Source organism: Pelodiscus sinensis, chromosome 1, assembly GCF_049634645.1.
Source record: "Pelodiscus sinensis isolate JC-2024 chromosome 1, ASM4963464v1, whole genome shotgun sequence".
In the NCBI taxonomy this organism is placed as follows: domain Eukaryota; kingdom Metazoa; phylum Chordata; order Testudines; family Trionychidae; genus Pelodiscus; species Pelodiscus sinensis.
The window spans coordinates 40,374,379-40,446,467 of NC_134711.1; the positions used below are offsets into that span (position 1 = coordinate 40,374,379).

Sequence of the window (72,089 nt, forward strand, 5' to 3'; positions counted from 1 at the left end):
TCTTCCCCTCTCCCACCTCCTTTTCCAAGTCTCCCCAGAGGTTAATTCCTCCCCCCCCCCCCGTTTTGTTAAAGAGAGTTTCTATTTTTGAACACACGTGTCCTTTATTTTTTACATCAGGAAGGGGAGCTAGGGAGGGGTAAGTGGAAGGATGTGAGTTAGGAATGGGACACGAGCCCCTGATGGGGAAGACTGGGGTGGCTCTGTGGGCTCCTTGGGGTGGAAACTCTCCTGTAGGGCCTCCTGGATCCTGACAGCTCCCTGATTGACCCCTGTGACAGCCTGTGACAAGTGCAGCCGGGCTAATGGCCGAGTGCTGTGATGTGCCTAGTGTGGGCACTCAGGGCACTCCAAGTCAGGACTGCTTTGCTGTCCCTCATCGAGTTAGACAAGCAAGCGGGGAACCCTGAGAACTGTCTGTCCGTGGTGGGGGTCGGGTCCCTTTAAGCACAGCCCTCAGCTAGCCTCAGGAAGCAGCTCCACACTCTAAGTCCTAACCTGATGCCCTGCCAGCACTGATTCTGGCCAGCCTTTACTTCGGTTCAGGGTCCACTCAATGTGGACGCACTATTTTGAATTAGGAAAATGCTAATTCGAATTAGTTTTTAGGTCTAGATGCACTAATTCGAATTACCTTACTTCAAATTAACTAATTCGAATTAAGTTAGTTCGAATTAGTGCTGTAGTGTAGACATACCCTAGTTGCTTTTTTCAGGGCAGAGGTAAGGGTATGTGCAATTTAATTACATCTATATTAATTCTTGGCTGCATATTTAGTATATGAACAGATAACTCCTTCCATGGTTATGTCTAGAGGAACAAATTAACAAGATACATTCCCTAATGTTCTTTTCGCCTTTTTGCAAGTTCACTATTCCTTCCATTTTGAGTCACTTCAGAACTTCTTATGACTGTAGGCGAGAGTATAGAAACATTAATTAAGCTAAGACCAGAAGATATCGTCAAACAACTTGATATGGCAGTTGTTCATACAACAACTCTCTCCTTAGTTTTCTCACCTAAAGAATATCCATGTTTGGATATATTTGTCTATTTTGAACAGACGTTATGGAGACCTATAAAGGTCCTCATTTTCCAAAACCTTCAGACCATCTATTTGGAAGGGAGGCATATTGGCACTGGGAATCTTTGCCTATCCAAGTCTGAACACGTTGAAGACTTACCACACTATAAGTCTTGCTATATGTAGAACTTTGGACTGTGATCCTGACAGTTCTCTCATGGTGAAAGATTAACAATGCAGTACAGTTCTGAGAGTTAGACAGAAAAATCTGTGCACAAGAAGCTTTGAAAACATATATTAGCTCAGCAACAATGGTGTAGTTTGGTCATTAACTTGCATAAACTAATATAATTTCAAATGTGACAAAAGGCTGCTGTTGGGACTTACGCTTGATATAATTTTGGATGATGCAAAACCCTAGCACACCACTTATCAAATGTTAATGATAAAGTTTCCAGAGGATGGAGATGCCTAGATAGTTTTCAGTTATTTCTGATAAACAGCTGAAGAGTAACTTGAGCTACGTCTACACTGCAACACTATTTCTGGACACCGGAGTATCCCACAATAGCTATCCCGCATCTTAACAGCAAGCCTGTTTTTTCAGGCTCGCTATTCCAATGTCTCTGTAAACCTCATTCCACAAGGGGTAAGGGACATTTTGAAATAGCAGGTTATTTTGAAATGTAAGCGCCAAATTATGAAATATGCTATATTGAAATAATATCTAAATAAGATACGCAATTTGCATAGCTCAAATTGCATATCTTATTTCCACCTTGGGGTGTAGATGCACCCCGTGACTGCATCTAGATAGGCTTCATGTGCAGGGTGGAAAGCAAGTGGCTTAGTGGCAGAAAAGGTATGGTCAAGGTCTACTAAACTTTATCAGGGATGCAATGATGTATGTATATTGAGGTTGACTGGGACTGTCCAGCAGTACACTATAGATTTTTATTAATACTATTCATGATTAAACTTGGAACATTAATGGCTGAAATTTCTTTGCCTGGTGGATTCAAGTCCATAGCTGCAATGGAAAAATTGTCACTTGCTCATGATAACTTGCCATCCAAAATGCATCAGAACATTATGTATCTCTAGTAAATCTAAGACCTTCAGACACTTTTCTGCATGTGTCTGTTAGGACTGACAACCTGAAAATGTGAAGGTAATGGATTGCAAGATATACTGTACGTGCTTTCTTCTAGGTTTAAGCATTAACTTTTTAAAAAGGAGGTACTATATCACAATCACTGAAAGTTCCATTAGTGAGGAAAGTTGTTTCAATGGGAGTGATGATTTACAGAGGTAGCTCTAGGAACACTTGCAGTCTATTAACCCTTTGATGCTAGGAGTCAGGCTTTCTTCATCCATCAGTTACTCAAATCAAGCAAGCATCTGTCATAATTCAGAAAGGTTATTTTATTAAACTGCATTGTTCGTTGCCTTTAATGTTCAGATTAGCATAAATAGATCACAGTCAAGCTCAATATAGAATTAATAAGAGATTATTGCAGATTCAAATTTTAAACCTTACCACTTTCTTGGCCAAAGAAAATTTTAAGAACTCTACGCAAATAGCTGTTGGAGTTACTGTAGCCAGACAGGAACCCCCCCTTGTAACATCCATCTTTGCTTGCCTGGAAGCATACAGGGCACACAGAGCAGTAAAATCAGCATAGTCTTTGAAGCCTTTACAGGAGGCCCGGATATTCTAGCTCACAGTGACCCTGGATGGCTGTAAACAGAGATACGCCAATTGTTGACCTCGTGGCTGCGAGAACTGCCTTGGCTGGCACCTATATTGATACGAACACACAGCCGTCCGCGGGGGGAGGAATCTCCCACCCAGTAAAGAATGTCCACTACTTACAATTTAGTTATCTCTCTTGCAAGTATAAATTAAGTTGAAACTCCCTTGTAAGAACTGGCGTCACAAAGACGGACCAACACAATTTGGCATCTTAGATAAGAAAGAGGATACGGGCCCCTATGGGTATAAAGATGGGTCCAGCAGCACACTCACTCTGAGCATCAATCTACCATCTATCTGCTGGTCGGGTTAGATGATTGATCTCCCAAGGTTCCACGAGGACACCCACCTCGTATTCGTCTTTCCTAGGAATTGAGGGACCGGCCCTGGCCTGATACGCTGGAGTCAAGAGGCACAGAAGGGGGTAAAAATTGTACCTGTGTGTGTCCTTTGTCTTAAGTGTGCACATAGACTTAGAGCTCTTTAAAGATTAAGCTGTCATTTGGTACCATTATTTCTATTTTCTATCTTTATTTTCTTTGTAACCATTTTTAAGATCTAAATTTGCTAGCAGTTAAGAAATAGAGCAATAGCCATTGTAACCATATGATTTATAAGCTTCTTTAATAAACCTGTAACTGGTTAAGCTTTAACCTGACTCCTTCATTTGCTGTAACAGAACCAAGCACAATTTAAAAGAACTCCATCCGGTCATAACGGACAGATATAGGCAGAGCTGGGCATTTGGATCATGTCGCTTCCAGAGGACAGATCCGTAGGGGCACCTCTCAGCCTTCCCTAGGCTGCCCGCTGAGAAGGGATCATGTATCCTAGCAGTCAAAGTCTGAAGTGTAATAAGCTCTCCCTGTAAACTCTGGGGAATCTATCAGCCTGTTAGCTGCCCGCAGCGAAGGGACCTGGTCCTTGTGGTCAAAGACACGGATGTAAAACTTCTCGGGGCGCCTGTCGGCCTCCCCTAAGGCCGCCCACTGTGAAGGAACCTTGAGTTCTAGCAGTTGAAGACTCGGGTGTATAACACACACACCACACACTGCCCTGGCCATCGGCTGACAGTTACTCAAATATAGCATTTTAAAGCAGGGCTGTGTCTACACTGGCACCCCTTTCGGAAAAGGGATGCTAATGTAGCACTTTGGAATAGGCAAATCTGTGGGGGATTTAAATATCCCCCGCGGTATTTGCATTAACATGGCTGCCGCTTTTTTCCGGCTTGGGGAAAAGCCGGAGAAAAGCGCCAGTCTAGACGTTATTCTCCAGAAACTTTAAAGTAGGAATAAGAAACTTTAAAGTAGGAATAAGAAATCCTCCGTAAAAGGCTTTATTTTCTGGAGAATCACGTCTAGACTGGCGCTTTTCTCCAGCTTTTCCCCAAGCTGGAAAAAAGTGGCAGCCATGTTAATGCAAATACCGCGAGGGATATTTAAATCCCCCACGGATTTGCCTATTCCAAAGTGCTACATTAGCATCCCTTTTCCGAAAGGGGTGCCAATGTAGATGTAGCCCAGGTGTATTAAGCTCCAAATAAAAAAAACTTTCACTAGCTTCTCTGTTATCTGTCCTTCTGAATTAATTATATCTAAACCCAAAATGCCAATTGAGATGCCAGTTCATGCCAGTGCTACAAATGAATTACAAATGAATAGCTGGAAGCCAATGCAGCTCACTTGTGTTAGCATTGTTAAAATACAGATGTTACGTTGCTAAGAATAGCTTTAGTATTTAGACTTTATACAATGCTGCATGTGTTAATCTCAGTGATAACTTCTATAGCTCATAATATAAGTGTTTGCATTGTAAACCTCTGTAATTGTGTAACTCAAAATATGAAAAGAGGGGTTAAGGTAAAGTGTTTGTCCAGCACCTAAGATATCCTGTTGAATGTAAATGACATATTGTGTAGAATCAAAGGACAGAGACTGTTGATAGCTTTTCTAACTCCCTCCAGGAAGGAGAGACCTACACATGAACTCACTCCAACAGTTTTGGACTCTGGGATGGAGGGGATAAAAAATCACTGATGAAGCAACATTTTTATGTTGTCTGTATTCTGAGGGGCAAGGATTTCTAAACATGAGCATAGAGATCCCCAGGTTGCTTGACACTGGTTAGCTCTGAAAAACATTTCAGCGCTGACAGATCTGAAAGCTTTCAAACCCACAGACTGAACTCACTTGTGTGTATATGTTGCCTGCTTTAGCCTATAAAGAACAAGTCTTTTTCCTACTTAGTCATTAGTTTATCACAGGACTGGCTACCATGTTGTCTTTGGTGTGAGATATAAGGTATAATACATGTGAGTAAATGATCAGTCTCTTGGAACTGGGAGCATCCTGACTATCTTGTAATATTTTTTAAAATGTAAGTGACCATTTATCACTAAGTCCAGTTTGGCTAGGTGGCAAGATACACTGGAGTGTGTAAAGGGAATGTCTGTTAGTCCATTATAAAACAACTGTAGTACTCTGGGAACTCATCTTTGTTACTGGGATGGTAAAATCTAATTATAGAGCATATAATCAGTCTTGGGTATATGTACCCTGCCTCTTGAATTTGGCACTGTTGGCCATGATTCACTTCACAGAGTGTGACACCAACATCCAGTGAATGAGGAAACTGGCAGTACCAATGTAATTTTTACACCTTTTCAAAGAAAGAAAAAGGTAATCACTGATTCTGCGTCACGCTATGAAAAGCTTGTGGGTAACAGATATCTTTCATTTTATATCAGCTTTTCAGTGGAAGATCATATTGCAAAATGGTGTTTCTGTGCACCTGCAAATTTGTTTATGCATTTATCTGTTTGAGCAATTTTTGTCCTCTCTGGTCTTTGTGCATGAACATCCTATTTTTATACACAAACAAGTGATGAGTGCATGTACAATGTTGCATGTGCACGGATATTTTCTAGACTGACACTCCTTTGAAAACATTGCCCATGCTGTGTTCCATCTCCAGCAATGCTGCTGCCTCATATCTTTTGCCCTATTGAGGTAAGAACATAAATATGTCAATTCCCAGAAGATAATGTGAGAGAGTTTTTTCCTAATATCTGACCTAAATTTCTCTTTCTGAAGATTAAGCCAGTTACTACTTGTCCTACTTTCAAGTGGACAAGAAGAACAATTGATCATCATCCTCTTTGTAACAGCCTGCAACATATTAGACAGTTACCAGGTCCCTCAGTCTTTCTTTTCTCAAAACTAAAAATAACCCAACTTTTTTACCTTTCTAAGCTTTTTTTTTTCCATTTTGTTGCAGTCCTTTTGATTTTCTCCTAGTTGTAAACAACTTTCCTAAATTGCAGTGCCCAAAACTAGACATAACACACCAGCTGAGGTCACCTTGGGCCCAAAAAGAATAATTATTTCCTGCATCTTACATACAATACTCCTGTTAATGCCCTCAGAATGTTAGCTTTTTGCAACTGTTGGCTCATGTTGAATTTGTGATTGTTACGATCACAAGATCCTTTTCTGCAGTTCTATTGCCTAAGCCAGTTCTCAACATTTTGTAGTTGTGCATTTGATTTTTCCTTTTAAGTATAGTATTCTGTACTTGTTTTTATTGAATTTCATCTTGTTGGTTTCAGACCAATTTTCCAGTTTATCAAGGTAATTTTTATTTCTAATCCTGTCCTCCAAAATGTGTGCAATCTCCTGTATCTTGGTTTCATCCATGTATTTCATAAGCATAATTTCCACTCCATTCTCAAAGTCACAAATGAAAGTGTTAAGCCATACTGGACCAAACAAAATCCTGCTGATCCTATGAGAGACACCATCCCAGTTTGACAGGGAACCAGAGACAACTACTCATTGAGGTATGGTTTTTCAATTAGTTGTTCATCTACTTTATTTGCCTGTGAGGGACTGTATCAAAAATCATACTAAACATCAAGATAAATCATATCTACTTCTCCTCTATCCACTTGGCCAGTAAACCTATAAAAGAAAGAAATTAGTTTGGCTTGGAATGATTGTTCTTGACAAATCCATATTATGCATATAGCTCCATGTCGCCTCAACATGGGGCTGTGAACATGGAATGCAATTAAGCCCTGAAGTTGTCATTTGCTGGTATGGTTAACACACCTAGCTGCAACTGAAGTCAATGGAAGCTGGGCTTTGAATGTATAATATGCTATATAATGCTAAGGATTCTGAAAATTCAGGTCTTGCATCAAATCTGAAACAAAGTGGATAAATTTGACCTTAATCTCTAGCCCTCAGCTCTCCCTATGTAAAATAGGGGTCATAGCATCTGACCTATTGTGAAAATCCATGTATGTTTTTGAAGTACTCAGCTACTACGGTGATGAGCATTAACTTTTTAAAAAAGTCTTTGAATATATTTAAATCTACTATATATTTGAAGAGTTTGTTTGTGAGTGTGTCTGTTTGTTCAAGAACTGCTCCTAAATGGTAAGAGCTAGAACCACCAAATTTGGTGTGCTGCTTCCTCTTATCATAACTTAAAGAAAGGTAAGAATTTGGTGGTGCCTGTAAAATAGGATGTGCCTGGAATGGGATTTGTTTCTCATACAATGGAAAGGAAGGGCTCTGCTATATAATGACCACATGGGGGTAGCAGAGGATATGGAATGGAAAGCGAGGACAATTATACAGTATAATGATCACAGGAGGGCAACAAGGGACTACAGATGGGGAATGGACCAGTAGTTTGCTGCATTCCTCACACTGCCTGGGAAGCATCCGGGGCAGACAAACCTGGGCCTGTCCCAGCCAGAGGACATGGCCCTCTCCCCAACCTATACTTGCTGAAGCTGCAGCGGCCATGGAGAAGCACTTCTCACCTGGCGCCAAGCTGATCCTATGAGAGAGGGCTGGGGTTGTACTCTCTTCCCAGGACAGTGTGCATACTGAAGCCCTCATCCCCAGCCTCATTTTACATTTTATTTTCCAAAAAACAAAAATTGAGTTAAAAACCTGAGCAATGCCACGTAAATCTTCTAGTAGCTGATATTGCAAAGTCATTACAGATGTTCCAAAACCAGAAAGAGGCTGCAAATTATTTCCTCAGATCTAAAATTAATCCAGTATTTTTAAGAATTTGTATTATATTCATACTAATTTCACCCCATGAGGAGGACCAGCCCTAAACCCACCTCCTACTCAAGAACCATGTAAATTCAGTTTGAAGTGAATTTCACACACTTGTTTTCACATACAAAATCTTCTATTACAAATAGCTCCCTCAAACCATATAAAAGGTTTGTTTCTCAAATATAAAAATTTTGGATTATCCTGCTACAAAAGGTGCGACCAGGATTTCTCTGGTACAAATAGTAGTTTATAGAACTAAACTGAAAAGCAAATATAAAGTTTGAGGGACAGAACATGGTAATGATCCAGATAAATCCACAGAAATCACAGCTACTCATCACCTTTCAAGTACTGCCCTTTTGTGGGAATAAAAACTCTGGAATTCTGAACACAGCCTTGAAGGAAGAAAGAGAATGAAAATGACATTCTTTCTTCAGTTGGGTCATTTAAATTAGGTTTCTCAAAATTAGAATTAAACAAGCCATATTCAGTATCTTCATCTCCTCAGCAGATGAATCACTGAAGCTGTGAGTATCAGTTATCTTTAAATCAACTTTACTGTTAGTTGTGGCACTGGTATGTTCTGCACTAGATACAGTGAATTTGTTATTCCTAATGGTTTGCTGAAAACCTTCTGTTGCATTAAGTGCAGGTAATGTCATGTTTTTCTCTGGAGTTAATGAAAATACACTCATGTTGGAAGAGGCCCTGGCCCCAGAGGCATCCATATTAGAAAGTGAATTTAAGGACACTTGAACACAAATATCTTCTGAAATGCAGGCATTGATGTAGTGGATGTCGTTTACATCAGCTCTAGATTTGCAACTGTAGCCTGCATAACAGCGGCAATAAAATTTTTCTATAAATTGCTGCAGATCCTGAAATGATGGCTGCCCTTGTACAGCATATTTTCCATCTTTTGACATCTGAATAATAAAATTCTCTGGATTCAGATGAAGATAGTCACTGGAGTTCCAGTTTTTTCGTGCACATGCACCAGAGTCTTGGCATAATGCTTGACTACAGATTTTAGCTGCCATGGTTACATTGATGATATAAGGATTCAGAGTATGCCCAAGGTAGCTGCCTAAAGTTCTGCAAGTGTTCTGTGGAAAGAAAATCATATTTTAAAAACTCAATATACAAATTCATTATGAAAATGGTCGTCATTTCAACAACTTTATTGTAGCTAATTTTCAGTGTTTCTCTAGAGATATTGTAAATGTAGATAAGCAGTTATTGGCTGTAGAAAACAACCAAATGTATCAATTAAATCATTATACATTGCAATAATTAAGGCAAAATTATACTAGGTAGATGCTGTAGATTTTATTTAAAGTATTCAAATGGCCGAAATCAGAGGAATTCAAGCTTTCACTTTATCTACTATGGTTAGCCTGTTGTTTTTTAGTCCAATGTGCTCCATTAACTTAGAAGAAAGATCAAAATTCCTGTTATTTTTAGGGAAGCCTGAAGATTTCTATGTCTTTTCATATGACATAAATTACTGTCCCCGTGAAATTTCTGGTTCTCTCCCCCGCATCCCTTGAACTGAGTATCCCTCAGCTGAGGAAGCTAAGTTGTCATTGATTTTTTTGTTTTTGTTTTTAGAGACTTGAAAAGAGCACTTCATGGGCCCTGCGTTTGGAATGAAACATATTCTTGGAACTTCCTCACATTGAGAAATATCTTCAAAGTATGCCTCAATGACTGAGAAATTCTTGTGTTGTTGGCATAGATTTCTGGTTCGCTTGGCATGGTGTTATAATTAGAAGCTGAGGGGTTAGTGTTTTTGGTCTGTTTTGTTTCTGAGAATACACTGGCAATTTGACCTGATTAGACATTAAACACCTAGTATCGACAGACAAAGCCAGTTTTTGCACCAATGGGGCTTACCCCTTGGGTAAACTGTACTGGTACATATCACAACGAATATGTTTACCTGCCAGCTTGTACTGGCACAGCTATATCAGCAACTGCTCAACAATGGCTGAAATCAGGACAATAATCCAGTGTACACAAGGCCTAAGAAATCTCTGCTTTTTCCCTTCTCCCACCAGCTGTGCTGAATCTAACAAAGGCTTGTGTTGGACCTAATAAAGCTAAGATGAAACATTTGTTTATTGTTAAAATATTCATGAGTAAAGCATGATCTGGGATTTAATGTCAAGTTATTGTAACAGCCACCACTAAATTTTAACTCCTTCATTAAAGATACAGAAAAAGAAGGAGAAACAGTCAAGCAGTTGAAATATGTGGTAGTTAGTAAAGCTTTCATTTTAACAGCAACTCTTATTCCCTTCCCCATTAGCTGGAAACAGTGTCTGATAGTCTTTTAACTTTAATTGGACTTCTGGAGAAATAAAAGAGAAGTTTGTTGGAATGATCTGGAGCTGTTGTCAAAATTCAACACTATGTTTTTAAGACAAAACAAGACATAAAAGGGGAGAGGACAGAACAGTAAAGATGGGAAGCCATGTCTTCTATTTTCGGTGCTGATTTGTCCTTGCAATGTTGCTTACAATAAAGGGGAAAACATTCAAAAGGAAAGGGATATAATATACCATCAAAGTCAGACAGATGATTGGCATAAGTATTGTTTTGTTTTATATATAGAAAGATAACAGCCAAAGATATTTTAGCTAGCAATTCTTAATTGACTAAATTCTTGGAGAAGTTATGACAGAAATGGGCCTGGTCGAGAGATCTTTATGAAGAGGGTAATGACTTCACATAGTCACTTAGGAAGGTTGTTCCACGAACAAACAGATTTACTCATGCTAAAACTTGCATAACTGTGGATATAAATATTCTAATCTGTATATGCAAAATCTCATTTGCTTACAGTAATCACTTGCAAATTTAATTCTAAAGGCTGTTGCCAATATAAATTCTGTCATTATAACTGTGTGCAAAAATTACAGGTGCAAATGATATGCATATCAAAACCAAGCATGTACAAATGAAGTCCACATTCAGACTTTTTTGAAAATTCAGTCCTTAAAGAACTATGAATATTTATATGGGCATACTTTCTGCTCAAGAGACATCAACAGTGCTGAACAGTTCTGAATCCTTTCCTTTAGTAGACTGTGGGTGGGGGTGAAAGTACCATAATAACTTCACAAATAATATTCTATAATAGACTGACTTGACTGTATATAAATGGGCTAGCTCAAAAGATTTATTTGAACCTCCTTAAAACAGTGTTTCTCAAACTATGTTGCGTGTGACCTTATTATAGTAAATGAAAGGGGGAAGGGTTTTATTTTTCCTTTTTGCCATTCATCTTTCTCATACAGGAGTCAGTCAAGGTATTATCGTCCATTGCATATGAAACAGAGAATCAACTAACCATGACATTTAACAAAATGTCTCCTCCTAATGTTTAAAGTATTTTTTCCTAAATGGACCATTTAAAAAAAAAACAACAACAATAATCTGGGAAGCCGATTATAAAAAATCTTGCATCAGACAAGGCCTGAATATTTTTTCTGTACTTTAGGACAGAATACTACAAAGAAATTACAGAATTTCTAAATTAACCAAACAAATGCCAACCTGCCTGTAGTTGGCATAGTAGCTTGTCTAGTCACCGACCCCTAACAGCACGTATCAGATTAAAAGCTGAGTACCAACAGTGATAATAAAAAGATTTCTAGAAGGCTGAGATTTTATTTAAGCAGAATGGCAGATGATGACAACAAGCCTAAAAATGTTTTTTAATTTTGAGAGAAGACTCTGGGGGTATGTCTAGACTGCAGGCTTTTGTCGACAGCAGCTTTGTCAACAGATACTATTGACAAAGCTTCTGTCGACAAAGAGTGTCTAGACTACATCCAGTTCTGAAGACAAAGGGGCTTGCTTTGTCAACATGAGAGTGTAGACGCAAAGGACAGTGTAGATGCAATAACGCCTTCTGTTGACAGAACTCTGTCGACAAAAGGCATTATTCCTCATAGAACGAGGTTTACCAGCGTCAACAAAACTGCCGAGTTCTGTCGACGTTATGTAGACCGAACTTGGCAGTAGTGTAGATGCAGATATAGTTTTGTTGACAAAAGTCCATTTTTGTCGACAATACCCTGTAATCTAGACACACCCTGGGTCTTCTGAAAACTGTTTAGTCATTGTTTACAGTAGAAATTCTGACAGCAGTAAATGAATAAAAACCTTACACTTTTCATCTCTAAGGAAAAAGTAAATTGATCTCTCAAAAGAATTGAATGTAATTAATCTGACATACCACACTCAGTGCTAAATGCAGGTCTCCCCAGATTACAATTCCAGAGACACCTAATGCAGCAGATTCGCCAATGGTATTTACAAGGTCATCCTGAAAACAAAGGTGTGAGGATGAATAATAAAGTATATTTCAGCAACATGCAGTATGACTATAAGTTACATAATCAGAAACATAACCAGAATAACCACCATGAAGTGCATAATTAAACATTACTTCTCCATTCTGCTCTCAGTTATGCTGGTAGATTCTGATACAGAGTTGAGCAGATGATGCAAAACTATGTCCCCACCTAACATCATTGTAAGTATGGCTTATGATTAGAGAAATAAGACTCAAATTGAGTTCTAACAAGTTCCTGAGATACATTGGCACTTCTCCAAGCTGATCCATCTGATACACTTTTTACCTCCCTTTTAGGTTTTTACCTATTAGCAAATCAAAGTTGGTGGAGTCCAATTCAAAAGTTCTACATGAAAGACATGAAAGACCTTGTTCAGGGCAATGCTCTAACAAAACCAGGCCAGGCAACATTGTATATTCCTAATAATTCTTGAGGTAAAACTCAACAAAAATATTTTTAAAAGTGATCTTCATAGTTCGTTTATATATCATTAAAAACAAACATTGCCTCTACTCCCATTTTAATAGCCCCTAACCAGTCAGCTTGAAACAACAGCATATTTATATTTTCCTTTGCTTAACATGCTATAATATTCTTTCCAGTTCCATTGTATTTTACTGCTTGTTGGATACAGTTCTATTCAAACCCTCTGTAGGTTACTTTCATCAACTTGCAATGTTTTGTGCCTATGTATGTAGTGATCCTTAAATTACAAATATTTAAGAGCTAGCCAAACCTCACTCACCTGAGAGAGATATTCCTGATTGAAATCCGTAAATACTGGACGTGTATATACAAAAATGGGAAGTGGACAGGTGGAATTGGAGACATTAGACACTCTAATGGCTTCTTGAACTCTATTACGAACAAAGAGTGGTGCGTTTTTGGAAGATCTCAAGGCTGTTTCGAGATAGACAGATGGGTAAAGTGCTGTGCTTTCCTCCCACAACCAATTAAGCTCGTTATTCCTTGCTATTTCAATATCTAAACAGCTTCCTGTATAATTATGGGGATTTTGGTTGTAATCATAGTTATAGCAGTCAGGATAAAGGTAATAGCCCCACAAATTGTTTGGCTTCATTGATATTCCCAGTTTTAAAGATTGCAACATAAATGATTTTGCTGCAGCTTCAAATTCCATTTTGGCTAGAGTCCTGACTTGGGTTTCTGATAGGCTTATATCGTTCTGCTGAACAAACTCGACAGACTCCTGCCTGTAAATGTCTTTTGCTCCCCAGTTCCGTATCCATAGTGGCCTCCAGTTTTCCCAGTCGATGACAGCCAAGCCAACCTGTTCATCTGAAGGCATATAAAAATTAATGTCATCCCTGGCTTTCTTTAAATGGTGTTCCAAGAAACAGAGTTGGGGGATCCCACCATTAAATGTCTTATGTGTGTTCTCATCTATGTAAGGATAATTACCAAGCCTGTCTGCATAGAATATAGTAATATTCTGCTCTGTGGATGTCTTCAGTGTGCTTCCTACCAAGTGGAAGAGTCTCATATCCAGCTGCACTTTAGTCTTCTCAGTGCAAAGCTCTGTAGGAGCATTCCAGATAGAGAGGAAAGGTGAATTGGGGATGAGAGGCTGGGCTCTTATATGCAACGATGAACAGCAAGTAACTTGAATAATGATGAATACCAGCCAGGATGCTCTGTTAGAGGCAATAAAGCTACCAAAGCTTTGGGCTTGCTTTAAGATTTCCATTTCAGTTAGTGAATAGCTCAGTAGCTGTTTCTGATCAAACTGCAAATAAATGCTTCATAGGTGCTCACAGCCATGGTAGTCAGTCAAAGTCTTCAGTAAAATAATACATTTCCTCAGAGTACACAGTCAGCAATATTCCATAAGGGTAAAAGAGGTGTGTTGTTTATGCCATGTTCTTTATTTCTTCATTGCGCATTTAGGGAAGCTTCTCAATAGCTGCCCAACCTAATGCAGAAAAAGAGATTGAAGCCATTATAATATCCAGTAGGATATCTTTTTAGAGTATCCTTAAAACACAGACAGTTTGTAGCTATGGAAATACTGTGATTTTTCAGTGAGTAGAGAATACTCCTATTATGTGAAAAAACAGCATGGCATCACAGAAGTAATACATACTTAGAAAAGACATAAGGTGGTCAGGGAAGTGGTTTCTAATAGTCAGAGCATGGAACAGAGTCAATATCCCCATCTTACTTCTGATTCTAACAGGGATTTAAAGTATGAGACTTTGAACAAAGTCACATAAGCTGTCGGTGCCTTATTCAATAGTAATCTGGGTATAATATTACTTACCTACTTCATAAGGTTGTTCTGAAGCTATTAATTTTACAAAGCACTTTGAGAACCCAAACTATATGTAATTGTTATGCAATTGTTATGATCATGCCGTTGCTTTAGCTGAAAATGTGGGTGCTATTTTCTTCTGTGTAAGTTTCTCATATTCCTATTGAATTCCTGTTTTAATGCAATATGCTGTACCCCTGTTGCAGCATAAGCATTAAAACAGAGTAGTTCTGTTTGCCTCCCACTTCTGAGACTGGTAAACGTCCCTGTACCTATAAATCAAGCTTTGCTGAGAAATCTGTCCTTTCTCATAATTTACGCAGTTGTAAAAATCCTTCCTGTTGAATATTTTTTACCAAACCATATACTAATAGTATTAGCAAATGACCGGCCGCATGAAAGATCTCACATTAAGGAGTCCATCAAAATAAAGCTTGTGATCTGTGGCCTTGATTATGACCAAACATATGTCAATTTGAAAGGCTATGTATGACTTCCCCAGTTCTGGTTCCCTTGTCAGTGCTAGCCTTCCCAAATGGGTGAGAAGAAAGGTGGGCCACTCCTCTACACAGGCTAGAAGAGTGAACTCTGTGTGACACATTAACAAGTGCCCACTTCACCCTGGGAAAGCAGAGTACAGTTGCCAAGCTCTTAGACCTCAAAGATACATTGTGCCTAAGCTATGCCCAGTGACATTCCTTCTGGAGTGGGATGCCTCCTCACCACAACTAAACACTTGAAAGGAAGAGAGGAGTCACAAACAAGTTAATGCAGTGTGATGGGACAGCCTGCCCTTTAACAACAGGACTATCTGTGGGTCAGTCTTCCCATCATGTGACATGATCTTTAAGAATATTGGGTGGTCTGATACACAAGACCTGAGGTGTTATGGGAAGAGAGGAAAAGGGTTCTGGGAAGAACAGCAGTTAGAATAAATCCAGTTGCTGTATCTTTAAGGGCTTGGGAGCTGGAGCCTTGAAGAAAGGGTGGGGTAGTGGCCATTCTTTCACCCAGCCAAAAATAAGGAATAAAGTGGGAGAAGGGGCCAGCATAAATGCTGCCTCCTCCTGCTTCATAACAGGGCAGATACCTATAGAAACTACAGGGAGCAAGCAGGCTCCTGCAGGGCCCTGAGTTAGCAGGGAGACGACCGCAGCAGAGGAAGGTCTGCCTGCCAAACCTTTGCAGCCCTAGTGTGGATGGACTGATCGATAAAAGGGCCCAGCTCGAGGAGAAGCTGGTTAAAGTCCTGCAACTGGCCTAAGGAGATCTGTGGGAAACTCCTAAATGAGGGAAACCATTAGGGCAGTTTGGTAGGTAGGCTGGCATAGGCCAGAGAAGCAGAGGAGGTTTATCTGTGCCATGTTCTGCCTCGGGGTTGAATATAATCGACAACGAAGGGTTGCTCTTCAATATACAAGTCTCATGGGATGTACTGAAATCCCTCATTCAGTGAAACCTAGCCAAAGTACAACAGTGGCACTTTACTGGGCCACCAGGCTCCTGTTGCGGTGGGAGGGGGGTGTTCCTCCAGGAATCAGGGTCTCTGATAGATGCAGATAAGGGCTTCTGATCTAGATAGCCCAGTTTTTGGTCTTCAATAGCTCATCTGCACTGCTTTGCCAGCACTGTCTGAGCCCCAGCAGAGAGGAGGGGGTGGGTAGTATTTAGGCAAAAAAGGATATGACCGAAGCACTGTAATTCAGTGACTCTCTGCATTCTAGTTTATGATACATTTGTATGGGCAGGCATACTGTATGCATATGTGCTATACAATTTATACTTTAATAGTACAGACAACACTGGTTATGGAATTTGGGAGGTTTTGTTTTATAGTGGAGCTTTATAGTAACACACTGAATGGTTCTAACGCACACTGTATGTTAATGGTATGATGGGCTGTGTCTACACTGGCATGAATTTCCGTAACTGCTTAAAACAGAATACTATTCCATTTTCAGTTTTTCTGGAAAAGGAGCGTCTACATTGTCAGGCTGCTTTTCCGGAAAAGCCCTTTTTCCGGAAAGGCGTCTATGGCCAATGTAGATGCGCTTTTCCGGAAAAAGACTACTGGGCTGTCTACACTGGCCCTTTTCCGGAACAATGTTCCGGAATAAGGACTTATGCCCGAGCGGGAGCAGAATAGTTTTTCCGGAATAGCGGCTGATTTTGTACAGTAGAGCATCGTTGCTTTTCTGGAAATTCAAGGACCAGTGTAGACAGCTCGCAGCTTATTCCGGAAAAGCAGCTGATTTTCCGGAATAAGTGGCCCAGTGTAGACACAGCCCAGGTGTATAAGGATAGGCTTTTATTGGGAGAATGAAGATTGAGGGTGGAAGTAGACTATGGGTGAACCTATTTGCTATAGGTAACTATGTTATTGGTAAGGTTGTTCCCTTGTGATTTGTGACTGTACTACCCAATATGCTAGGGAAGAATAGAGAAAATGATGTTGTATTAACAGAAGTTTTACCTCTCAACAGATGTACATTCTCATCTCTGATAGGTTCAGGACCTATTTTGGAACTGGGCAGCTTCTGTAAATTCTCCCACAGTGATGCTCTATCATCAGTTTAAGCTGGGTTGAATGCCTATGCAAACTGAGACATTTTATCAGCTAGCCTTCTGGATAATGATTCTTGTGCAACTAGTATCCAAAACAAATGTGTCCCATACTTAATGAAGGGAACAGCTGTCAGAGATAGAACTAAAAAAAAAAATCTGCTGGATCCTTTATCAGGCATTATCTCTGGCTGAGACTGCTAATAGTCTCCCCAGCGAGGGTCCTGGCATTTGTAGTGGTATGTGCAGTAATTGAAAGCATTTCTAAAGTGGCTAGGGAAATCACTTCTGTTACTGGCCCTTCATCTACAAATAACTCTCTCTCCTTGAGGCATATGAGAGATCACATTTTGGGGTACGTCAACATCCTGCATAAGACCTGCTTCTGGCCAAAGCTGAATATGAACATTATGGGCTACAAAGGAGCTCTGCAGAAATGCTGGTCACATCATAGAGATGCTGGAAGGGGTATGATTCCCCACATGCTCAACCAGCCTTTTGTAAATCGCATCTCATTTGTCTCCCCTCTGCTGGGACCACAAATGATACTACAGTCCTGGGAAGCCTGTTGGGAAAGAGGACATTGGTGCTGTGATCAATGAGCCATGTCATGATAAAAGACTCATAACATTGCAGGATAGATTTTTTGGGTTCAGGCTGGTGCCCTGGTTATGAGACCTCCTTCCCCATGGGGAGAAAGCGCTAAAGCCCAAGCCCAAGTCCAAACATTTCTACTGTGATTTTATAGCCCTGCAGCCTAAATCCTGTGCACCTGAGTCATCTGACCTGGGCTCAGAGACTATGTCACAGCATTTTTATCACAGTGTAGACAAATCTTTAGCCAGGGGGATGAGAAGGGAACCGGAGGGCAAACCACAAGTGAGCATGGATACTGTTTTCCCATAAAATGCAAAAAATTATCAGTGGGAGGATTGGAAGTGTTATAGGTGGGTTTTGCTGTGCCTTTCTCTGTCCTCTGGATGCCCTTGGTTGTGTGGGAGAGCTTCATCCAGAATGGGGCCTTTATCATCGCTGGCTTACATCTCTATTGTGGAACTGTCCTTTGGCTCCAATATCTCAGGGACAGAAGGAAACTCACCCCAACCACCATCTTCCTATAAAGTGATTTCTGATATCAAATTATCAATGGCTCATAGCCAGGTAATTCATTATAGTGCTCCAGGGTGTAGTTGCCATACATAGAGTGATAACAGGCCATTTGAATATAAATACGATACTTATACTGAACATACCACGTTCATATAGAAACTCTGCTTTAAACAAAAGTAAAGGGTAGTGGTAGTTACACAGTATAACTGTGTTTCATGTGATTCCATTTGAGGTTTTTGAGGAGGAAAAAAGAATGTTTTAAGCTTTTCTTGGTCTCTTTGACTCTTCTGTTAAGCCTTGTCTTCTACTGAGGTATATACAGTTTGTGTTGGGGGAATAAGGAGAATGTGATCCTATGGAAAAATGTAATCACATCCTTCAGATTGTATATTTATACAATAAAATATCTATTTCCAATTAGCATCACCATAATATAATGTTGTTATATCTCCTACTCAATAGCCATGCATTCTTTAGAAAGGGTCTGATCCTGCAGTATTGAAGTCACTTGCCATTTCTTGATGACTTCCATGAGTGAGATAAGCCCAAGGTGCACAAAAAGTTGATCCTCCAGACTGGCAACCTGCAGTCTGATTTAACTTGACTTTTCTGTTTTGTTCACCACTGTGACTTGAATTTCTTCACATTAACCAAATAAAACAACACTTCCCGATTGAGTCACATGTTTATATTGTGGCACAAGAGACAAAACAAGGAACTCTTCTGATAAATCATGGGGTAGGGGAGAGAATGTCTTCTATTTATGCATGAACAATCCACTTATAAGTAAACTTAACAGAGTGGAAAGTAAGAGTGCTCCAGTTTGTTTTCAGGGTAAGAATTCCTCCACAAAATGTCTGATAATTTTATTTAATCTGATTAGATTAAACAAACTGGAGCACTCTTACTTTCCACTCTATTAAGTTTACTTGTAAGTGGGTTTGATGGAAAAGCCCTGGATGTGGAGGAAAGGTTCTAATCATTGTACTGTGTTATATTTATCAGCTTAGCTAAAACTCAGCTGATTTTGCCGTTCTTACTAAGATTTGTTCAATTCATTGTTGGGAAACTTTTGCCTCCAAAGCTTACAGTAATATATTTTTGTGTGTTAAAGTTAATAGATTATTTCACATGATAGCTTTCAGTTAAAAGGATTGCCTCTGGGCCAGCTTAATGATGGCAGGTCTAATAAAAGTTGCTTTTTTTCAAGTCTCCTGTTGCGAATGTATGTCCAAATGAACTGAGTAATAAAGCTGCCTTTGTCTTTGTCAAAAAGCCATTATCTTTAGAATATCTTAACACTAATTGCTCTAGGGTTATCTGAGAGTGTATACTGGTAGATCTACATGCCCTGAGTCTACAGAAATAGCTCCTGCGTTATATTTTCCTGATTTTGACATTTATGTAGGTTATTTATTTATCAATTTTCTCTGTTTAATTATTTGTTCATTTTTATATCATAAACTAGATTGCAAATCAATAGAAAGGTTGAATATAAATAGAATAGGTCTCCTAGTACAGAATGATGTGTATCCTATCAGGGATCACTGGTAGTGCTGCTTGGATTAGGTCTAAAAACTGCTCATAAGCAGTATAAGTATTGGGCAGTGTTACTTTACTAGGAGTCGAAACTCAACTCTGATATAACTAGGCATAGCTCACTAGGCTTGGGTCCACTGACATCAGGACTAAGTTTGATCCAATAAATGCTGCCAGCATCTAGCAACTGCCAATAACGCTCTTAGGGTACGTCTACACTAGCCCCCTAGTTCGAACTAGGGAGGCTAATGAGGGCGACTGAAGTTGCTAATGAAGATTTAAATATCCCACACTTGATTAGCATAATCCCAGCCGGTTGCCATTTTGGAAACTGACTAGCCCGAAGTAACTGCCTGCGTCTATATGCGGCAGAGAAGTGGGATTCCGAGATAAACCCCTTAGTTCGAATTAACTGTTAAACCTCATTCCACAAGGAGTAACAGTTAATTCGAACTAAGGGGTTTATCTCGGAATCCTGCTTCTCTGCCGCATATAGACACAGGCAGTTACTTCGGGCTAGTCAGTTTCCAAAATGGCGACCAGCCGGGATTATGCTAATCAAGCACGAGCTATTTAAATCCCGTGCTTCATTAGCAACTTCGGTCACCCTCATTAGCTTCCCTAGTTCGAACTAGGGGGCTAGTGTAGACGTACCCTTTCTTACACTTATCAATTTTGATCCAAAAGTCAGTGAATACACAGATTTGAATGGTTCACAGTTGTTTTTCATGGATTGTCATAGATTTGATTGATTGGTAATAGCTGTTATTCGTATGCTGGTGTGTTTCTATATACAGATACATTTTCTATATACATTCTATCTGTCTCCAAACATCTCTAATATTATGATCATGGATATATTTATCTACAGTCCAGAATGTTTGGGCTATTTTAACCCAGTTTGCTAGTCTAGTGATTATTATGTGTTTACTTCATTCTAGCCTCAGTCACTTGATTATTTTTTATATTATTAACACTAAATTATTAAGTATTCAATGGAGCAAATTAGGCTAAACAGTAAAATCTTCTGGGTACAAGAATCTGCTTGTGGAATTGGAAACTTTGTTAAGGTGGAAATGGAAGGATTAGGTCATTTGCGTAGATCAGTATAAAGTTGTCACGAATGATCTGGTTACTTCCCGACAAAAGTCTCCAGGAAACCAGAATTTTGGGCCTTTTCACCCTGTTGCTTTCTTTTTGAGTAAATAATTTATAAACTATTAATACAAAGTATGTATGTAAGTTAACTCTAATGGTACTGCGGCATTCAAGACTATTTTGATATAATTACTGAGATATTCCCTTTTCAAAACCACAAAAATTAAATTACTTATTCCATGATTTCGGACACAGACTATGCATATATATTGGAACTGAGTATTTATAGTGAAAAGAGCCCTGAACAGATACAAGTTTTGTACTGGTATCTGACTTGTGATTCACAAATATACTCCATGCATATTCGCTGATATCCACAGATTTGTAGGACTCTAAACATAGCTACTCACACTGTGAACAATATACCATACTTGAGATTCTAACTCTTTGTAACTCTATAGAACAAAATGGTATAGATTTTCCTTCATTTCTGTGCATGTTTATAATAGAACCAGTGAAAAGATGACTAAAATCAACTCCACCTACTAGAAACAGAGAGTCAATCAGTAGTTACTGATGTCTTGTCTACACTACAAAATTAAGTGACACTAAGTTAGATTGACATACAGCCACCATTGTAATTACTGTTTTTATGGCCACCCTAGACCCTAACTTTAGTGGTGCACTTCCTCATCAAAAATGCTTTTTCTGACTAAAGTGGGGCAATATTGGAAAACTGGCAGTTGGACCTGCCTCCCTGTCCTCGGGATGACAGCCAGGAGAGCCAGGCATACTGCCAGGGCTGGCAGCCTGGAGCCCTGCTGTTACCTCATGGTCAGGGACTGGGGGGAGAAGGAGAACCCAAGTTTGGCAGCCTTCCCGTGAGGGATTGCGGAAGAAGGAGAGCCTAGATGATGGCTGGGCTTGGGCTCTCCTTCCCTGTCTTCCACTCTAGCCCCTCACAGGGAAGCAATGGTGTGGCTCTCAGCTGTCAGCCCCAGTGGCTGCACTCCAGGCTGTCAGGCCTGTGCATCGGACAGCCAAAAGGCAATGGTGGTAATGGAGTGTCTATACAGACACTGTGTTATGCTAACTACATTGAGCTAAACTGTACATCTCTTGCAGGCCAATATGGTGAGTGAATTATATTGGCTGAAGCACCAGAATGAGGTTGATGTAAGCCGCCTTAGCCTAGAGCTGTAAACTCACCTACAGTTGCTGAGGAGCAACAGACCAAAATAACAATGAGCTAGTTTTGTCTTTGAAGGGTAATTAATTCTAAAGCCTTGTGAGGGAAGAAGACAACTGAGACCCAAAGGCTTGCAGAAAAACCAGATAACTTCAGAAAATTCCAGAAAGGCTGATTATGCATAACTTGGGTAGTCTGATAACTGTTTTGTTTGAGTAAACATTAGGTAGCCTCAAGCTAAGAAAAATAATTTGTTCATTTGAATCTTATTGCCCATTCTCACAAATTGAAAGGGCATTCAAAGCATTGGTGGTCCATTAAGCACAGCAAATGTCCTACTTTCTTTGAGAATTCTTGTTTTGTATAGCTGTTGACCAGTAGATGTTGCAAATAATCATGATGAAAGTTTAGATGCGTCATGACAGAAGACTGAGAGGGAACATGATAACTGTTCTCAAATGCATGAAAGGTTATTACGAGGAGGAGGAATAAAAATTGTTCTCTTTAACATCTGAGGATAGGACAATAAACAATAGGGTTAAATTGCAGTAAAGGTGATTTAAGTTGGACATTAGGGAAAACTATCAGGATGGTTAAGCACTGGAATAAATTGCCTCAGGAGGTTGTGGAATCTCTACCATTGGAGATTTTTAAGAGCATGTTAGACAAACATCTTTCAGGGATGGTCTATATAGTACTTAGTCTTGCCTTGCATACAGGGGATTTGACTAGAAAATCCCTCAAGGTTCCTTCCAGGCCCATGATTCTATGAGTCTATAATATTTTACAAGAGACCAAAAAGACAGGACAATTTGCATGTTATTGCTAAGCATTGTGTTATATGAAAGGATGGCACTTAATCATCTCTGGGTTATCTGATTTGTTCCAGTTTAATAGAATGCAGTCTTTTACTTCCATTTCCAGCTCAGGTTGGAATCATGGCTGTTCAGGGTCCTATACAATTTGACCCATGTCTTAATTCTTTTTCTAGTGAATGTATATCAATGTCATAAAGTCAATTCCAAAGGGAGGGAAGGATAGACTTATAGTTAAGGCAGAGGTCTGGCAGTAGAGATGTGAGTTCACTTCCTAACTCTGTCCCAGTTTTGTTGCGTTTCAAACAGGATGTAGTGTTACTGACCAAACACCAACAGACAAATTAATATTGGTAAAGTATGCTGAGTGCTTTAGATTGAAGATGCTATCAATAAATGCACACCTTCAAATGAGTCTAAATAGCACATTTGTTGGTAGCCTAAACCACATCCTGAAAGATCAGCAATGTTGAATATGCATTGTTAGAGGAGGCCATATCAAGGTTTAAACATGTTTTACCATGACTACTTCAGTTTTCTGTGACAAGCATAGAGTCTTAGGAATTCTTTACTCCAGTCACACTCCAGGGGTATATCTAGATTACATGGCTCCGTCGACAGAGCCATGTAAATGAGTTCGCTAGACATAGGAAAATGAAGCGACAATTTAAATAATTGCCGCTTCATTTACATCAAAATGGTGGCCGCGCTGTGCCCATCAGCTGTTTGGTGGCACAGCAGGTCAGTCTGGACGCACCGCGGTCAACAAGGGAAACCTTTGTCGACTGCTCCGGTAAACCTCATTTCATGAGGCATACCAGAGTGGTCGACAAAGGCTTCCCTTGTCGACTGCAGCGCATTCAGACTGCCCCGCTGTGCCGCCAAACAGCAGATTGGCACAGCACGGCAGCCATTTTTATGTAAATGAAGCGGCGATTATTTAAATCACTGCTTCATTTTCCTATGTCTAGTAAACTCATCTACATGGCTCCGTCGACAGAGCCATGTAGTCTAGACATACCCCAGGAGTTTGAACTCTCAAATCTGTAAGGATTCTGCTAACAGCATCATTTCTTAGGAGCCAATTTATTGATGTTCTGATTTGTTTTTCAGCATGTTAGCCAAATAAATTGTCTGACCATATTTCCAAAAACATTTGGAGGAATCCCTTTTCCTGACTGTATAAATTGATGCTTAGCAGAACCCAAATGCTACGAGGACAGTTTCCACAGAAGTTATCTAATCAGAATGAGGACAAGAAACAAGTCCATCTGTTGATTCAGCAGGCAATTCAAGCTCACCGATGTTGCTTTAGATACTTCTTGGGAAGTGACCATATAAAAAAAGCACAGTATGTTAAAGAAATAGTGCTGTAATCTCACTTAAGGCATACCCCCTGCACAATAATGTAACTTTGTGACTTTAATTGTGACTTTAATTTACTTTAATTGTGACTTTAATTGAGCCTCCGCTCAGACTAGAGGTCCATTCTGTTCAAATATCTGCAATAAGCTACATGTGTAGCTTTGGGCAAATCACCAAAAGTGAGGCAAGGAAGATCAGCTACTTTTGTGAAGCAGTTTACAATGTCTCAGATTAGGCCCCCAAAATCTGAAACACAGCAAATCAGTGGCCATTTGAAAAAATGACCTTAAATACTCTGTCTTAGTTTCCTTGTCTGTCAAATGGCTAGAAACAATACTTACCCAACTCCTTATTTCACAATGCAAATGGAAAGTTACAAGTTACTTGGTCGACATACACAAATACTGTATTCATAAATAATCTTTTTTTCCCCATCAGGATCTTGATTTTGAAAACCTGATTTCTAATTTCTGCTCAGAAAAAATATAACTTGCTTTCCCAGCTACATTGCCAGGACAGAAACCTAGCTAAAGCACAGTTCAGGTTAAAGTACAGAGCATTTACACATCTAATTTTTCCTCCCAGGAAGGGAACTATTGCCCAACTTTAACAATTATATGGGAAATGATCCAGATTCTAAGAAAATTGCTGTGCCTTAGGATAGTAATTTTCAAGAAAATGTCAATGAAATAGTCATAATGGGTTTTTCAGAACCCTGATCTTTTAAAGAAATACAGAATCAAAGTTAATATAGCTGCCGTTTTAGCATCAGAAAGTTCACTGTGAATTGATTTCAGTCACAAAACTAAGTTGTAGTTTTGTAACTATAAGTTCAAGTATCTAAAAGGGCGTCACCAGGAGGAAGGAGAAAAATGGTTCTCCTTGGCTTCTGAGGATAGCACAAGAAGCAGTGGGTTTAAACCTCAGCAAGGGAGGTTTAGATTGGACATTAGGGGTACGTCCAGACTACAAAGCTCCATCGACAGATCCATGTAAAATAGTTTATTAGGCATAGTCAATGAAGCAGGGATTTAAATAATCCCCGCTTTATTAAAATAAAAATGGCCGCTGAACTGTGCTGACGATCAGCTGATCCGGCACAGCGCGGCAGTCTAGACACGGCACGGTCAACAAGGGAAGCCTTTGTTGACTGCTCTGGTATGCCTCATGAAAGTTGTTCCAGGATCTTTAATACCAGTGATTTATCTGTAGGGCTATGAAAAAGTAAACATCTCAGTGATCCTCAGAAATGCATGCTCACTGATTTCAGAGCCAGTTTATATATCTGCTCCATTTTATATTGCAGGTGGTTTCTTTTATTGTTTATTACAACTCAAAAGTCACTTTATAAAAGGTTGTTTTCCTGTCACTTCCACCCACTCAGGTATTAGCTGTGTCCTCTCTCACCCCTAATTATTATTATAAAGAAAGTCAATGAGAAGATGGAATTGCAAAACAGAAACTCAGTTCTCATAAGAGTAGTTTCCTTTTCCCTTTATTTTCCGTCAGGCCATCTCTTGTCTTTCCCTCTCTTTATTATCTCCATGGTCTCTCAGTATAAATTCATCTCTTTTAGGGAAAGTTTCTACCTTTGGCAGAGACTTGTGCCTCTAGATGGTAGGGGGGATAGGTGACCACCCCACATCTCTCCTCTGGGAGGCGGGGCCATGGGGAAAGTTGAAATTTGTCTGCTGACCTTGGCTGGACTTTTGCTGGGAGCTAGAGCAGAGCCATACAGAGGTGGGAAGCCCCATCTTGCAGGGTTCTCGGCATGTGGGCTGGAGGGGGCAGGTGGATGAGGCTGCTGTTGGGAGCTGTTTTGCTTGTAGGTGCGAGCTTGGGAGCAACAGCAGAAGACAGTCCAGCCTAGGGAACAAGAAGAGAAGGGAGGGTCCCGTTAGATGGGCTGCTTCCTGTCCCAGTGGAGAATGCAGAGGGGAAGGTGCTGAGTCATTAGGAGTCAAGTAGCACTGAGCCCATCCAGCCCATAGTACCTACAACTGGCACGAGACTGGGTGGGCTCTGCCCTATTACATTAGCACTTCTGGGATCAGGACCAAATAGAAGGCAGAAATCTTGGGGGAGGAACGCAATCCCATGTGCCCCACATGCCACCTCTGTGTGCATTGGAGGGACCACTTTCCTTCAGAAGCCCTTGCAACCTTCGACAGTGGGCAGTCCAGAGAACTCTTAACGTATTTGATGGATAGAGCTATGGCCCACCCTCACCCTACCCTTTTTAAGACAGCAACACCTACAGGGAGTATTAGGAAGTAGCAGCAATTGTAATTCCCTGAAACGACCCTCACCTCCCTTCTGGCACTCACACAGGAGCTGGTTAGAAACTAGCCATTCATTTTTATACAACTCTGAGGCTAACACCTTAGAATTTTACCTGTTGGCAGCACGTCATGGTGTCAATTATTCTTCATAAGTAATAATTAATTTGTTATAACATATCATTTGTCAGCAAATTAGAGACATTGATGTGTCCTTCCTTCCACCCTTTATTAGAAATTTCCCAGTAACATCATTGTTTAATCACTGTCAATAGGGACAATCTAACTTCTCTCCAACATAGCTCCTCTTAGTAGCCTCCTAAAACAGGGTGAAAACTTCATAAGTGCAAACTGCTCCCACCAAAAAAAATGTCCAGAGTAAATTTTAGATCAAGCTAATATAATTTAAATTAAGTTATCTGAGAAGTTGTTTTGACACATTTTGTAGATCTTGATATATGCACTTTACTCAATAACCCTTACAGAACATAACATAAAAACGGCCACACCAGGTCACAGTAAAGATCCATGAAGCCCAGTATCTTGTCTTCTGATGGTGGCCACCGCCAGTTGTCCCAGAGGGAATGAACAGAATAGGTAGTCATCAAATGATCCCACACCTGTTGCCTGTTCACAGCTTCAGGCAAAGAGAGGCTAGAGACACTATCCTTACCCACCTTAGCTAATAGCCATTGATGGGCCTAGCTTCCATGAACTTATCTAGTTCTTTTTTGAACCTTGTAATAGTCAGCCTTCACAACACACTGTGTCAAGGAGTTCCATAGATTGACTGTGCATTGTGTGAAAAAATGTTTCCTTTTGTTTGTTTGAAACCTGCTGTCCATTAATTTCATTTGCAACCTCTATTTCTTCTTGTGTCATGAGAAGTAAATAAACACTTTCTTATTTATTTTTCCCCACAATAATGGTTTTATAGACCACTATCATATTCTCCTTAGTTATCTCTTTTCCAAGCTGAAAACCTATGAAATATAAATAGCCCTATGCATATTTGTCAGGATACCTGTTAATCAATTGAGATTAAAGAAAATAAAAACATTATAAATGGCAAACAGATGATAGTTGGTATTATTCATAGAAGAAGGTATTTACATGTTTTATTAAACTGTTTAGTTAGTTATAACCAATCTTCAGTGTTTCTAGAAAACTTAACTAAAAGATTTCAGTGATCAAAGGTGAAACTGTGATACTTTACAAAATACAAAGTGCTGGAAAATCAATTGTAAGTGCTCACCTGTGTGATTCTGAAGGGCAGGAATTGCTGCAATGAATGGATGTATTGCTAGTCAGTTTAATCTGCCCTGTCAAGAAGGGCAGAGCATTGGCACAACCAATCAGAAATTAACATTTAATCTATGACCTTAATCCCAATTACATGGAGGTTGGTCAGAACTCTATCTTGTCATACTTGAACATGTTTCAGTTGTGCAACAAAGCTCTGTTTCACTCTTGTGCTATCTGTATTACTTTAGCAATTACATCAGTTGGAATGTAGGATTAAATCAAATCATTTAAAGCTAAGTACAGGTTTGTAATTTTTTGTTTCAAATGGGACTTTTTTTAAGCATCGGTGGCTTTGAACTCACTAGAGTCAATGGGAATCTTCCCTTGGACATCAGTGTTCACTAAATCAAAGATCAGACAATCAACAAATATTAGATGTATAATCCATTGGACTTGTAGATTACATTATTATGGACAGAAGGATCAGTGATAGTTAACAAAAGCAGCACGTACTTGCCAGTGAGCAGTAAACCACTAATTGTCCATATCGTCACCCAACTCAACTTATCTCTGTATTGCAGGAGTCTCTCTTGCTTCTTTTGGCACGAGCTTCCTCATTATTGTCAACAAGAGTTTGCATACAGCTTGAGTCTTTGTTTTTAAATTTATAAAAATTAATGGGGGGCCATGTAATGCTCTTCATATGATTCTTTAATGGATTAATGGTGGCTGTGGTGCTCTGTGGTAAAGAAAATAAGACATGAGTCTGATGAGTTCTGGAGATAATTCCTGAGCTATATGGGGGAAAGCATTAAAGAGGAGTTAATAGCCACCTACTAAAAATGACATACCTTAGAAAGGTATGTCCAGACCAACAGCAAAACCCCTTTTTAGGCTAAACTACTTGTCTGTCTATGGCTTTTAATAGCGATTCCTTGTGGCTAAAAGGAATGGCTATTAAACCTTTGTCCACGGTTATCTTACTGTTCCTCTCAAAAAGTACCGGATACAGAAAGCTTCCACAGAGCAGGCACAGCAGAAGCCCTCCACATTAGCCCGCTGTTCTGTGCTTCATCCCTTCTCCTGCAGGAACCACCTAGGACTGAGGACATCCTGGATAGCCCCTTGAATCCATGGTCTGTCTTCTAAGACTGCCCAACAAGGAGGTCAGTAATAGCTGTGCCTTGTATAATGTGGACATCTGTACATTGGAAAATGGACTGAGGCCACCTCACTCACTGCCCACTGATGCCAGTCAGACATCAGATGCCAACAGCTTTTAGCTACTATGACAACAAGCTGGATGCAAACTGATGACCTGCTGCTAAGTGTTTCCGTGCTCTCCTGAGCCATCTAGGTCTGCTGTTAAGCACCTGATTTATTTATTTTTCAAAGACTGTAAATTGAAAGATGTCCAAACTAACCATTGGAACAGCCAGCATGCTATTATAATCTGAGAAACATCGCCTTACTAGTCATTTCCTTAGTGCAGTCTGCAACAGCCTGACAAACCCTTGCTGATACAAATAGTAAGTCTGTATCTGGGTGTGCCTTCATTTGCCTTCCTCTACAGTATTGCATGTGTTACTTTGTCATGACCAATCATACACATCTCTGCAAAGGGATTTTTTTAAAATGTGTATGATATAAAAAATAGACACAAATCAGTCCATTGAATACTATCGGTATTTACTCTGAAAATTTCCAATTGTGCAGCCTAGCGAGAATCTGAGTAGTTTAAGAGAACAGAAGAAAAACAACCCCATTCCTCTTTAGGGTTCCCGGTTTGTCTAGTTTGCTGCTTAACCAGGAGCCAAGCCAAGACTTGAGTCACATGCCTTTCATGTGTCTTAACAGTCTGTAAACTCAAAACAAGCAAGCTACGTCTAAATTAGCAAGATATTGCGCAAATACTTTTAACGCAAGAGTTTTTGCATTAAAGTATTTGTGCAAGAGAGCGTCTACACTGGCATGTGCCTTTGCTCAAGAAATGTGCTTTTGCGCAAAAGCATCCGTGCCACTGTAGACGCTCTCTTGCGCAAGAAAGCTCCGATGGCCATTTTAGCCATAGAGCTTTCTTGCGCAAGACTTTCTTTCTTACACTTCAGCTTCTATATTCTTCTCTGGTTTTGTGGAAGCCACTTCTCTGGAAAGTACATCTGCAGAGAACATGAATTAACAGAGCATGTTGGTCATAATTTCATCATACTTTTGCAGCTTTATCATCATTCTTTGAATCCTTAAGGGACAATCCTTTAGTAGTTTGCTAAATAATGACATCAGGGCTGGTAGCCCATTTAAACTTATAGTATCTGTCCATAAATATAAAGATTGACTCGTTCCCTGGCAAATAATATTTCTCAAAGCTCATTTTCTGTCTGTGAGTATCTGGTTTCTGCCTCAGTCAGTGATTTGCACATGTATGCCACTGGTCGCCAACAATTGTTGTGCTTCAGTAAAATCACTGTAGCTAATCCAGACTGTGTGAATCATCTGCTGTGATTTTAATAGGTGTTTCTGGTGCATAGAACTTCAACACTGGTTCTTGTATCAGTCATTATATTAGACCTTCCTGTGATTTCCCCTGTTCTGCATGCCAATGCATTGGTACATAAATTTGGTATGAATTTTCCCAAATAACTGATAATTCACAAGAGCCAATGGAGATTTCTCTTTGACTGGGAACATAACATCATTTTATCATCCTCTCAGATTTTGCCCTTTGCAAAAATAATGTCTCCAACAAAAGTAAGTTCTGTAGCCCTTGAAATATATTTCTACCTATTTAGTTTAAGGTTTGTAACTCTAATTGCATCAAGGACTTCCTGAAGTCTACAGTCATGATCCTCTTTCATTGAGCCTTGGATGATGATGTCCTTTATTGAGATGTCAACACCATTAATATATTCCTAGATTGTATGTATGGTTTTGTGGTACACTTCTGGAGGTGAACCTATGCCAAAGAGTATGCATAAGACTCTGTATCTTCCAAATAGGGTATTAAATGTGCATAGTTTGGGGGCAAAACCCACTTCCTCAGATGAGCATAGACATCTGAAGCAGTCTCTGTCCACGATAAGCTGGGCACCTCTCAAGCAGGGGCTGCTCTGGCCAGGCTGTATCAGCCTCTGCCTGCTGAGGGGAGTTGGGGGGGGCACTCCAACCTAGCAGGAGGCAGGGTGGGAAGTTCCAGCCCAAGTGAGCTGGAGCGCCCCTTCCCCACTCACTGAGCTTTTAACTGGCTAAACAATATGTTTAACTGGTTAAAAGATTAAACAGGATTTCACATCCCTAGTATGATCTTGTATTGAAGTCACCCACTTTAGCAGACTGAGTTTCTCCCTCCCACCCCCACTGAAGCCAGTCCAGATGTATGGTGCTCACCAAATACTTGCAAAAACCTCTCCCCCCTGGTGCTCCACCTGCTTCTCTATTGCCTCGTTTTCTCTCTGCTTTCAATTGCAAATGCAGGAGTTAATTTCAGAATGACTGCAGTTCCCTTCTCATTCACTAGCACTGGCACTATGTAACAATCTTGGGGTTCATTAAATTACAGACCAGTGAATGAAGAAGGAATCAAACTTTATAAAACAAACTGGAGAGTGTCTCTGTTGAACTGCTTCACATAGCATTGTGACATTCCCAACACCTGTCTCCAGGGCACATCTCTAAATTCCCACACTCATAACACAGTCCCTTATGAGGGAGTGTCTTCAAATCATAATTGTTCATAAACATCTCTCTACAAAGACATCTCTGGAAAAAGTACACTAATTAGAAGTGAATGGAAATTTAGGTCAGCTCCCTGATACCCTGGAAAGCTGACTCCCCAGCTCAGGATAAACACTTTTTTTTTTAAACTTCAAAATTTTTCATGGGATGGAAACACTGTTTCTCAGTCACTTTAAATGTTATTACACCTCTTCTCTGCTTATGTAGTTAGAATATTGCATCATGAAAAATCTTTATAAACTACTCCCAGAATTGTTTCAACTGTCTGTGAAACAGTGTCCATGAAAAAAAGATTCTGTCAGTAGCAAAGGTAACAGGCTATCTGGATGCAAAGCATCTGAGATAAAGTAAGAATCTTCCCAAGCAATACATGCATACTAAAGACATACAACAGCTCACAGAACCTAAAGCACTAGTGCCAATACAAATTTAAAATGTCACTAGAGAATGAGATGCTGATACTCCAATTATACGGGTTATTTTTGTGCCTGTTCTTAAAACACTAATATACATTATAAAAATAACACTGCATTTTAACATAGCACTGTCAAATTTTTAGGCCCTAGAAAAATAGCTTTGTGAAATGTCAATTTAAATGAAAAACCTGTATTCAGACTGCATTTGATTTCTGGTAGTTTAATTCTTTGCGACATATGAATGGAATTTCTGGTGGGGATTTTGATAGGATATGAAATGAGTGTATACAGTTTCCTCTATACTTGGTACTGTACCAATGTGAATTTTTCCATTTGAAGACAACATATGAATTTCTGAAATGGCTGAGGCTATGTCTACAGTACCGATTTTTTTTCAGAAAAATGGCCGTTTTTCTGAAAAAACTTGATTTACATCCACAGTGCAATCTCATTCTTTCGAAAAAAATCAAAACAACAGAGGCATTTTTCCAACATTGGTAAACCTCTTTCTATGAGAAAGAAGCCTTTTTTCAAAAGAGCTCTTTTGGAAAAAGGCATGTGTGGGCGGGGAAGAGGGAGTTCTTTCAAAAGAAGAGGAAAGAGGAGAAAGTACAGATGCCCTGGTGGCCATTCCATCCATAGTAATCACAGCTTAAATGCAAGACAGCGTCCATTCAGTATGGACGCTCTCTTTCAAAAAAGCAGATCACTTTTTTAAATGCGCTTTTGCTGTGTAGATGCTCTCTTTCAGAAGAAGTTTTTTCAGATCTCTTCTGGAGAAACTTCTTCCAAAAGAAGCCTGCAGTCTAGTCATAGCCTGAGTAAAATAAAGAAATGCTGATCCATTTAACTCATTCCTTTTTAAATGAGACCAAATCATATGCATCTGAACTTGCTAGCATAATAATGTGTTATTGGATCATCTTTTCTCAGTATAAAACTAACAAAAGCATGAGGTGGAGGAGATATTGATAAGGATGAGAAGTAAAACACTAAAACATTATTTGGGGTTGTAATACACATTTCTTTGGTATTGTGATGGGGATTTTTATGGGGGCATTAGGGGGCAATGTTTGCATGATGTTTGTATATGAAAGTAACAACGAAAAAGATCACTGTAATTAGAGAGGAAAAACCTATTTGCCTGTGTGAATAACTGATTTTTCAGTTAACTGGCCATTCTGTTTGAAATTTTCAGCATACCAAAATATTCATGAAACACTTTAAGCTCAGAAGAAAAATAAACATTAAGTTTTGCTTTTTAAACAACTTTTTATAATTTTAAATAAAATTAAAGCAAATTTTAGATAAAGTCATTTCAGGTCAAAAAATTAAAATGCCATCAAACATAAAAAAGCAAAATATTTTTACTCTTTCATAATTTCTTTTGGGTTTTTTCTCCAACCACAACAATTTATCTAATTTAACATGAATTTGCAAAATTCTTGAGTGACCCAAAATCTGCATTTTTTGTTGAAAAGGGATTTAGGCCAATAAACTTTCACACATATCTAGTGCTTATAAATTCAGGATATCTTGTAACAGAGAATAAATCTGATTGTTCCCTGATGGTATATTTGTTCTTTCCAGAAGGAGAGAAACACCACTAACGATGTTGGGTGACATCTGTTCCCCTCATGTCATAAAGATTTTTAAGAGGAATTCCATGGAAATGGATTAAAAATCATCACCTACTGCTGGATCTCCTCTCTCATTTTTATTTCTCTATCAAAGAATCTGAAATTAAATAATTGTTTTCAAAACTTTTAAGACTTCTTGAATCCAATGAAACATAAAAAATCATTGTGATAAGATTCACATTTTGCACAAGAAAAATAGTTTATGCCTTTAGTAAGAAAACCACCTACCCACATAACAGTATTACAGGGTCATCGAGAAACCTCACAGAAAGTTAGATCCCTTCAAACACCTGATGAGACTGCATCCATTTCAATCCATCAGCCAGCTGTATCTGCCTTTTAATCATTGCTTCCTTATGCTCAGCTCAAAATTACCATGGGTGAGAGCTTGTACAATTTAATAGTCATCTATAAACTCACATTAGGTGTTGCAAGAGCCCAACTGGACTCAGTTAATGTTCACTTTGCTCTTTCCCTCCTCCACCCACTTATTTAAGTCCTGCTACTTCCACAGGAAGAAATGTTTGTACAGTGCTTTGAAGACACACTGAACTATATCAGTGGCAATTGGGATAGGAAAATGTGAATAGCTACATACTACTATCCTGCATATTTTCTGCAGACAGAACCTATATCATCTTCCTTTGGAAGAATGTCCCCAGAGCTACTCTGAAACACATTTTCCATCATGAAAGTATAAGAATATTACTTAAGACTTTCCCAATGTCCTGACTTGATTGCAAAGACTGGTTGCTTTTTGGTATACTCCCATGTCTTTCATTAGTTTATTATATTTAAAACCTAGTCCAGTCCTTCTCAATATACAATTAAAGATCAAATCACCACTCTGAAGTCTTGTCTATGTTACATTCCCCCCAACCCCCCCCAAAAAAACCCATTTCCAGTCATTCATAATACTGATGCAACATCACAAGAGTTAGAAACAGTAAGAATTCTTAAGACAACAGCTAGCTTTTACTGTCAGTTTTAGTACTGTCTTTTCTAGACTCTCTCTTTGGTCAGATGCAGATGACATATGGTATGTCTACACCACAAATACTCCAGCTCTGCAACTATGTCTCTGTAGCACATTAATATAGACATTTGTTTCAATGATAGAAGAGCTTTTCCATCACTGAAGGTGTAAATCCACTCCTTAAGAGTTGGTAGTTATATCAACAGAAGAATTCTTCCATCAACCTAGCCCTGCCTGTATTGGGGCTTAGGCTGGCTTAGATACATTTCTCAGGGCTGTGACATTTTCACACCCCTAAAGTTATATGGCTAAGTCAACCTATGTTTGAACAACCCATAGAAACACTGCCAGATGCTGAAGTCTTGCCTATGGCAGTAATCCCATTTTACTATTGAAATTGCACTGGTATTAGCAACAGAGGCTATGTTTAGACTGCAAAGAAAAGTTGGAAAAAGATACGCAAATTGCGAGCCGCAATTTGCATATCTTTTTCTGCTTTTCTTTAGGAAGAGGGTTTCCCGAAATTTGGCCCATCTACACAGAGCCAAATTTCAGAAAAAACTCCTCTTTCAACACATCCCTTCTTCCTCATACAATGAGGATTATAGGGATGGTGAAAGAATAAGTCCACTTTTTCGGAAATTGTTCTGAAAAAGTGGATGCATTCCTTGAACGTGGCATAACTTTTCTGGAATAAAAAGTCTGGACATAGCCATAATAGGGATATTTGGAAAGGGAAAATCTAGTGTAGACACAGTCAAATATATAGTATCACCTAAGGCTACATCTTCACTGCATGTTTTTTTCGACAGAAGATATGCAAATGGCGCGCTCATTTGCATATCTCATGCTCTCATTTGCATATCGTCTTCCAATCCTTTTTGCAAAAGAGATTTTTTGTGATTAAAAAGCCCTGTGTAGATGGGACCATTTGTTGGGAAAAAAAACCTTTTGCGCAAGAGCCCTTATTCCTCAAAAAATGAGGTTCACAGGCTTCGCTGTAGTATAGACGTGCTATTTCAAAATAAGCTATTTCAGAAAAAAATTCTGAAATACAGGCAGTCCCCGACTTACGCGGATCCGACTTAGGAAGGAGCATGGCAGAAAGGGATCTAGGGGTCATAGTGGACCACAAGTTGAATATGAGTCAACAGTGTGATGCTGTTGCAAAAAAAGCAAATATGATTCTAGCTTGTATCAACAGGTGTGTTGTAAGCAAAACTCGGGAAGTCATTCTGCCGCTCTACTCTGCACTAGTTAGGCCTCAGCTGGAGTACTGTGTCCAGTTCTGGGCGCCACATTTCAAGAAAGATGTGGAGAAATTGGAAAGGGTACAGAGAAGAGCGACAAGAATGATTAAAGGTTTAGAGAACATGACCTATGAAGCCAGGCTTCATGAACTGGGCTTGTTTAGTTTGGAAAAAAGAAGATTAAGGGGGGACATGATAGCGGCTTTCAAATATCTAAAAGGGTGTCACAAAGAGGAAGGAGAAAATTTGTTCCTCTTGGTTTCTGAGGACAGGACAAGGAGTAATGGGCTTAAAGTGCAGCAGGGGAGGTTTAGATTGGACATTAGGAAAAAATTCCTAACTGTCAGGGTGGTCAAATATTGGAACAAATTGCCAAGGGAGGTGGTGGAATCTCCCTCTCTGGAGATATTTAAGAACAGGTTAGATAGACATCTGTCAGGGATGGTGTAGACGGAGCTTGATCCTGCCTTGAGGGCGGGGGGCTGGACTCGATGACCTCTCGAGGTCCCTTCCAGTCCTATTATTCTATGATTCTATGATTCTAACCCGGCAGCACCCCAGCTGCTCTGCCCCAGGCGTCCTGATTCAGCCATTGCTGGTCAGTTTCAGCAGCGGCTGAATCAGGACGCCTGGGGCAGAGCAGCTTGGGTGCTGCTGGGTTGGTCCAGTAGCACCGAGGAGTGGCGGCGCTACTGGACCAACCCAGCAGCATCCCAGCTGCTCTGCCCCAGGAGTCCCCAAGTCAGCCACTGCTGAAACTGACCAGTGGCTGACTACAGGAAGCTCCTGCCCCGGGCTTCCTGGAATCAGCTGCTGATCAGTTTCAGCAGCAGCTGACTTGGGGATGCCTGGGGTTCTTAAGTTGAATCTGTATGTAAGTCAGAACTGGCGTCCAGATTCAGCCGCTGTTGAAACTGATCAGTTTCAGCAGCGGCTGAATCTGGACGCCAGTTCCGACTTACATACAGATTCAACTTAAGAACAAACCTACAGTCCCTATCTTGTACGTAACCCGGAGACTGCCTGTAGCTTATTTCAAAATAAGCGTGCTGTGTAGATGTACCCTTGCGGTTGTTTATAGTACAAGAGCATCAGTTAAGGTACGTGTAGACTACACATCTTTTTAGAAAAAGAGGTTTTTTTGAAAGATAATTTTGAAAAAGCTTCTTTCAAAAAAGAGCATCTAGCTTGCACTAAGCAGATGGAAAAATCGATCTGCTTTTTCGAAAAAGGCAGTCTGGATGCTCTGTCGAAAAAACGGCACCTGGAAGCACTTGTGCCAGGGCATGGGGGCAGCCTTTACTTCCGGGTCCTGCAGCATACTCCTTGCAGAGATACATGCTTTAAGGGACCCCCCCGAACAGCTGTTCCTGTGCTCCTGAAGCTGGTTTGCCTACCTCCTAGAGCTTCTGCAGTGCTTGCTTGGAGTGCCCTATTTTATGGGACACCACAGCATTTTTTTCCTGGTTGGTTTTTGTGCTTTGAATTGTTTTGTTTTTTTGCCAAGGAGCCAGAACTGCCCCTGGGCAGGCGATGGCCCCACACTGTGCTTCAAGTTCTGCTGCAACTCCATGAGACCTTCATGATGTTCATGCCAGGTCTGGATTCTGAACTCAGCCTTTAGACCCTTGCTCGGGCTGCAGCAACACTGTTCTTGCCACCGAACTTCTTCCAGGAGAGGTGGTTTTGGAGGCTGGAGACAAGTTCAGACTAGTGGGACTGGTTCATCATGGAGCGATGGGACAACCAGGCTTGGTTCCAAAACTTACGTATGTGGAAGTCCACCTTCCAGGAGCTGTGTTCCAGGCTCGCCCCTGCTCTGCAATGACAGGACACCCACTTGTGCCCTGCCATCCCCCTGGAGAAGAGGGTAAATATTGCCCTCTAGAAGCTGGCCACCCCCATTCGGTAGGACACCAGTTTGGCATGGGGAGATCTACTGTTGGCGCTGGGAGATCTACTGTTGGCGCCTGTGGGGGGACAGTCCATGTGGGGTAAGAGGACTGTAACAGGAAAGGGTGAGGGGGCAATGGAGTGGGAGTGGGGGAGGGCTCCTGGCCTCACCTTGCCCTACTGCTGGGAGCAGCTGCTGGGGGGGAAGAGGACTTCTGGGGTGTTTAGGGGGTGAGGGTGGGAGGCACCTCCAAATAATTCTGGCAGCCCCTCAAACTTCCTATTCTCTGTGTTTGGATGTGTCTATTTCTGCAGGTGGTGAGGGTCATCAGTTCAGAGCTGCAAACAGGATTGTCCGCCTCGTAGACGTAGACACCATCATGGCCGGCTTTGCTGGGCTGTGGAGGAGCCGAACTGTGGAGGAGCGCTCGATTCCCGAACTGTGGAGGAGCGCTCGATAGAACTCAGTTCCTGATCCGTGCACTGCCCCATCTTGAAGCCCGGTATATCAACAGAAAAGGCTACTTCTCCATGGTGTTGCAGGCCCTGGTTGACCCCCGTGGACTATTCACTGACATTTGTGTGGGGTGGTCGGGCCGGGCACATGATGCTCGGATCTTCCGAAATTCCTACCTTTACTTCAGACTGGAACATTCTTCCCGCAGCGAAACTTTGCTGTTGGGGACGTGGAGATGCTAATCTGCATTGTGGCCAATGCGGTATACCCCCATACACTGGGCATCTGAATGCAAGCAGGGAATAATTTAATGCGCACCTGACATGGGTGCGCTTGCAGATGGAATTCGCCTTTGGCCGGCTGAAGGGAAGATTTAGGTGCCTGCTCACTCGCCTCAACATGGGGGAATGCAACATCCCTGAGGGATGGCTGCGTGTTGCGTGCTCCACAACCTGGTGGAGGGCAAAGGGGAGGCCTTCCTCCCAGGGTGGGGGACACAGGCTGATGTGGAGGGGAGGTGGTTCGAGCAGCCCCGGACAGCTGCACTCCACCAAGCCCATCAGGTGGGGGTCTGCATCTGGGAGGCTGTGCGTGAGAGATTCTCAGCAGGAGCCCAATGACTCTCCCCAGGGTCTCCCCAATGGGGCCTGTTGCCCCCCACCCCAAAACCTTTCCTCCCACAACCCAACCCTGCACCAGTCTCCAGACAGTGAACACACACACACACACACACACACACACACACACACACACACACACACCAGGTTTAATATAAAAAAACATTATGTTTATTAACAAACTACGTGCAAATAAATAACTTTTTGTAACAAAATAAAACTGTATGCAAAATGTTTTCAAAAATAAACTTTCTTGTGCAACTAGCAAAGTCTTTTTAAAACTGGGGAGGAGGGGGGATGTAAACCTGGAGGGAGGGAGGGAGGGAGGGAGGGAGGGAGGAAGGGAGGATGGGCGGTTTAGGTTTCAGGGTGTCACCTGGCCTGCAAAACACTGCTGTCTCGGATCCATGGCCCTAAACGTTCTCAGAATCGAGTGGGGCCTGGGACAGTGTGTGTGTGTGGGGGGGTGGGCCTGCAGCTGTCTCTGCGCTAGCAGGGGGTGAGGGGGTGGCAGGGTTTGAGGGGTGGCAGGAGTTGAGGGGGAGGATAGGGGGGCAGGGGGGACTGGAGCAGGGTTGAGTGGGAGGAGCGGCAATGAAGACAGGTCCTGGGACAGCCAGGTCCTGGGACAGCCAGGGCCTCTCGGATACTCCCACACATTGCAGTCCACTGCGGGACAAAATCCTCCAGCAATTGGTTGTGCCACTGAGCCTCTTTCTGCGCCCTTTCTGCCATGGTCTCCTCCATCCTTTCAAGGGCCTCTACGTGCCTCCACATGAGGTCATTGTAGCCCCCCAATGTCTGCGGGTTCCGTGGGCCCGGGTGGGTGGTGGCACAGGTGTTGCACGGCACTCTGATCCGGCAGGTCCAGCTGTGGAGGAGAAGAGGCAGAAGTGATCAGTGTTATGAATGCACACACTGTCCCTGCTTGTGATCAGTGAGTAAGTCCTTAGAACAAGGGATGGCAGTGTTCTCACTGCAAGCCCATATCTGGCCTGGCCAGCAGCCCCGGCCTCACTGGGGACCCAAGGTGGCTAGGGTAACTTCCTGCCCCCCTCCTAACACGCTGCCCCCCACCATGGCTATACAGCCCAGGGAAGTGTGCAGCCACAGTGGGTCACACAACGTAGGACAGGGGCCTGGAGCAGCTTGGGTCTCCCAGGCCCCCCACCCATACACCCACTGCCTGCCCGTTGCAGCACTGTTTGTGGGAGCGATTGTTGTGTCGCTTGTGCATACATGCCTGAGTGCTAAGTATGACACTTGCGGTGGTCTGTGTGGTGTCGTGCATGCACCCTTATGACCAGCCTGCTGCCCGCAGTTCCTGGCGGGGGGAGGACAGACCTCCCTTGAGTCAGACATGTGTGGGGCCCTCCCCGAGCTGTGAGCAGCTGCCCATGTGTGCCCTGGGAATGAACATGCTTGCACATGTCCAGGAAGAGCATGACATGTGCGGATTGCCCCACAACCCCTGTGCTCCCACCTTCCCCCTTCTTTGTGCGTGACCCTGACCACACTCGCCTGATGTTCCTTCACCAGCGTCAGGATGCCTGCGAGGCCTCCTGGGCCTCAGGGACCAACTCCAGGGTTAGGGTAACCACACTGCGGTTGGGGTCGTCGTCCTCCTCCTCCTCCTCCTCCTCTTCATCCTGTAGCTGCTCCTCTGGGTTGTCCTCAGCCGCCTCCTAGCAACTCACCAGTGTCTGCAATCCAGTCTGGACCAGAACCGGGGCAGAGAGGGGTTCCCCACCATCCAGGACTCTGTCCAGCTCCTGGAAGTATGCGCAATTGTGTGACACTTCCCCCGAGGTGGTGCTGTGCTCGCGGGCCCTGGCATAGCCCTGCCTGAGTTCTTTAACCTTGGCCCGCCTCTGGCCCAAGGTTCTGGTCTGGTGTCCTTTTTTGGCCAGCCCCTTGGCCATGCGGCCGTAAATATCTGCATTCCGGCGATGGGACTGCAGAGCCTGGAGAGATTTCTCCTTGCCCCATAGTTCTAAAAGGTCAGGATCTCAGGCCCTGACCAGGCTGGAACTCGCCTTTTGCCCCGGAAGGCTGCTGGGACAGCTCCCTGGAAGGTCCTTGGGGACCTCTGGGGTCTTGGGCTTGTGCTATGATGAATTCTCAGAGATGCAGGGAGAGCTGTGTGGTCAGAGGCTTCCTCTGGCTGCCTCCCTGACACAATGGCTGCCCCTGGTGCCTGTGCCTTTAAAACATAGCTACCGACAGGAACAATAGAGGTTTTCCTGCAGATGGACTGTCCACCAGGGCTTTTCCCTGGAGGTCTGTTTAAAAAAAAAAAACAGACAGAAAACAAAAAAACAAAAACATAAACATACCCCGCATCCACACATGCCTTTTTTCGACAGATCACTGTCAAAAAAGGCATTATTCCTCGTAAAATGAGGTTTGCCGCTGTCGACAAAACTGCCGCATTCTTTCAATTTACTTTCGAAAGAACACAGCGGTAGTGTAGATGTGGGTGAAGTTTTTTTTTAAAAGGCAACTTTTTTCGAAAAAACTGTGTAGTCTAGGCACACCCTTACTGATTTCTTCACCATAAATGAACATTATAGATTTTTTTTTCTTAGATTCCTTTCTTGTGTATTTACATCAGCTGAATATGTGACCCGGAAAATCTAGCAGCACATGTAACTGGTGATCCATTCTGCACTGGTGGAAGGGAGAACAATTTTAATTTCTCCTGAATCTGTCTCATGGATGACATGAAATAGTTTGACATTTCATGCATTTAATTGCTTTATAGATATTGGTGAATACATCTGATTTAACATTTTAGTGTTCTACACTGAAAATAGACAGTCTACAAGGTCACAGAATGCATATAGGACCTCAAGAGAAACAGCTCACCTATACTTACTTGAAAAAATTTGGGCAAAGTTTTAAATATTAATTAACTAAAACAGTTTATTTTCCCTTCATAGCATCAACCTGCCAAATTAATCTCTGTTGTAAAAAGGTGTAACCCCTGTCAAGTTAATAGAAATCCTTCTTCTGAATATGTCCAGAAGTATTATAAATTTAGATGAGGGGAAAAAATGGGATGACCTAACAAGCCATCTCCTTATCAATGCAGAATTATTCCCTGTGTTATACTTTGTAATGTTTGCAAAGACCTCAAAAGACTGGTCTCCCACCAGTTCCTGTAGGACACTATTCTACATAATGATACATCTCATGCCAGGAAGTTTTCCTTAATATTTACCTAAATTTCCCCCATCCTATGTTTATCCCATTGAAGTTAGCTATACTCACTGTATGCCATAATATATAATTCCTCTGCTTTCTTGGCATTTATACTCAATATTTACTTGTAGCCTGATATTATGTTCCCCTGTGCCCTTAATCATTGCTGAATAAACCTCCTTAATCTTCACTTACAAGCCAGTTCCTTCAAAAGTCAGGTCATTTTTGTTGCTCTTCTCTGAACTGCTTCTAATTTTTCTGTGGTAATGAGGTACTCAGAATGGAATGCAGTATGCCAAGTGCAGTTCCTCTTTTCTGCATCATAATGTTCATTGCTCTTTTGTGCAGCTATATCTCATAACTGGCTTGTAATTTGTTAGCCATTGACATCCTTTGATCTCCTTCAGCATTACATTTCCCCAGATTTCTCCCTCACTCTATTCATATATTTGTGCCCCTGTTATTTCTTTCCCTGGGGAAAAGAGACTGGTTTGTTTGGTTCTGATTGATCACTGCTAAAGTTACCCAAAAGGCAAAATAGCTTATGAAATTTGTTCAAAAGTTTCTGTATCATTCCCCACAAGAACTGCCATCAGCCCAGAAAGCCCACTATGATGCTCAAATGATTTTACTTACCTGGTGGATATCTCCTGCACCTGCTGTCTCCAGGAAAGAATCATATAAAAGAATTTCCAGTTTTGTTTTGTTTTGCTTTTTTCCTGTGAGCAGCTCTGAGGTGAGCTGTGGAAGGGACACAGGAAGACAGCAGAACAGGAAAGATGTGAGAAGTGAGGGAGAAAGAAAATACTACACAAGGGCTCTCATAGAGAAGGAGAGAATTTGGTCTTCATGGGAAAAGAGGAGGAGCAAGCCAGAGAGGGAAACAAAAGACAGTAAAGCCATAAAAATTCCAGCTAGCTGGTGAAGAAGGATGAAGGAAAATGACACCTGTTAATGGTTAAATTTACTCAGGTACTGGGAGGAGGGAGATGTAATTATTTACTTTTGTTGCTGTTTGCCATTTATTTTCAGTTCTGAAAAGTGGCTACAGTTGATTAAGGGTTTGATCCTGCACCACTGAAGTCAAAGGGAATTTTGCCGTTACCTTTAATGGGAGTAAGTTCAGGCTCTAAATCTAGATATTTTAACTGTAATGTAGGGAATTTAATGGAAAATGACTGTTCAAATTACCACAGGAACAGCATTAGAAATACTTTGTAATTGGATCACAGGACTAATTGCACGAAACAGATACATGTTCTGGTGGATTACGGGAGTTAAAATATTTCCATGGGCTGCAGAGAATTAATGGGTTAGGTGTTTAGTGAGCAAGGTTTGGGAAAAGAACACCTACTTTTATCAACGGCTTAAATGACCTGATCACCTGTAACAAGAGCTGGGAGTCTAACATTTTTAGACAAAATATATTTTTCATCAGAAAATGTAGATTCAACAAAAAAAATTGATTTTTTTCTGGAAAAGTTTCAATTTCATGCCAATCTTCAATGGGAAATTATTAAATCATTTTGTTTTGAAAGGGTCAGGATGTGTTGCATTAACTTTATCAATGCAACTTTAGTCTATTATGTATGATTATATATAACAATAAATGTATACAGCAATTGCTGTGTAAGTCATCAAAATAATTTGAATCATTTGTAGCATTTTCATCCTCAGAGTGCTTTATTACTATTTATGTATTTGTTTAATATAAAGCCCTCTGAAGGGGTAACATGGGTGGTACTACATGGAACAAAGGCAAGCAGATGGGAGTGGAAACAGTGATATCTTTAGACAAGGGAAGGTGGTGTGCAGCTCTGCCCACATCTCATACATGATTATATGAAAATATTGGTTTCTGATCTAGTTCTTCTAAGGCGCTGCCAGAGTCAGTCATGAGGGTGGACTGTGGAGGAGACCAGGAAAAAATGGCGGAATCTTTGTAGGGGGGTTTTTCAGACAAATTAGCCACTGAAAGGAGAGCTTAAGGACAATGGCCCTTCTAGCCAAGGTAAAAGAGAGCAGCTCTGAACACTGCCAAAGAAGAAAATGCATAAGGCATAACCTGCACATTCACTAACTGCTAATAGACTGCGGACAAAAGCCAGTTGTATAACCTCCTGCTGAGGACTGCGCCCAGAGCAAGTTAAGGCCCCAGAGCGAGGCACGGACAATCCTCCATTGCAGAAAGAGCAGTCACTGTACCAGCAGGGGATATAGAAGGATTCTACAGACCTCTCTACCAATACAAATGTGTGTCAAATCAAGAAGTACACAGCGGAGAAATAAAATCAGTGTAGCTGTATGTTACAAAATAAAGTAAAGAAGGAATTAAATGTGTGAAATTGCCTGCTAGCTCACTCTGGCAAAGCCAAAACTCATCTTATGAAGTGTGAAGTGGTGATATCATTTTAGGGATGTTTCACTACAAATGTGGGATAATTTACAGTTCTAAAGCAACTGTGGCATCTTGAATTTGGGTCAGTGAAGCAGGAGATGTGAAAGCAAAATGACTAAACCCATAAGCATTCAAAGATCATACACAGGTATATGCTTGTCAACGGTCACTCAGGGCACAGGGTAAGAATGGCCATACTGGGCAAGACCAATTGTCCATCTAGTTCAGTAATGTGTCTCCTGACAGTGGCCACTACCTGATGTGTTGTGTGAAGTGCTTCCTTTTGTTTGTTGTAAACTTGTAACTTGATCAGGTAACCTAGAGTTCCTGGGTTATGTGAAAGTGAAAATAACACTTCCCAGTTCACTTTCTCCCACCTTTCATGATTTTATAGATCTTTATTATATCCTCACTTAGTCATATATTTTCTAAGTTGAACAGTTCCAGTCTTTTTAATCTCTCTTCACATGAAAGATGTTCCAGACTCTAAATCATTTCTGTTGCATTTCTCTGAACTTTTTCCCATTCTAATTTTTTTCTGAGATGGGGTGACCAGAACTGCACACAAAATTCAAAGTAGATGTGCACTTTGGATTGATATAGTAGCATTGTGATATTTACTGTCCTATTATTTATCTTCTTCCCCGTGGCCCTAATATTTTGAAAACTTTTCTGACTGCTGCTGCACATTGGGCATATATTTTCAGAGAACTATCAACAGTGACTCCAAGATCTCTATCTTGAGAGGTAACAGCTAACTTGGACCTCATAATTTTGTATGTATAATTGGGATTATTTTTTCCAGTGTGCATTACCTTGCACTTATCAACACTGAATTTCATCTGTCATTTTGTTGATCAGTCACCCAGTTCAACTCAGATCTCTTTTTAACACTTTACCGTCAACTTTGGACTTAATTATCTTTAGTAGTTTCATCATCACCTGCAAATTTGCCACTTCACCCTTCACCTCCTTTTCCAGGTCATTTATAAATATGTAGAACATCATCACTTCCAGTATAGATCCTTGAAGGACTCCTCTGGTTAGCTGTCTCCATTGTGAAAACTGATGATTTTTTCCTTCCCTTTGTTTCCTGTCTTTTAACTGGTTATTGATTCATGAAATGATCTCTCTTATCCCATGGCTGCTTACTTTACTCAAGAGCCTTTCATGAGAAACTTGTCAGAGGCTTTCTGAAAGTCCAAGTAAATGATATATAGTGGATCACTCTTGTCCACATGCTTGCTGGCACCCTCAAAAATTCTAATAGACTTGTAAAGCATGATTTCCCATTACAAAACCCCATGGCTACGTCTACACTGGCACCCTTTTCCGGAAATGCTTAAAACGGATCAGTTTTTCCGTTATAAGTATTTCCAGAAAAACGCGTCTACATTGGCAGGATGCTTTTCCGGAAAAGCACTTTTTCCGGAAAAGCGTCCATGCCAATGTAGACGCGCTTTTCCGCAAAAAAGCCCCGATCGTCATTTTCGTGATCGGGGCTTTTTTGTGGAAAAGAAATCTGTGCTGTCTACACTGACCCTTTTCCGGAACAGTTTTTCCGGAAAAGGACTTTTGCCCGAACGGGAGCAGCATAGTTTTTCCGGAAAAGCAATGACGATTTTACATTAGATCATCATTGCTTGTCCCGGAAAAGCAAGTGGCCAGTGTAGACAGCTCGCAGCTTATTCCGGAAAAGCGGCTGCTTTTCCAGAATAAGTGGCCCAGTGTAGACACAGCCCATGTGTAGTAGGAATAACAGGCCAGGAGAAGCACATCATCTTGCAGAATCTGATTGAATTGATACACCACCACTGGTAATTCTTCAATTTCATATTTTTGTTCCTTCAGAACTCCTGGGTGACTGCAGCTGATTACTACTGTTTAATGTATTAGTTTGTTCCAAAACCTCCCTTACTGACATGCAGATCTGGGATAGTTCCTCAGATTTATTACCTAAAAAGAAAGACTTGGGGTGGGTATCTCCCCTATGTTCTCTGCAATGAAGACCTATGCAGAAAATTCATTTAGCTTCTCTGCAATGGCCTTGTCTTCCTTGAATGCTCCTTTAGCACATCAATCATTCAGTTGTTACTACAGATTGTTTGGCAGGCTTCCTGCTTTTGGTGTAATTTTAAAAAATTGCAGTTAGTTTTCATGTCTTTGGTTAGTTTCTCATCAAAGTCTTTCTTGACCTGCCATATTTTGCTTTTACTCTTGACTTAACAGAGTTTATGACACTTTCTATTTTCCTCACTAGGATCTGATTTCCGATATTTAAAGCGTGCCTCTTTGCCTCTAACTTCTTTTCTTACTTTATTGTTTAACCATGATGATATTTTTGGTCCTTTTACTTGTTTTGTTTTGTTTACTTAGTTAATGGGGTATACATTTAGTTTGAACCTTTATTAAGGTATTTGTATAGTCTCCAGGCAATTTTCTGTCATATCATTCTTGTGACTGACTGTTCCTTTTAATCTCCATTTAACTAGTTTCCTTATTTTTCTGTAGCTATCCTTTTTGAAGTTAAATGCTACTGTGGTGGGTTTCTTTGGTACCATGGCTGCTAATATTGAGCAGTTCAGCTTATGTCTTAGAGCAGATTCTGTGCTCCATTTAGGACTAAGTCAGGAATTTCCTCTCCCCTTGTGCATTGCAGGACAAGCTGCTGCATGAAGCAATCATTTTTGGTGTCCAGAAATTCTCTCTCTGCATCTCTTCCTGATGTGGCATATACCCAATCAATATGAGTGAAGTTGCCAGAAGTTACTAGTGTGGTTTCCAGATAGGTATCTTGCTCTGTCCAATGATGATAACCATTCGGCTGCGTGCTTGTGCTCCTCCTGTATATTGTTCTGGCTTTGCACAAGTACCCAATGAAGCAGACTCTGAGGGACCACAAAACCAAATAAAGATCAAAGGCGCCCAGGCAGATTTATTGTAATCTAAGCACACTCCTAGCTTCCCCGGATCAGATATCTGCAGTTAGACTAACACATGTATGCTTGACCCAGTCAGTAGCACAGGATCAGCCATGGCCCCCTAGGTCAGACAAAGACATCTCCCTTGGGGTACATTTTTATACATTGGTATAAACAAGTTACACATCAGTCTTGACATATCAGGTTGCCATTCCCTGCCACTACCTAAATAGCTTGTGCATGGGAGTTCGATCACTAGCTATCATGTTGTCAGTTTAGACCCTGTCCTGGACCTGGGTCAGTATGTCTGTTATTTGTGAGGAGTGTGTTGGCACCAAGATGTTTCTTCACTAGGTGTTCTGTTACAACCCCTCTGGAATGCCCTTACAGCCTGTGCTTAGTACTTCTTAGGTATGAGTGTTTCTCTATCAGCCCTGTTCCTGCCAGCTTTAGTGAGCAGGGCCTGCCTCTTGCTCACAGCTTCACTTTGCTTTATATTAGCAAAGTCTTCACCATTGTTGGTCAGGCTTCAGGCTTCACATCACGGTACACGGGTTTATGTTTCAAGCTTTCATTTTACTACAATGAGGATAATTGACATCCCCCATCATTATTGCATATTCTGCCTTTTTAATATCTTGAATTTCTCCACGCAGCTCACAGTCACTGTCACCAGCATTGTCAGGTGGTTGGTACTATATCCCTACTGCTATATTCTTAATCTTCAAGCATGGAATTTCTAACCATAGAGATTCCAGGTACATCTTTATTCATTTAAGATTTAACTTAATTTGATGCTATACTTTCTTTCACATAGGCTACGTCTACACTGGCCCCTATTGCGTAATAGGGATGCTAATGTAGCACTTTGGAATAGGCAAATCCGCGGGGGATTTAAATATCCCCCGCGGGATTTGCATTTTCATGGCTGCCGCTTTTTTCCGGCTTGTAGATAAGCCGGAGAAAAGCGCCAGTCTGGACGCGATCCTCCGGAAAATAAGCTCTTTTCCGGAGGATTTCTTATTCCTACTTTCAAGTGCTACATTAGCATCCCTATTACGGAATAGGGGCCAATGTAGACGTAGCCACCGTGTGCTACCTACTCACCAGAATGACCGACTCTGTCATTCCAATACCTTTTGTACTTTGGATGTTCACCTTAGCTTTCTCCTTATCCCAGTGGCAAGGCTAAAGAAGATCTGTGTTTGTCAACTTCAAAAACAACCAATGCCAACTCTGAACAGAACTTTTCAATGTGCTTTTAGTTATTGTCTTGTACTATAGGTCCAGCTCCTCATGACAGTTCTGCACAATAAAATTGACTAAACACTGTCACAGTACAGGTTGGACCTCCCTGGTCTGGCACCCTCGGGACCTGATCGGCTCCAAACAAGGGAGTCTGGTGGACCAGGGAAGGTGCGGTGGCACCAGCCTCCCTGCTGGGCTCCTCTCCTGAGCAGCTGGGAGCCAGCAGCCCCTCTGGCTTCGCTGCCCTGCCGGGCTCCGGTGGCCCTCCCAGCCGCATTGGGTTCCAGTGGCCCTGCAGTCTCCAGCCACCCCACTGGCTTCGCTGGCTTTGCCTCCCTGCTGGCTTCATTGCCCCGCTGACACCACAGGCTCCAGCAGCCCCACTGGTTGCTGGCTTTGTTGCTCCACCTGCTGTGGGATCTGCTGTCCAGCCAGCCACCAGCAACCTCTGCTGCTGGGGCTCTCTGGTCCAGCAACATACATGTCCCAGCCAGATCAAGGATGTTTCCGGACCAGAGAGTCCCAGACCAAAGAGGTTCAACCTATAATTACATTAAATTACATTGATTTCTGTTTAAGTACTAGAAAGTGCTTGCTGCTCTATGAGAATCCGTAATATGTGGATGAACAGACTGCAGAACCACTATGCAGAAATGGGCACAAATTTCACAGGAACTTCTCTTTTTATGCATTCCCTGAAATACAAAATACCTCAAAAGGGACACTGATAACTCTGCTTATGCCTTATCCTCCACAATTCTTCTCTAGTCCTTATTTTGTCTTCATCTCATAATATACTCACTTATCTTCCATTAGGAAATTGCTAGGCCATGGAGTCTGCTTGCCCAGCAACCTCATATTGCATGTACCTCATAGTAGTGGTACATCAATAAAATAACATACTACAAGTATTTTATAAAAACATATGCCATCCATTTTCTTAGACACCAATCCTGAGAGGGAGGTGTTGAACATCTTCACTTCAATCAGTTTCTAAGTCAGTAAAACATTAATACTTTGTGTCTACATTGTAAAAATCACCATGATTGATCCCAATACTGTGTATTTATATCTCAGCATTATGCTTTCTTACTAATGCCATTGTGACGGGGCGGGACCCGCATACTTCAGGGAAGCGGGCCCACCCCGCACTGACCCCGCAATCACCCTGTCGCTAATGGGGGCAGCACGGGGCTCGGTAGCGGCGTCCGCGCAGTGTAGCACGGCGACGGCTCAGCTGGGCGGCAGGGCAGAAGGAGCCGCAAGGAAACAGCAGGCACGTAGCGAGGGGGGGCAGGACCACAGGAGTTGGCAGCAGCCGACGTCAATGATGTCAGATGTCCCCGGCGTTGCCGTGGGAGGTTTAAATGGCGTGATGGAGGCGCCGGGGGGAGAGAGGAGAACGGGGAGGGGCAAGGGCGGAGAGGAGGGGAGCATAGGAGAATCCGGGATGGATGAAGGCAGGGAGGAAGTAGCCCAGGGCAGGGCAAGGAGCTGGCGCACTGGTGGGTTCAGGGTCTTTACCCCTCCGGTGGGACAGGTCCGTGCAACTCTGTCCTTAGGGCCCTGGGCTGGGGTCCGAGAGAGAGGATGGGCCTGGACCCCCCTCCCCGCACTTCCGTGGCTGTAAGCGCACCAACACGGAGAAAGGGGACTGAGACTGGGGATAGAAAAGGGAGAGAAAGAAGGGGGGGCGGAACGAACCCCCACAGCCATCATCATTGTTATGGTAGTGGCTACCCACGATGTGAAGGTGAAGAACAGTTAAGATTTAGAGACATTTGGATCCAGGGTTTTGTTTTTGTTTTTGTGGAGGGTTTTCTAAAGGAATTCTTAATTACTTTTTGGATCACATTTTCAACTGGTCTCCAACTAATATATCCAAAAATCGCTTTTCAAGATCAAATTGAACAGTCAGATGCCCCACTGATGCTTTGTACACTCCTCTGAATTTTCAAATGGAAGTGCCCTTAAAATTGTGGGATGGTTAGTAAAAGTCACTTGATGATTTGGTTTGAATAGTTCATTCCAAAGGCTAGATTTTACTACCACAATAACAGCAATTCTTTCTTTTTCTGCCCTTCATTCTGATACTTAATCTTTTTTACTATAAAATAATTACACATACTTTTCCAACATGTTATTTTATTGTTCCAGCTGGGGGGAGGAGTATGTTCCATTTCAGACTCTGTTTTCCTGTATTCGTTAATATTTGAACAGGTGTTTCATTATGTAAATCACTAAATATGCACAATGTCCTATTAGCTATTCCTGCTGTTATCAGTATTGCCATGGGTGTGATTAGCTCTTCGGGGGGAGACAACCCAGCTGACACAAAATGCCTTCCCCTCCTCTCCCATCTTATAAATGGAAGAAAACTTTATTATACTTCCCCACAATGTAGATTATATTTAAGTCCCGTAGAGGTTAAGAAACAGTATGTATCCTGATGGGTGTTCCTCAATGTCTATCTTTTTAACTCAGCTGGATATTACCCCGGATAGAAATAATAATAAGTCTTACAGAAACAACACAGAGAACCTGCAGGAAAGCCTCTTCCCTAAGTAGTAGGTATGGCAATGCTTAATTGATTTCCAGTTTACATACAGTGAAAGAAACACCCTGCCTGCAACCCTAGGCAAGGAATAGTTTTGTTCCACAGAAAACTGGATACATGTATGCCCAGCGGGTGGGAGATTTTTGTTATGCCCAAGCCAAGTGAAACTTTTGTTTGTTGTTATGAGGCTATTTTACATTATTATATGAACTTCCACGTTACCCAAACTGTTGAAACTGGATAATATTCAAATTCCAATGTATGTAAAAGATTCCCGCATTCTCCTAAGTAATGTGAAGGTTTCTGTTCAATCTGAACAAGCAATGAGGAGTTCTGTGGCACCTTAGGGCATGGCTACCTTGGGGAGTTATTTTGAAATAACTCCCCTTATTTCAAAATAAAAAGGCAAGCGTCCACGCTACCAAGCCCTTTGTTTCAAAATAATGGGCTTGTTATTTCAAAATAATAACTCCTGCTTGTGATGAAGAATAAGCTTATTTTGAAATAATTATTTTGGGAACTATTATTTCAAAATAACCTGGTAGTGTAGACGTAGCCCCAGATTTGTTAGGGTATAAGCTTTTGTGGGTAAAACCTGGTTCATCAGATGAATTGGAGTGGAAATTACAGAAGCAGGAGTGTATATAAGGGAGAAGTTGCTTGTATTAATAAAGCTAATCAAGACAGGGTGGAAGTGGGTTATTCATAGCATTTGGTCTGTAGATGTGAATATTTAGAGAGGGGAAATTGCCTTTGCAATGCGTTACTCAGCTATGATCTTTATTCAGTCCTAAATTGATAGTGTTGAATTTGCAAATGAATTCTTGTTCAGCTGTCTCCCTTTGTTGTTGCCAACTCTGTCCACATATCTATACAAGTGACACCATCACGGGACCTAAACACATAAGCCCCCCCAGTCCCTTCCCAGCCATTGGGGGCCTTCTGTACCGTTTGTCTCCCCTCAGGTCCCTCTGACTTGCATGGGCCTTCCCCTCTCTCTGGCATCGCAGCCAAGGGCAGGTGGGGGAAAGGATTTGGGGGCAGGGGGCTACTTACACAGTCTGATTTCAGGCAAAATGACAGAGTCCAGCCCTGCTGGCTATTCCCTTGGTGGTACAGTTGCCCCCAGTGATATCTCTGCAGTACAGCTCTCCTCGACAGGCTGGTTTGCCCCAATGGCCAAATCACAGTATCACATCCCTCCTTTCTATGCCATGTTATGGAAAACAGTCCCATTCCTGGCACTTCCTGTTTTCTTAGCATAACCAGTTCCTGAACTTGTTTTCAGAGGAAGCAGCATAACAAATTAGGTGATTCTAGGTCTTATCATTTAGGAGGAGTTCTTGAACAAAAGGACTGTCAGACAAACACAGAGATAGATGCACAAATCTCTAAGATATATATATATATATATGAAAACAAAAAGACATAACTATTTGAAAGCACGTGAGCATTTCTCTCAAAACCTCAGAGAGTCAGCTGTCAGAAGATTAGATGTAGGATTTTCAGTGATTTCAGTCATCCAAGGGCACCAGACCTGCGGAGGCCTCTCCACCCTTGTTTTTCTCTTAAGTCCTGCCTGGCCGGCAGCTGGAGCCTGGCCAAGGCACTCAGGCAGCATGGGGTACCACATCATGGACATAGTGAGTGGGATTTTGAGAGTAACCCTTAGCCCATGACCAACCCTAATGTCTGCAGCTCATAGCACATTCTGGCTTCCAGCTTGGCTGGGGGGCAGGCCTCATATAGAAGGGGTGGTTCCATAGTACTCTCCCACCAATTTTGGGAAGTCTCCAACACACATGAAGTCAGTGTTTTAGAAAATCCCACTCTTCTACCTTCATTGTCATTGCCGAAACTGCTAATTTGGGTTTCCATTTCCTATTATGCTCTTCTGGCAGCCTTTCCTTTTTGTATTGCAGGGGTAAGCAGCCATATTCCTAAAGTGACCATTTTGTATCCAGGTGCTACTAGGTTCATCTTCTCGCTTCCAGCTGGTAAACACTCTTACTTTCTTTTAGAGGAAAGGAAAGTGCAAATCTTTCTTATGTCTCAGGAAGTAGCATATCCTCACACAGAAAATATTTCTGTTTTAGTCAAAAGATGCTGCTCTTTCTCAGACTTCATGGATTTATTGTTATGGTGTTATATTTATTTCCTGTGGTGTCCTGGTCTCACTGATGACCTTAAGTCAATGCCCTGGGTGTGCCGATGAATCTGTACATAAAAGATCTTGTTCTAATAAGAGTAAAGTGTTTCTGCATGAAGAAACATTTACTGTAATAATAACAGGTAATGGGAGGGGGATGGCACTGTTGGCTTTTATATTCCTGTTCCTACTCAAAATGCAGTGGTGTTATCTTAGAACACACACACACAGTGTCCATTACTGTCATCACGGACATACCTTGAGTGAGATGAGAAGGAACTACAGGCCCTACTGTTTGCACTGGCCATCTCATACCTAGTTTATCTACTTGTCAGCCTCTTGAGATTTGAATCAGATCCTTTCCTTAACACTTTGTCTCCTGTTTTCTCTGTTATAATTGCTCCGTAAAGTGAACATGATTTTTCAAACATTGCCATGATTTAATTTCCCCACTAATTTCAGTAGAAAGACATCACAATGAGTGTAAGTGGTAGAGTTTCTTAATTGCTTTTAATATTCCATCCACTCTTCGTGTCTGTTATATCAGTATATTACTATGTGCAATGCCAGTGTAGAATGAATTGATACTTTGACAATAAAGCTCAAACTTGTCATTTCATTTTCAACTCTAACACTGTTAAATGCAGTTTTAATTATTATGATTGCTGTTTGGGCATATGTAAATAAATGTAGTAGGTATAGCAATATAACTGAATGGCTTGGCAATTTATTTCAGAATAGTATTTAGTGGGTGATCATTTCACAGTTTAAGTACTCTTATAAATGAATTAAAATGTATTTTAAAAATGTATTTGCCATTCCTGAATGTGTAGTTCTCGATTTTTTAACCAATTAAAATATTGTAAAGACTACTTCTGACAATGTTTTTGAACAAAGAATTGTGCATAACATAACTGTCCATATGCTAATAGAATAGTAGGAAAAAACATTACAAAGATATGATATTGTGATGGTTTTGATGATGGTGGAGGCTGTAAGACCAGAGAAGGCATGAGTGATTTGTCACTAATATCCATGGTGGATCTGTCTTTTTGTTTAACTCATTACGTATATGGTGTTCCCACAAATCACTGTTTCAATTTTCCTAGCATTTTTGTTTTTCTACTTTACTGAACCTTGTCCTTCCACATTTAAAATTAAACAAGAAAGAGGATATTTTAATAAGTGTATCAATATTGTGGAATGGTAAATTATATTATCAACATTCAATTCTTGTATTTTCATCCACAGATCTCAGAAAAGGATTCTTTTTAAAGATGGTGAAACAGAGACTAACCTGAAGTCATCCAGAAGGTGTGTGGATTGCACATTGATATCCCAACTCACAAATTCAGTCTTCAGCTCTATCTTTCCCCTGAGGGCTGGCCTGGATCTGACCAATGCTCAACATGGCTTCCACTTTTGTACTCCTGATAAAACTTAGCTCCTGATTTCTCAGGAGATTTCAACTTCTAATGAAGGGGACACGAGTGTACATGCAGGAATGTCTGCCATTAATGAAGCCTTCCATGCGAGCTTCAGAACAGCTATTGAGCATGCTTAACAGCTTCCTGCACTCCCTCTAGTGTGCTGAAATAGCAACTGCTTTTTTGCAATGATTTAGCCCATTTTACCACCTTGCCTGTGAATGTTTTCATATCAGCTCAGAGCAAGCAGAAGCAGCAACTGTAATTACAGCAATAAGATTGTTGGCTGAACAGCGGGAAATATGAAAAAGAAAAGGGTGTTCCACAAGGTAAAGCATAGGCATGGAATTGAGGATTGTGAAGGCAGGCATGAACACTGGCCATGGGCAGTGCCCCCTTTAGGGGAGGAGTGGAGTGTCTTCATTTATTGGACTTTTTTTAATGTAATGCACTGAGCCTCCATACTAAAGCAACCATCAGCTTTACTGAATATATCCACACTTCAAGGGCATCTAAACATCTTTAGCCAAAACTGCTAACACTCTGTTCCAGCATGAGTGAGATCTCCTGTAAAAGCTGAAATTAACTGTTTGGGACAGTCTCTGTTCGAGTTATTCAAAAGTCCTGTCAACAATCTAGGACATACAGGGAGCATGACAAAGCTGGTGATGAGCAAATGTGTGAATCTGACCTGGTAGTTTTCATATTTGAAAATCAGTGTTGGGGAGTTGAATAGGGAAATGAATGGGTGTCAGCCAGTTTGGTGGAAAGCAGGATGACCTTCTTATAATACATGTAAGATGACAGTACCGGCTAATTGTATTGTTGTGTGGCCTCACAGCTTTTTTGGTTAACACACCTGTCGTGCCACACAGTATCCTTGTATGGTTTGGTTTCCCTTTAAATAATTAGGCAAATCAATCCTGCTGTTTTATCTGCCATCATGGAAATTCCCAGCTGCTTCTATATCTTTTTCTAGTAGTTTTGCAGACCTTTAGCCAGCAATGAAATTTTCCATCATTTTTTTTCCCCAAGAGATGTATGACTCTGTTAATTTCCCCTTTTCATTGTGTCCCATGAATAGTGTAGTGAGCAAGTTTATTAACAACGATCTTTGAGGAAACAGGAACCAGTAAGTGAAAATTGGAGAATATTTTTTCAAAAAGTGAATCAAATTATTTTTCCATTAGCATTTGCACTAGAAACTTGATTTTAAAAGTTTCATCCAGTCAGGAAAGAGTGAAGCACTACATTACTTGGTAGTCCAATCACAGTAAGAGGCACAGATCCATTGACTATGTTAATTTATGAGTTATCCGACCAGCTCTATGAAATGTGAATCAAAATAGAATGGTTTTAATGACAAAAGCAGATATTGTCACAAAAGAACCTTTGTGTGATAACTCAAATGACAGACAAACTCTGGTTGTTTTATGGAGGCTGTCTTCTATTAAAGATAGGATAGAATTGTATTCAGTACATCTGGTGATACTTTGGGGTTGTCTGTCCAGGCAAGAGGTTTTCTCTTGTGCATGTTTCACTATATGTAATAAAATACTCAGGAGATAGGTAGGGCATAGAGCTCACTGCATATAGAATAGCACCCTTCCTGATAACTAAAACAATCAAAACAAATTTTTACCACATCCTAGAGTGCAGAGAGAAGTTCTAAGAGTAGTGGGAGTTTCCAAATTCTTCACTTCAAGTGGCAATAAATTCCACAGCAGAAGTCTTGACCCCTACATGACTGCTGAGTAAAGCATTCAGTGTGCAGATTTGCCAACCCCAAGCATTCAAAACTCATGAGCCAGACTTCAAAAGAATTATGGGACTGGTTTAAAGGTCATGGGTTTTTATTAGCTTTCTGGGTTTTAAGCCGTCAAGGTTCACGCTTTCAAGCTTTTCTCTACAAGCATGAGGACCAGATGCTTGTATTTTTTATATAAGTGAAAACTGGGATCCTCATGCCCGCACATCTCTCCATCAGCTGATGCTTTAAGAAAACCCTCTCATGTTACAAAATTGATCATCAAGTCAGGAGGGTTGCTAACACTATGCACTTACATACACCAACTGATGATATAGTCTATAATTGTCATTAATCAGTGCGAAAACTCAGCAGTCAGTGTTTTACCCCAATTCATATGATTTACAATCATAATGGTATGTCTTTCCTTTCCTGTCTGTATTCCACCTTCCTGCCTCCAAATGTTCTGTCTGAATGCAACTACAGAACTCCAGAGCTTGTCACGGCAGTGCTTTTACTGGTTCAGAGGGGGTTTCCTAGCGTGGAAGGTTGCTGTGGCAGGCAATCATGCAGAGAGAGATGTAAACAAAAGGAAAGCTTTACTTTTCTCCATCTCTGAGCTAAAAAGGCTTTGTACATCTATCTGTTGCCCTCTAGTGCTTTTCTTTCAAATCCTTCCTATAACCATTGCTTTATTGTAATGGATGAACAATTTAATCATTACAAAATTCAAAAGCAAATATGTTCATTCATTCTGCTGTCCTCCAGGATTACAAAAGAACTACCTTGCTGGGTTCATTAGTCTTACTATTTATTTAATGAAATCAATTTTACTGAATACAGCTTTGTATTTTAATAGTCCTAGTAATAAGACTTATTACTAATATTATTGCTTCCTTGTATCACACTTTCCATCTTCAATGTGCTGTGCCAACAGTAACTAATGACCACATGTTCTAGGGAATTGGCCCATCTGGATTTCATTCTTCTAAATAAATGGCTTTAATCTGGAGGGAGAGAGGAGAAGGAGAGCTTTGTTTTCCATGGAGAAAAATTATGTTCTTATAAAGTTCTATAGTACCACCATATACTACAGAGGTCAGCCCCTTAGAAATCAACATAATAATAAGCCATGGCATTCCCGCTATTTGTACAGAGGGAAGAGACCAACATTGGAGGCTCTCCTCCTTACACATGGAAATGGGGAGAATCATCTTGCCGCTCTACTCTGCACTTGCCGCTCTACTCTGCACTAGTTAGGCCTCAGCTGGAGTACTGTGTCCAGTTCTGGGCGCCACATTTCAAGAAAGATGTGGAGAAATTGGAAAGGGTACAGAGAAGAGCGACAAGAATGATTAAAGGTTTAGAGAACATGACCTATGAAGCCAGGCTTCATGAACTGGGCTTGTTTAGTTTGGAAAAAAGAAGATTAAGGGGGGACATGATAGCGGTTTTCAAATATCTAAAAGGGTGTCACAAGGAGGAAGGAGAAAATTTGTTCCTCTTGGTTTCTGAGGACAGGACAAGGAGTAATGGGCTTAAAGTGCAGCAGGGGAGGTTTAGATTGGACATTAGGAAAAAATTCCTAACTGTCAGGGTGGTCAAATATTGGAATAAACTGCCAAGGGAGGTGGTGGAATCTCCCTCTCTGGAGATATTTAAGAACAGGTTAGATAGACATCTGTCAGGGATGGTGTAGACGGAGCTTGATCCTGCCTTGAGGGCGGGGGGCTGGACTCGATGACCTCTCGAGGTCCCTTCCAGTCCTATTATTCTATGATTCTATGATTCTATGATCTTAATGCCATCATCTCCTCTTCAAGACCCACTGGGACTCATAGAAGTGATTGTGAGATTGTTCAGGTGGAAAGGATAGAGCAAGCACTCACCCACAGACAGGCCTAGTGAGAGGGGTGGCAAAATGGCAGTTGCCCCGGCTCCTAGCCACTACCACTGCTACTGAGTCAGTGGCAATGGCTTGAGTCCAGAACTCTTTCAGTCACTTCTGGAGTGCCGTGCTGTGCGCGCTGCATGGCTCTAAAGGCTGGGGCGTGGGGGAGGGTCATGCTGCAGTCTGGGTGGTGCAGAGTGCTGACTGTCCCCCTGTCCTGTCCCTTCCATCCAAGGCCCTGCCCTTCCAGGGGTACAGAGCCACCACACACACACCTTGCCCAGCGACCCATAAACACCTGAACTAATGAATGAACTGGTAATAAATGTAGGCAGGTAGCCTGAGTTTGGGCCAACCACGAGAGGGAGGATGAGACACATGCTCTACTCTGCACAGAAGCCACCATTACTATTTCAGTTGCTCAAAACCTCAGTAGAGAGGCCAAAGATGGGATTGGCACTTGAATTCTATTTTTTTAAATACCAACCAGTTATAAGCTTTAACTACTGAGTGTCCATTAGTCTGTTTTAAGTCATTCAGAGTCAGATTTCCAGGTGGTATATATCAGAGACTCTCCTATGAAGTTAGTGATGCAACTCTAATATACAGCAGTGGGAATCTGGTCCATAGTTTCCAAAGAGCTTAAAAACTGGGTAGATGTTTTGAGCACTGGAGTTTGGTATAATGTGTCAAACAGCTGGACAAAATGAGAAGTCTCTGAAACAAAAGGAATTTTCCTGACATCCTTTGTAAACAATATGAAATAAATAGACATACCACTAAGGACACAGCTGAAGTGTTTTCTAAAAATAGACCTGACCAACCCTGAGTTCTGAGATGGGTGTTGAAACATAGAATCAGTTTTTGCATTTTTGGTCCTTCTCTGGGGTTGTGGTATGTTTAGGTTTTGTTTTGCTTTCCAGGGTGGATGGTCTTTAATAATTTCCATGGAAATATGGCCTCCATCCAGCTCCCAGCAAAGCCAATGGAAAGTTTCACATTAGCTTCAAAAGGAGCTTGGTCCCTTTGTGACATTCAAAAGTCCCATCAAGAGTGCATGTCATCTTTTTGCAATAGCCTAGTATATTTGTTGAATTCCACTTTTTGCTTTTGCTTTTCACAGTGTTCAACTTTTAAACATGGAAGACTGATTTTTTTAAATGAAAGTTGACAATCTAGAAACTGTGTGGCCATTGAAGAAGTATAACCCAAAGGTTCTAGAATGTAGGGAAAAGATCTATGATTTTCCAAAATCCTCATTTCCTCTTTGATAACAGAAGGATGCATAATCTAGATACATACAGATAATGCATAAAATCATAATGGAATTTATAAATTCCCATAGACAGACCTCAAAATGGCAATACTTTCATTCAAGTTATTCAAATGTCAGTCTTCTCCCTCCTTAAGGCCGTCCATTCATGATCACTTTTATTTGTTAATCTCATATGAAGGCCTAAATGGGTTCACACTTGTCTGGACTGGAAATCCATATAGTCTTATGAGGTTTGTGTAACACTCTCCTTGCTTTACATTTTGTTTAACTTAACATTTGCCTGGCTTTAATAACACAAACCATGAAAGCAATGAATTGGACTGACAGTGATAACTTTATTGTTTTATTATGTCTATTGCTTTCTCGGTAGCAAGCTCTTATTAGCACTATTGGAGAGAGTGCTGGCTTAGCAGTTTCAGGAATTGTTATTTGGGGAGATACGAATTTAATATCATCTGAGGTAAGTCAGTGCCATAATGCTAATTCAAATGTACCACTGCAGCATATATCTTCATTCCATTATATGAACAACATTTTTCTGAGCACTGAATTCCAGCTGGTGTGATAGCTCAATAAGTCCACTTAGCTACCAATTAAGATCATGGTGCAATGTGCAAATTTTTCTTGATTGAACAGGTTATTGTCCTAATTATAGGCCACCATGGATGGGGAGGGAACTCTGTGGCTCTCACTGGGGATTTTGGAGGTATGTTCTGAATACCCATAGTCATGGGCACCATTTATGGGGGGCAAGGTGGGGGCAGTAGTCCTCCCCTTCTCCCCCTCCCCCCCGAGTTTGAATCCCTGGATTTCATACTTCAGGCTGCATGCCCTGGCTCCAAAGTCATGTCTTAACTGCAGTAGAGTTTGAGCTGCTTGTAGCTTTGCCTTTGGGGCAGGGAGTTTGTTATAAAAAGAGGGAGGCAGGTGATAAAAATAACAAAAGACTGAACGTTTAAGACAGTGATTAAGGGATCCTTAGATCAACATTGCCAGGTATTTAAAAGCTGGAGGGGGGGGGGGTGGAGAGAGAGGAGTAGCAGCAATGAGTTTTGTGCTGCTAGGATTTGCATTAGGACCAGTACTGTTAAATTTTTAAATGTTCTTGAAAAAGGGGTAAATAGCTAGTTGGCAAAATTTGCAGATACTACAAAATTACTCCAAATAGTTAAGTTCAAATCTGACTGCAAAGAGTTACAAAGGGATCTCACAGAACAGGGTGATTGGGCAACACAAAGGTAGATGGAATTCAATGTTGAGAAACGCAAAGTAATACACATGGAAAAATATAATCCCAACTATACTCACAAAAATGATAGGATCTAAAATAGCTGTTACCACTCAAGAAAGAGATCTTGGAATCTTTGTGGATAATTCCCTGAAAACATCTGCTCAATGTGCAGTGACAGTCTAAAAACTGAAAAACTTATAGAATATTAGGAATCATTAGAAAATGAATGATTAATAAGAGAAAATACCATATTAGCTCTACGCAAAGACATTGTATGCCCACATCTTGAATACTGTATGCAGAACTGGTCACTTCACCTTAAAAAAAGTTATATTGGATTTGAAAAAGGTACAGAAAGGGCAACAAAATGATTAGCTTCCATATGAGGAGTGATTAACAAGACTGGGACTTTTCAGCTTGGACAAGAAAGGACTAATGGGTGGCGGGATATGTTAGCGGTCTAAAAATCATGAATGGTGTAGAAAAATCGACTAAGGAAATGTTATTTATTCCTTCACTAATATAACATGAGAATTAAATTCAATTTATACACACCAAGTTTAAAACAAATTATTTCTTCAGAGTCACCCTCTGGAACAAACTCTCTGCCAGGAGATGGTGAAAAGGCCCAAACCATAACAGGGTTCCAATAAGAACAAAATAAGTTCAAGGAGGATAGGTCCATCAATGGCTACTAGCCAGAATAGGCAGGATCTGTGTTCCTAGGTGTATGTCTACACTAGCCCCCTAGTTCGAACTAGGGAGGCTAACGTAGCCATTCGAAGTTGCAAATCAAGCCTGGGATTTAAATATCCCGAGCTTGATTTGCATCTTCCCGGCCGGTCGCCATTTTCGAAATTTACAAGTCCGGACTAACTGCCCACGTCTACACGCGGCAGGGACCCAGTATTTCAAATTAAAGCCCTAAATCGAACTAGCTGTTATTCCTCCTGCAAGAAGGTTTAACAGGTAGTTCGATTTAGGGGCTTTAATTCAAAATTCTGGGTCCCTGCCGTGTGTAGACGCGGGCAGTTAGTCTGGACTTGTAAATTTCGAAACTGGCGACCAGCCGGGAAGATGCAAATCAAGCTCAGGATATTTAAATCCCGGGCTTGATTTGCAACTTTAAATGCCTACATTAGCCTCCCTAGTTCGGACTAGGGGGCTAGTGTAGACAGACTTTAGCTTCTGTTTGCCAGAAACTGGGAATGGATGACAGGGGATGGTCATTTGATGAATGCCCCATCATGTTCATGCCTTCTGAAGCACTCAGCATTAGCTACTGTTGGAAGATAGGATACAGGGCTAGGAGGATCATTGGTCTGATCCAATATGGTCATTTTGATCTTATATAGAGCCCAAATGTATCTGCCCCTTGCTGTAATCCACTAGACTCCACTCGACTTCCAGAGCTGAGATAGAGCTCAGGAGTCTGGACAATCAGTTTTTCTCTCTCTCTGTAGTTAGTAAGAAAGTGAGACTATATATTAAAATTGCAAGGCTAACCAGTGTCCCTTAAGTGATTTGACATAAGATTTTAGAACGTCTTAATATTAGAATTAAGTGGGTCTAATATTTATTTAAATTTTCTTTCTTTTACATAGGAATTAGATACAGGATTCCTGTCAGGCAATTGCTAAGTTATCTGCCAAAAAAAAAACCCGTAGAATTTTCCAGTGCCTTAGTAGCCCTAGAAAGAGGTGATACGTGTGTGGGGGTAGGGTGAATGGAACTGATCCCCTCCACCCCCCCCCCCCCCCGCATTTGCTGCTTGGCTTGTACTGAGCATGCTCAGTAACACAGCTGAAGTTGCTGTCTTCATCTCTCCCCCCCCCCCCCCATGCTCTCAGTTTCTCCCTCTCCCATCAGGGTATGCACACATTGACCCTCCCCCCACTCCACACACGCACCAAAATCAAAATGGTGCCTCTGCCCATAGTCCTGGCTAGGTTTTCCAGAGCCTTCTGCAGTGACTGAACAGATCTGCAGGAACTCAGCCAAAACCTTATTAGCTGATGAGTCAGCCAGGGCAGGCAGCCTTGGGTATTTCTTAAATATCCATTTATTGCAATTTTCAGAAGGAGCTAGCTGGTTATGGGAAGTGTTAATTAGGCATGTGGATTTTGGACTCATAAATCTAGACTAGTACATGGAGCCATGATGCATTCTGTTATGGGCCTGGAAATGTAAAGGGGAAATGTAAAGGGGAATGTTTGAGCTCTGTAGCACTGAACTTGAACTTCCAGAAGCCTGGGAATAAATCTTATGCGAAGCATTTTGGGGGAGCTATTCTGATTGACAGATGTAATGGGAAAGAAAGGTTGTTAGGTGCAAGTAGATGTGCTCAGTGGTCAGTAATGAGGTCAAGTGGTGAAGCCAATTATTTGAACACAGCTGTGGCTCCAATCAAATCCAAAGATCCCCAGGCTATCATATTTATATCAAACCACCAACCTGTTAGTGTATGTATCCACTACTACTTTAGACAGTTAATAACCTAATTCTAGCTCCATTTTTAATGCTTTTGGTTTATATTTTGCAAATTCTTCCGTTTGAACAAAGGATACAGCCCAGTGAGTTTCACTTCAGCTATGTTTTTTTTTTCCTCTGGGATTTGCAAGGCAACTGTACCAAGGTGAAACAATTTGTAGCTTCTAAATTAGGGGTTTATGCCATAACTACTACCTGTCCCTTATTCACAAAGCTTGTTATCCTATCAAAGAAAGCTTTCAGGTTGGTTTGACTTGATTTGTTCTTTAAAAATCCATGCTGACTGTTACTTATTACCTTATTATCTTCCAGATGTTTGCAGATGTTTGCAAATGAATTCCTTAATTATTTGCTCCATTATCTTTCCTGGCACAGACTTTAAGCAGACTGGTCTGTAGTTTCCTCGGTTGTCCTTATTTCCCTTTGTTGTTCTTATTTCCCTTTTTATTTGATGACCACCTATAACCACCAGCTTGAAGAGAGATACTACAATGGTCACCAATAAACACAGATAGTCAAATTATTTTACACAATTTTTCATAGAAATGTATAATTTAGACTGAAAGTACATATTGTATGAATTTTCCTGTGAAAATTGTATCATGGTTTTTTTTTTACCAGATCTGCTAATAGATGGGCAGAGATTCATGAGCAAAGAAAGATAGCAGACCACAAACAACTGAAACAATCATTACAGTCTGTCATATCAAGCATCACATTTTTCACCCTTCACAAGATTACTTGCTTTTAAGTGTTGTTTACTAAAACCCTATTCATCTTACTCACTAGCAGGAACTAACAACTCTCTTCCTGCTTCTGTTTCCCAGTTCACATTATGCCCAGACCTCTCCCCATTGTCCTAGCCCATTCCAGACTATTCCCCTCTGCTTTCCAACCATGCTGTTGCCCTTGCTGCTTGATGTCTTTTGCTTCTCGGTACAAAAGGTCAGGAACTGGCCACAGGAGAGGGGTTATGTCAAGAGGCAGATAGGGAGGAGAAAGTTGAGGGATGTTTTCAGCAAAGAAGATATGCTGTGGAATTCACATTCTGAAGCACTCTAACCTTCCCTGCCTCCCAGAGGCCAGAAACTCCTAGCACAGAGATCTCTTGTGCCTATTATAAAACTTTTGGAAAATAACTTGTTTTCAAAGTATTGTGTATATTAATTGTGATTTAAAGTAAAAGGTTCGGAAATGTGGTTAGCCCCAGGGAGGCACAGAAACAGGCGAACTATTCCTAAATATCTTTTAAACTTTTATTAAAGGACTTCTACGTATAAATTATTATTTTATCAATTTCTTACATACGTAGGCACCAAATAATTATTAGAATGACCAATAAGCAAAATGCAATACAGTGAAGAAAATTCTTTGAGGTTTCTCTAAATCCCAATAGTTGTTAACAAGGGACCAGGGATTATTAACAGTTACATTTGCATCAGTGTTACTGATAAGACTAATCATTTATCTAAAACTTTTAACACTACTACTTAACAATACCTCTAAACAATTTCAGATAACAATACTTACATTTAACAGACACAAACTACAACAACAACAACATATTTGGTATTCGTTATGTTTGGTATACGTTACGCTCTACAGGAACTCGTTTGGTTCGGTGAGTGGGAGGTGGCCCTCAGGTGATCAGTCCTCGGACCTGGCTCATAGTCTGCCATCCAATGTTTATTTGGGATTCCTCAATTTGATATAGGAGGAGTAGCTTTTTTATAGAGAGAGCTTTTGCACACCTTTTGTGATAGGCTAGCAGACCCTGTCCGTTAAGTGACAGGAGTAAGGGGGTGAGATGGTTTCCTGTTTTTCCTTTTCTGCCTTATCGGGCATGGCACAGTCAGCACAACCAGCACGAACTTTACATGAACTTTTTAGGTCTGGTTTTGGTTCCTGTTCGTCGCTGATCTTTAAGTTACATAGTGTAAGGTTTTTCATCAAGGGGAAGTTGACCTTTTGCTTGGATGGCAATACGCGCGAGAGGCCTGGCCAGCAAAGAGCCTGCTTCCACATGAATATTAAAAGTTTTCTTAGGATTAAGTATAGAAATGTGGATTTATTTGAATGGAGCATCTAGTTGGTGAATAGTAACACGTATTTAAAAAAATACACATACACAAAATTATGTCATTACGTAGGTAGGTTCAACTGCCTACTTTGCCACAGATTTGTGTGGCCTAGGGTAAACTTAATTAGATGCAGATCCCCAATGATATTTAGGCTCCTAATTTCCACTGAAATAGAGGAACCTGTACCTCTGTTTCCACATCTCTAAAATGAATATTATAATACTGCCCTATCTCACATGAGTGTTGTCAGGAAAAACTTTTAAAGAAAATATTGTGAGGTACTCAGCTACCATGGTAATGGAGGCCATGTAAGATATCAGAGGGGTAGCCGTGTTAGTCTGAATGTGCAAAAGCAGCGAGGAGTCCTATGGCACCTTATAGACTAACCGAAAGTGTTGGAGCATAAGCTTTCGTGGGCAAAGACCCATGCATCTGACGAAGTGGGTCTTTGCCCATGAAAGCTTATGCTCCAACACTTCGGCTACTCTATAAGGTTCCACAGGACTCCTCGCCGCTGAGGTCATGTAAGTGTCACAGATAAATTCTATGACAGAACTGTTTTCTCCTTTGTTAAATAAAATGCATCAAAATCTAGTAAAGTTTGAGGGAGGCCAAAAACAGGCAATCAACAAGAATTAAATTAAGTTTAGAGCTATATTTTACAAATATAAATGAAATGAAGAGTATTTCTTTTAATATTGAATGCAGTAGAACTGCTAAGAACTATTTAATAAACTGATTGTTCTGAATTTTTTTTCAGTTTTCCATCAGCAAAGGAAATTGGTCAAAATCAAAATGTTTTCTGGGGATTTATCAATTGAAAAAAATTGTCCTTATTAAAGTGTTGAAACTAATCATTTTGACATTCTTGTTTCATTTTGATAATGTTGATGTTTCATTTTGACAATTGTTTCTTTCATTTTGACTTTGTAACATGATGTTATGTTCTAGCTATCTATGTATTTTAGCAATGTGCATCTGTCAGTCTATCTGTGAATCCATTTGTTAAAGAACTCCTCATAAAGGGTAAGAGTTAGGACCACAAATTTGGTATGCAGCTTCATCTTATCCTAACTGAAAGGTCAGGCTTTGGTTGTGCCAGGAAAACAGGAAATTCCTAGAATGGAACTGTGTTCTATAACATGGAAAGGGAGGGAGCACAGAGAGGAGAGAACTGATACTCAACTGGGGGCAGTGAGTTCAGGGGGAAGTTACTCTACAGATTGACCACTGCAGGCAACTGTATCACAGAGGGTATGTCTACACTACCCCGCTAGTTCGAACTAGCGGGGTAATGTATGCATACCGCACTTGCTAATGAAGCCCGGGATTTGAATTTCCCGGGCTTCATTAGCATAAGCGGGGAGCCGCCATTTTTAAATCCCCGCTGCTTCGAACCCCGTGTAGCGCGGCTACACGGGGCTCGAACTAGGTAGTTCGGACTAGGGTCCTATTCCGAACTACCGTTACTCCTCGTGAAACGAGGTGTACCGGTAGTTCGGAATAGGCACCCTAGTCCGAACTACCTAGTTCGAGCCCCGTGTAGCCGTGCTACACGGGGTTCGAAGCAGCGGGGATTTAAAAATGGCGGCTCCCCGCTTATGCTAATGAAGCCCGGGAAATTCAAATCCCGGGCTTCATTAGCAAGTGCGGTATGCATACATTACCCTCCTAGTTCGAACTAGGAGGGTAGTGTAGACATACCCTAAGAGAGTGGAAAGCTGCAGCTGGGGCTCATCATCCTTCCAAACAATGGACTGGGTAAGTAGCCCACCTGCCCCAAACCTTCCCTTCTCCTCCTGCCCCCACACCCCAGCCCTTGACTCCAGCACTATGGGGGAAAGGCCCCTGTGGGCCAGGTGGGCTGGGGGGGAAGAGAGAAAGCAGGTGCTGGGGAGGGACAGAAGGCCCCTGACAGCCAGGGGCTTAGGTAGGGGACAGAAGGCTCCTGTTGGTCAGGGATCTAGGAGGAACCAGCTGCCAGCTGGGGAGGAGAGAAAGCCCCACCATAAGGGACCCTGAGCCCTGAGCCTCTCCTTACCCCCAAACCTCACTCTCGCAACCCCTCCACACACATCCCCAACTCCCTGCCCTGAGCCCCTCCTCAACCCTCCACCCTGACTCCTGCACATCCTATGCTCCCAGCCTCCCGTTGTCCCCTCACACATCCCCAAGGCCTTGCCCTGACTCCTGCACACTCCACATTGCCAGCCCTCTGCCCTGAAAGACCTGGACAGCACCAGATAAATCTTCTAGTATTTAATATTTAGTTGTAATATTTCAGCATTGTCTAAATGAAACAATTCAATATTAGTGAAAAAATAATGTGCTGTTTCCAAATCACTTTTTTCCAAAACATTAATTCTGTGATACATTTTGAAGTTTTAACTTTTGTTCTGATTAGTAACAAAAACAACTTTCAGTGTGATGGGATGGAAATTTCATTTTATAACCACCTCCAGTATAAAAGTATTTAAAAAATAATAGTGTAAATACACTTAGTGCTTGTTAAAAATTTGTGAGTGAGTATTGGTTTACTCAATAATCTAAAGTGACACCATTATTGAGAAAGTTCTTTCGTACATTCATATCATATTGCTCTTCAGTGCAGAGACTCTCTAACAGGGTATAGCTACACTGAATTGTAAACCCAAGTATGTGGGATTCTGAGGTTGTAGACTCTATTTCCACAATTGTTCCTGAATGTCCATGCTGTATTGCAAATCCAGGTTTACAATTATTGGACCTTGCTCTCACAGACTTGAGAATGCATCTGTATTGCTCTGTGTAGACCTTCAGACTTAGGTCTGCAGGTTGACCAGTGTCTACACTGCAAAATGGCAGAGTTTGGACCCAAATCACCGTGGAACTTGGGCTCTGACCCACTCACTAACCAGGTCCTAAAACCTGGGGTCCTGAGACTCTGCTTGCCCAAATCAGAGTAATTTGTGTGAGTTAAAAACTAATCAGAAGAGAGGTTTGGGTTCAAATCAAAATCAGAGACCAAGCTTAATATGCAGTGTAGATACATCATTATTCTTTGTACAATGCCCAGGACAATGGAGCCCTAACTATAACCTAGGCTTCTGGACATCATATAAATAATTATGTTCAATTTTTAAAAAAATCATCTAATTTTTCAATTGTAAAACAAGATGCCAGAAGGAATGAAGTTCATGATTAAATTTGCTTCTTTACCTTTAACCTTGTTATGTCCAGGGATAGATATATAATGTCTCCTAATAACTCCTGAATAGCCTTAAGTTAAATCTTAGCTTTCACCTTTCCTTGTTTGGGGATTTGTATCATGCCCTTAGTGCTACTAATAAAAATTATAAAAGGCACTTTCAATCAGATCTTGACTCTCTTACAAATCTATTTACACATAGTGAGAGGTCGAGATAAAAGTAAAGCACACTACGTGCGCAGTGCTGAGGTATTGCAGCCCATACAGAATGGTTTGCTAAGAAATGTCACTTAATGATGTTTGAAAGGAACACACAGTTAAAGACAGATGGATTTCCTGTTTCCTTGATTTATCACACCTGTTTTACTACTATTAATATTACATGACCATATTAAGATCACTTACAAAAATATGGCATTAAACATGTCATAGCTACTGTCTGTAGTGATGAAATATTTGCATGGTCCAAAGTTCCTAAAGGGCACAGTGATTGTTTCCACCATTAGCCAGTTTATAAACAAATAATATACTACATCAAGTTCTAAGTTTAGAAGTTTGTTAGCTTTTTTTAATGTGTCTTGATCCATGAGATGGGAATCAGACAACTCACATGCTCCTCTGTATAATCTGTCATTCTGAACGTATGTCTTTCAAAATATCCTACAGTTTTGAAGCCAAAGACTGGAAAGACAGCTGCAATCTATGGTGCTAATGCTAAATTTTCTTAAGAACGTGAGGCCACATAGCTTACCATTTCTGAATAAAACTACAGATACCAGGAGGACTTGGAACAAAGTTCCTGGCAAAGGTGCAATCATTTTTCCTGTTTGTCTTTCTTTGACAGAAGAAATTGTTTTGATTACTCCAAAGATTCTCAAATCCACCCCCTTCAAAATTCCATTGAAAAATACACATGTCCACAGAAAGGAAGAGTTTTCTTCTTATTACATGACATCACCATTACTGGAGATTTCCAACCAGGGTAGCCTTTTCTGTATGATCCTCTGCTCAATTCTGTGTGGATGAATAGCCCTTTTGGTCTACCCAGGATACCACAGCATCCATCTAAGATCTTATTTTTCTGCCTTATGTTCTTCTGCCATCAAGTTTCTCTTCCAGTGCCCATAAACATGACTTTCCCACTGAACTCCTTAAAATATGCCTGTAAATCAACTCTTTCTTTGCATAAAATCTTTGAGTAGTGTGTGCTGAGGTCTAATCATCTCCAGTACTTTTTACTGGTAACATGCTCTATTCTTGATATTTTTAGAATTATTTTATACAATCCTTCAATTTATGGTGTTAGTTTCTTCATTTTAAATGCCATGTTTTACAGCTTAAAGGAAAACCACAGTCTTTAGTTATAATCCCTATGGGTATGTCTATACTATAGAACAAGGTAATTATTTGCATAACTGAAGTCAAAGGACTTTAACTCGACTTTTGGCACTGTCCACACTGCAGGAAGTCAAAGGGAAGTCCTCGTGGAAGCAGGATCACCGGCATCAACCGAAACACCCCGTCAGTTCAAATTAGCTGTCTCAACTAGACCACTGCTTTGAACCCTAGAAGCTTGACAGCGGCAGTTTTGATCTTTTCTTAGGATGTGTCTAGACTACATCCCTCTGTCGGCAGAGGGATGTAAATGAAGCCCTTCGAAAGTGCAAATGAAGCGAGGATTTAAATATCCTGCACTTAATTTAAATTAAATTAATGGAGATTGCCTATCTCCTAGAACTGGAAGGGACCTTGAAAGGTCATCGAGACCAGTCCCCTGCCTTCACAGCAGGACCAAGTACCATCCCTGACAAATTTTTTCCCCAAATCTCTAAATGGCCTCCGCAAAGATTGAACTCACAACCCTGGGTTTAGCAGGCCAATGCTCAAACCACTGAACTATCCCTCCCCCTGATTTGCATAATCTATCCTTCCCCCTGATTTGCATAATCACGTAATAGCACTCTTTAGAAAAAGCACTATTTCAAAATTGAAACCTCAATCAGGTTTACAGAATCTTTCAAAAAAGTGCCCCATTTTCAAAAGAACTGTGTCTAGACTGCGGTTTCAATTTTGAAATAGCGCTTTTTCGAAAGAGCACCATTATGTGATTATGTAAATGAAGCACGGGATATTTAAATCCCTGATTCATTTGCACTTTGAAAGTGCTTCATTTACGTCCCTCTGATGACAGAGGGATGTAGTCTAGACACACCCTACAATAGCTAAAGAATCAAGTGCAGGATTGCAGAGCATACTGCAAAAACTGAATTAAAAAAGATATTAGAGAAAAATCTGGCATGGCTTCAGCATCTACATTATTGTGAGCAATGTTCATGGGCCAGATCTTTAGCTGGTGTAAGTCAGCATGGAGCCATTGTCATCAACGTGCAATGTAGACTCTGTGTAAACCATGGATGAGGTAATCCAGCTAGAAGTACAATTTCTATTTTTCTTGCTGGAGCAGAGATATAGTGCTTCTGAGAAGGGCAGGATCAGGCAGTCCCTCTCTCCTTTATTTCCCCTTTCTTGAGGGCAAATCTTCAGATGGCATAAATTCTGATGTAAACTTACACCAGCTAATGCTCTATCCCTCAATATCTGGCCTGACAATTTCCCTTTTGGTAGTACTCAAAATCTTAGACACAGATCCACAAAGGGACTTGAACATTGCAATCTTGATCTTGCTTCCTACAGCCTAGAGATATGTCTACATTGCAATCAAAGATATGTCTACATTGCAATAAAAGACCCACAATGACCAGTCTCAGAACCTCAGGCTCATGGTATTCAGACTGCAGAGCAAAAATTAGCAGTATAGGTGTGCTGGCCCAGGCTGGGGCCCAGGCTCTGAAAACTGGGGAAGAGGGTAGGCTGACAAGTGGTATATACAACAGAGTTACACAAAAAAGTATGTTTTCCCATCAGAACTGGGTCTCAATGTAATCTTTTAAAGTTTGCCATACGAATATAATGGCTTTATAATACGTTAACTGTACAGCATGTTAACTTAGGTCATGTCTGTACATGCAGTATGAATACTGCTGCACCACTGCGGCACATCTGGTTAAAAAGTTCAGTGCTAACTGTCAGCATTAATTGTCCCCTCCCCCTGTGGCTATGTCTAGACTGCAGGCTTCTTTCGAAAGAGGCTCTTTCGAAAGCACCTTTCGAAAGAGCCTCTTTCGAAAGATCGCGTCTAGACTGCAGGCGGATCTTTCGAAAGAGAAATCCGCTTTTTCGAAAGAGAGCACCCAGCGAGTCTGGATGCTCTCTTTCGAAGACGGCCTCTTTACATTGAAGAACGCCTTCTTTCGAAAGAGGAACTTTCGAAAGAAGGCGTTCTTCCTCGTAAATTGAGGTTTACCGCCATCGAAAGAAAAGCCGCGTTCTTTCGAAATAATTTTGAAAGAACGCGGCTTGAGTCTGGACGCAGGGGAAGTTTTTTCGGGAAAAGGCTACTTTTCCCGAAAAAACCCCTGAGTCTGGACACGGCCTGTGAGAGGCAGAATTTATGTTGATGGAAGAAACTCTCCAGTTTATACAGCGCTAAGCACATAAGTGCTTTTTTTCTTATGTTGCTTGGGAAGGGTGGAATA

The 72,089-nt window shown here is 41.2% G+C and overlaps 1 protein-coding gene across 4 annotated transcripts; it reads right to left on the minus strand.

Annotated features, from left to right (window-relative positions):
* Positions 1–7,700: 7,700 nt before the first annotated feature.
* SPAM1 (sperm adhesion molecule 1) lies at positions 7,701–42,851 on the minus strand. Of its 4 annotated transcripts, none has more exons than XM_006122596.4 (5): positions 42,527–42,851; positions 25,878–26,047; positions 12,977–14,164; positions 12,111–12,200; positions 7,701–8,970 (listed from the first exon to the last, which is right to left on the minus strand). In XM_006122596.4, exons 3-5 carry the CDS (start codon positions 13,937–13,939, stop codon positions 8,311–8,313), a joined length of 1,713 nt encoding a protein of 570 aa, XP_006122658.2. In that variant the 5' UTR covers positions 13,940–14,164; positions 25,878–26,047; positions 42,527–42,851; the 3' UTR covers positions 7,701–8,310. The 4 variants fall into 4 exon arrangements, with proteins under 4 accessions (XP_006122658.2, XP_075784602.1, XP_025040194.2 ...); XM_075928487.1 differs by lacking the exon at positions 42,527–42,851 and adding an exon at positions 33,722–33,836; XM_025184409.2 differs by lacking the exon at positions 42,527–42,851 and adding an exon at positions 27,716–27,777.
* Between the last annotated feature and the right edge of the window lie 29,238 nt (positions 42,852–72,089).

Bases quoted from the DNA above. Each gene is read 5' to 3' on its own strand.
- SPAM1 (XM_006122599.4), bottom strand. From the start codon at position 13,939: ATGGAAATCTTAAAGCAAGCCCAAAGCTTTGGTAGCTTTATTGCCTCT. The intron at 12,201-12,976 runs GTGAGTGAGGTT...CTTTGTTTTCAG, and splicing joins ATCAGGAATATCTCTCTCAG to GATGACCTTGTAAATACCAT. The intron at 8,971-12,110 runs GTATGTCAGATT...TTCTTTCCACAG, and splicing joins TGCATTTAGCACTGAGTGTG to AACACTTGCAGAACTTTAGG.